We start from the raw sequence: 72089 nt of genomic DNA, 5'->3' as shown, positions 1-72089 counted from the left end.
TCATACAAATTTTAGACAGAATTCTCCAGCAATCGGACTCCCGCCGGACTTCTCCAACAGGTGGTTCCCGTCCGAGCTTCTACAATAGATGACTTTCATCTGCAGCACCAACGGCACCCAACAATAGTTAACCCGTCAGCAATCTTGAAAACATCCGAGCTTCTCTCAGATTGCTGAGACAGAGAGCTATTTCACTCCACCAGACGTCCCAACCGAGCTTCAGCCGTCCGGCCCGAACTCTCTGATAAGTCGTGACAACGGACATCACTCCACCCTCTATAACAAACTCCATGTGGCCCCACCACTCTCTGGCAAGTCACGATAATGGACACCATTTTACTTTCCGTAACAAACTCCACGTGGCTTCGAACGGCCTACTGACACTATCACTCTCCATAACAAACTCCGTGTGGCCCCGAACGGTCCACTATCAAGCAGTTACGGACGTCACTGTCAATCAGTTACGCTCTCCCGTCTATAAAAGAGACCCCCTAAATACGTTCTTCTCTAAGCTCTAAACTCTATCTCGAAACTCTGCTGAAATTCCATTTGAGTGCTCCATTTCTGTTAAGGCAGAGTACTGACTTGAGCATCGGAGGGTCTTACCGGAGCACCCCCAATTCCAGTTTAGACTTCTCTTGCAGGTCCTGATGGTGGCCGCGATCCTCTCGACTCCAGCTTCTCCGGCATCAGTAAAATTCTGCACCAACAGAATTGGCGCTAGAGGAAGGGTGCTATATCTTCGCAGGACCCTTGTTCTTAAAGGAGTACTCAACATGATTGTCTCCGATCGTCTTCTTCAACATCTTCTTCTTCTCTAGCCAGATCCCAGCCTGATGCCTCTCCGAAAGGCATCCACTAGGCAATCTACGACCTCCGTGGCCAGATCTCAATGAGATCCGCAAGCTCCGGCCTCATCTTCAATTTTCTAGGCTCCTTCTCCTCCGACAACAGCAGTCGGCATGGAGCAGTTCGACCTGCTGGTTCAGCAGGTCAGGGGCCTCACCGAAGTAGTGCAGGCCATGCAGCAGCAGCCGCAGGCATCTGTGCGGCTGAAAAGAGCATCGTTGGAGTTTCAAAATCTGACAGTCGGGTGGGCCACTTGGGCCAGTCGTCCTGTCTTCCCCAGAAAGGGGAAGCAGAGGGCAGAGAGCCCTCTGTCTGATCATGACTCTACCTCCGGAGGGTCTCTACCTCCATTCTGTCAGAAGATCGTTGAGACTCGCAGTCGAGAGGATCTCCTGGATCAAAAATTTCAGGAGATGAACCGATGGATCGAAGAGCTCCACCATGCTCCCCCTGCTTATGGTGAGGATATCTGTACTGACCCTCTTTTTTCTCAAATGATTATGCAGGAATCGATCATGCCAAACTTCAAGCTCCCCCAATTTGAGAGTTACGATGGAACCATGGATTCGATTGACCACCTGGAGGACTTTCGAACAATGATGCTGCTCCATGGTACTCCAAACGCCATCCTGTATCGAGCCTTCCCATCTACCTTGAAGGGAGCAGCAAGAAATTGGTACTTGATACTGAAATTGGATACTATTTTCTCTTTTGATCAGATGAGCCACCAGTTTGCGGCTCATTTTGTCAGCAGCTGGCATCCCCGGAGAGGTTCGGAGTTCCTTATTAACATCAAGCAAAAAGAGGAAGAATCCATCCGAACCTATGTCAACTGTTTCAACGCCGCCGCATTGGAGGTTCGAAACTTGGACCAATCAGTTGCAATGGCTGCCCTGAAGAGTGGTCTTCAAAAGAATGATCTCCTTTTTTCTTTGAAAAAGAAGTATCTCAGGAACCTCGCTGATTTGTTGGCTCGGGCCGAAGGATATGCCCGGACAAAGGAAGCCTTCAAGCTGAAGGACGAGGAGACTGTGAAGGAGCGACAAACGGGTGACTCCAGCAAGCCCACAGCTGAAAAAGGGCCGAGTGAAGCTCGGCCACGTTCTCGAACTCCTCTCGGATACAAGCATGTCCGAACTCCCCCCCGAGCTCGTAAGCAGAGGAGCCCGGACCGTAGAGGTCGATGAAGCTCTCCCCTAGGAAGATTTCACAGCTACGTCCCTCTCAATGCTCCAAAAGCTCAAGTGTTGATGGAGGTCAGGGAGTAGCTGCCGAGGTCGGAAAAGATGCGCACACATCTCGGGAAGCGCAACCCTAGCAAGTTCTACCTCTAACATCGTGACCACGGCCATGATATGGAGAAGTATATTCAGCTCCGAGACGAGATCGAGGAGCTCATCAGGCAAGGTCGGCTCGATAGATTCATTCGACGTCGACCGGAAGGTAGGGAGGATCGGTCGAGGGCCCTACCACAGCCAGAGCCATCAAGGAGGGAAGAACAGCCTAAAGATCGACTTTCAATCGGGATCATCAACACCATCTCTAGAGGGCCCCAGAGGGGAGCAGCCAGTGGATCAGTCGGACCGCCCAAGCGGCAGAAAACTGAAGAATCTATAACCTTTACTGAAGAAGATGCCCGGGAGATTCAATTTCTCCATAATGATGCAGTTGTAGTTTTTTTAAATATTATTGACTATGATGTACACCACATTCTTGTTGATAGTGAAAGCTCGATCGATATTTTATTTTACGATGCATTCTTAAAAATATCCATCCCAGATGATCGATTAGGGCCGATAAGCTCTCCGTTGGTAGGGTTCACTGGCGATGCTGTGCCAGTGGAAGGAGTAATAACTTTGACTGTAGTTGTAGATCGATACCCGAAACAATCTAGAGCATAAGTGGATTTTCTGGTAGTGAGGGTACCTTCTGCCTACAATGCAGTACTCGGCCGACCTGGCCTCAACGCCCTCCAAGCTGTGGTATCGACCTACCATTTGAAATTAAAATTTTCTACTAGCCAAGGAGTCAGAGAGGTCAGAGAAGATCAAGTCCTGATGAGACACTGCTATAACATAGCCTTGCAAAGAAATGACCAGTCTAATCCCTATCCGGTTGATGGATTAGACACCCGCGACGACCTTACTGAAGAATGGGGTGAGCCAATTGAAGATCTTGTCTCGATTCCTTTGAATGATGGGAATGAAGAGCACGTGGTGAAGATTGGCTCCAACCTGAGAAAAGAGGTACGGACACGGCTCATCAATTTTTTACAAAAGAACGCAGATGTTTTCGCTTGGGTTCTGACAGACATGCCAGGGATTGATGCAGAAGTCATGGAACACCATCTGGTTGTTGATCCCAAACATCGGCCGATGAAGGAAAAAATTCAAAGTCATGCATCGAAAAGACAGATGGCAATAGCTGAGGAAGTTGATAAACTCCTAAAAGTCGGATTCATCAGAGAGGTCAACTATCCGAACTGGGTCTCCAATGTGGTCCTAGTTAAGAAGGCGAACGGCAAGTGGAGGATGTGTATAGACTTTAAAAAGCTGAACAAAGTCTGTCCGAAGGACGGTTATCCTCTGTCCAGAATCGACCAATTAGTGGATGCAACCTTGGGCCACAAGCTTCTCACTTTCATGGATGCATTCTCAGGCTACAATCAAATTAGGATGGCGCTAGAGGATGAAGAAAAAACTACTTTTATTACTAATCGTGGCCTTTATTGTTACAGGGTCATGCCTTTTGGCCTAAAAAATGCAGGGACGACCTATCAACGGTCGGTGAACAAGATCTTCAAAGAGCAGATCGGTCGCAACATGGAGGTCTACGTGGACGATATGCTCGTAAAAAGCAAACTCTCAATGAACCATGTCCCCGACCTTGAGGAGACCTTCAGCGCCCTTTGAAAATACAAGATGAAACTGAACCCAGCCAAGTGTGCTTTCGGAGTAACCTCAAGAAAATTCTTGGGTTTTATGGTGTCGAAGCACGGGATCGAAGCAAATCCGAAAAAGATTCGCGCCATCCAGAAAATGATCATTCCGAAGTCGATAAAGGAAGTTCAGCACCTTACTGGGAGAGTAGCGACTCTAAACCACTTCGTCTCAAGGTTGGCCGAATGGTACCTACCTCTCTTTCAGACTCTCAAGCAGTCGAAGAACTTTTATTGGACCACTGAATGTCAGCAAGCATTTGAAGAATTGAAGAACTACCTCAGCTCATCTCCACTATTGACAAAGCCCGAACTTGGAGAGGAGTTGTTCCTGTACCTGACGGTCTCCCCTATAGCTCTCGCAGCAGTTTTGGTTAAGGAAGAAGCAAAAATTTAATGGCCGATCTACTACATAAGCTGAGTATTGAGAGACGCCGAAATTAGATATACTAAGTTAGAAAAACTAACTTACACCTTGTTGATTGCAGCTTGAAGGCTCCGATCTTACTTTCAAGGGCACACCATAACACTGCTCACCGATCAGCCGATTAAGGTAGTTCTGCATCGAGCAGATGCTTCCGGAAGGATAGCGAAATGGACAGTCGAGCTCACAGAATTCGACATCAACTATCGACCTCGGCCAGCGATAAAAGCCCAGGTATTAGCAGACTTCATAGTGGAATGCACTATTTTGCAAGAGGCCGAACATGGACGAGGTGAAGCTGACAACCCAGGGCTCCAGCCGAACTCCCCTGAAGAAACAACAGATCTCCCAGATGGTTTTTGGGCCCTCTACATGGACAGTTCCTCCAACATATCAAGCACCGACGTGGGTCTGATCTTGATCAATCCGAAAGGAATTATCGTGGAGTACATGCTGTGCTTCGAATTCTCTGCGACAAATAACGGAGCAGAATATGAAGCTCTGATTGCAGGACTAAGGATCATCAAAGAGTTAGAAGTAGATCGGCTCTAAGCCTACAGTAACTCTCAATTGGTGGTGGGACAAGTCAGCGAAAACTATGAAGCTCGAGAGGACAGTATGGCCGATTATCTCGAAAAGGTAAAAGAAATTATCCTTACCTTTGGCAACTTTGACATCAGGCAGATTCCAAGAGCAGAAAATACCAGGGCCGATCTTCTATCCAAGTTGGCTACATTGGCTCCAGCTGAGCTAGCCAAAGAAGTTTTCTTCGAAGTTCTGAAGTGCCCAAGTACGGAAGAACCACAGCTTGTAATGGGGATCAACTATGAACCTAGCTGGATTGACCCACTGGTTGCATACCTCAAGGATGGGGTTCTTCCTCATGATGCAAAAGAAGCTCGAAAGCTTAGGAACCAGGCCCATCGATATATCCTTTATGAAGGCAAGCTGTACAAGAGATCGTACTCTTTGCCCCTCCCGAAATGTCTTCGACCCTCTGAAGTCGACTTTGCCTTGTGAGAGGTACATGAAGGAGTCTGCGGAAGTCATCTGGGGGCCAGATCTTTATCCCACAAACTGCTCCGACAAGGTTATTACTGGCCTACAATGTACCACGACTCCATTGAATATGTCAGAAGGTGTGATCGGTGCCAGAGATATGCGAACATCCAGAGACAACCCGCCTCCAAACTTACACCCTTGAGTGCCCCATGGCCATTCGCACAATGGGGGATGGATATCTTTGGACCTTTTTTCATGGCATCCGGGCAGCGAAAGTTCCTCCTAGTGGCAATTGACTACTTCACCAAGTGGGTCGAAGCCGAACCTTTAGCGAAAATCACAGAAGCTAAAGTGCAAGACTTCGTCTGGAAGTCAATTGTTTGTAGGTTCGACTTACTCAGAACTCTCATTTCTGATAATGTGCGACAATTTGCTGAAGCAATATTTGCTGAATTTTATGAAGATCGAAACATCTCCCATAACTTCACGTCGGTAGCCCATCCGCAGGCAAACGGCGAAGCCGAGGTGACCAATAGGACTCTGTTGCAAGGAATCAAGGCGAGACTTGAAAAAGCAAAAGAAACTTGGGCAGACGAGCTTTATTATGTGTTATGGGCATACCGAACTATCCAGAGATTGCCCACAGGGGAGACCCCCTTTGCTTTAGCCTTCAGAACAGAAGCCGTGATCCCGATCGAACTCAAGCTTCCGTTAGTATGAGTCATGTCATTCGACGAGCAGCACAACTCACAGGATCTCAACACCAATCTTGACTTGTTAGAAGAAAAGTGGGAGACAGCTCAAGTTCGGATGACAGCCTACAAGCAGAAAGTAACCCGCTAATACAACTCCTGGGTCAAGAGCAAAGCCTTCAGAGTGGGAGACTTAGTACTTCGGCGAGCCACTGTTTCACAACCTCAGAATCAAGAGAAACTTATCCCAAACTGGGAAGGCCCGTATGAAATCAAAGAGGTAGTCCGGCCCAGAACATACTATCTAAAAGAGCTCGGAGGAGCGGACCTTCCGCGATCATGGAATTCGAAAAATTTGCAAATATATTACCAATAACTTTGCCTTAAATAAAAGTTTCATATTCACATATTTTTTTCTTTTGGCATGAGCTTATAATGACAGGAAGTAGCTCCCTCAGACATTCGAAATTAAGCGTGTCAGGAATAGGAGGAGAACCTTATCCCAACACAAACGAAGGCTCGGTTATTTAGAGACTGGATGGAGGGAGAGGCCCTTACAACGGTCCTTATACACCTCCACAGTCATGTTAGGAACAGGAGGAGAACCTCGTCCTAACATGAGCAAGGTCGAAGGCTCGATTATTTAGAGATCGAATGGGGGGAGAAGCCCTTACAACGGCCCTTATGCGCCCCCACAGCCATGTTAGGAATAGGTGGAGAACCTCATCCTAACATGAGCAAGATTGAAGGTCCGATTATTTAGAGATCGGATGGGGGAAGAGACCCTTATAATGGCTTTTATGCGCTCCGACAGCCATGTTAGGAACAGGAGGAGAACCTCATCCTAACATGAGCAAGGTCGAAGGCCCGATTATTTAGAGATCGAATGGAGAAAGAGGCCCTTACAACGGGCCTTATGCACCCCCACAGTCATGTTAGGAACAGGAGAAGAACCTCATCCTAACATGAGCAAGGTCGAAGGTCTGGTTATTTAGAGATCGGATGGGGAGAGAGGCCCTTGCAATGGCCCTTACGTGCCCCCACAGTCCTGTTAGGAACAGGAGGAAAATCTCATCCTAGTATGAGCTGAAATTGACTGTGTCAGGAATAGGAGGAGAACCTCGTCATGGTACAAATGAAGATCTGATCGTTCAAGATCGGATGAGGAGAAAAGCCTCCTCAACAGCTCCTCTACATCCCTACAACCCTGGTAGGGACAAAGGGAAAACTCTCGTCCAAACATAAAAAAAAGAGGGAGAAAAAAAGGAAAAGCGATGAGCTGCGCTCGAGATATGAAAAAACTGAACTACATCAAAAACACAAGGGACCTCATCTCAACGAGGAAGGAGACTATCTCGTCAAAACCCCTCAGCCTCTAAGAGGGAACCCAACACTGGCCGGAGAAGATAGACTTCCTCAAGGTAACGAAAAGTTCGGGCCCCCAAGTTCGAGCACCGGAAGGAAGCATCAAACTTGAATGGCCTCGAAAAGACCTTCGGTCATGAACAAAAAGAGCAAATCAACACGGCAATGATCAGAAACCTTCAAACAACATCGACATCGAGTAAGACAAAAGACAAAAGAAGCTCGGTAAACAATAACTCAAAGCAAGAATAGACAAGGTAATGAGAAAATTTCTTTTCATTTCATTAGTAAAGTGTGTATTACAAAGTCTTTGAAGGCCAAAAAAAAATGACAAGAAAAGAAAAGAATACATGGAAGAACAAAAGGTAAAAAAAAAAATCTTTAAGGAAGCTCGGCTTCTTCTGACTTCAAACTCTCGGTTCCAGCCATCATTAGGGATTGCTTTAAGTTCTCAACTTCTTCTTCCAGTTCTTTCTTTCTTAATAGCATCTCTCAATACATTTGGTGGAACCGTCGGCTCTCACCCTCCGACTCCCGAAGTCTCTTCCTCAGAACCTCGGACTCCGCTTCAGCATCCTTGACCGCCTGCTGCTTGTAGGCCAGCTGGATTTTCAGCCGCTGCAGTTCAGCCTTCTCCTGCCCAAGGGCCATGGATAGTTCTTCCATGGTCCCCCTTAAGGAGTGGAGCTCGTCGGAGCCTTGCACCATAACGGCTTGGGCTCTCTCAGACAACTGCCTCTGAAGGCGGGCAACCTCGTCGGTCGCCATCTTGAGCCTCCTTCGATAGTCGTCTACTTGCTTGTACCAGCCGACTCGATAGGTGTTGTAGTTCACCGCGGCATCCTGGAGCTGCTGCTGGAGGTCGAAGAATTTCTTCGACCAGTTTTGGTCATGGTCGGCCTGAGTTGTGAGCCAGGACGAGCTCCCTTCCAATTGACCGATCTTCTCCGGTGCAGCCACCAACTCAACTTCGAGGGAGCTAATCTTGGAAGCCTGAGTCCAAGATCGATCGCTGGCACGTTTCTGGAGCTCCTCAAGCTCCTTCATGAAGTTGGCCTTTCTCCGGATGTAGTCCATGAAGCCCTTTTTATGGAGGTCCCGAAGGCGAGTAACCTCCGCGGTGGCTTCCGAATGATTCTTCCTCAGCCGGTGAAGTTCGTCGTCCAACTTCTTTAATTTCTTCGTTAGGTGACGAACTTTCCTTCTGAGATCTCGAATCATGGACTTCAAAGGGATCCCCTGCGGTAGGAGAAGAGCTTCGACAGGGCACTGTTGTTGGGAAACAAGAGTGTCACAACACAAATCAGTGCAAGAAAATAAAAGAAAAGAAGAAAAAGGAGCTCTCTGTAAGGAAGAATCTGATTTCATTGATTAAATAGTTCTTAAGTACAAGAGAACAAGAAAAAATTACAACAAAAAAAAAATATAAAATTAGAGATTTTGGACCTCTAGGGCAGAAGTAGAGGAGCTCGACGCCCCCGGAAGGTCGGTCGCGACAGCCGCGGCAGTCGAAGAGGTCCCGGTTGGAGGAAGATCGGCAGTGGCTTCGGAAGGTCCGACTTCATCGTCGGATGCCTCATCCAGAAAGTCAAAGTCCAGTTCGAGAAACTTTCCGACCACCTTCTCCTGGCAAAGCTCGAAGCCCTTGATGAAGGCATCCTGGCCGAACTGGACCTTCAGATCCTTCATCTCGGAGGAGGTCTTGAACTCCTCCACTGCTCGGACCCCTGCCTCCGAGACTAGGGTCGGGATTTGCGCCTTCAGCTCAAAAACCTCGGTCTCTGTCCTCTTTCTTTCCTCCTCCAAGGTGGCCCTCAGATCGAATGACATTTGTTCCTCGTGTAGTACCTCTTGAAGACTCGCGACCTCGACGATCTTCTCCTTGAGGTGGACGACCTCGGCCAGGCGACCTTCCTTCGCCTGGATTGCTTTCTTCTTGGCATTGTTCAATGCCTCGATATTGGCGATGAGCTGGTGTCCAATCTGCAAGAGTGATCGGAGAGTCAATATAAAAGCTAAGGAATAAGCTAAGTAAAGAAGCAAGAAAAAGAAAGAAGTAAATTGACCTACCTCGAGAAAGGACCCCAGAGAGTCTCAGACCCACTGCTCAGGATCAGTATGGACGATCCTGTGGATGACCTCGGGCAGAACGCACTCGTCGACCAACCTCTTTATTAAATCCCTATTGTTGAAGGGATTCTCCCTCGGATCCTCTTCGGAGCCGTCGGCCCCTTCAACGGCGGCCCTACTGCTACGGGTCTTGCGGGCCAAGGTCTTCTTTCTCCTCCTCCTTTCGGCCCCCGATGCCTCCTCGGGATGAGCCTCTGGAGCGGAAACCTCGATCGGGGGGCTCCTTGAAGAGGCTCGGGGGACTTTGAGCTTGATGTCAGAGGAGGTGTCGATGGCAACGGCCACCTGGGCAGGCACGGTCGAGCTCGTCTCTTCAACCCTTGCTCCTTTTGCCGACCCCGAAGTTGCGGCACCTTTTCTCTTATGGGTCTTAAGACCCTGGGCTAGCATCCGAGCCACATCTGCGTCCATATCTACAATGAAAGAAGATCAGCATGGCTCAGAAAAAGAACAAGAAGAAAGGAGAAGCGACGAATGAAAAAAAATAAAATAAAATAATACCGGCAGGGTTGAGAGGGCTTAGGCCGACGTTAAATAAGAGTTGTTCTTTCAGGAGGTTTGAGAGAAGAGGAGCTGGATAAGCCTCGAGTTTATTGGAGGCTTCAAGGTCATCCCGTCCCAAGCTAGAAGTCCAGTGGATGGAATCCCTCAGGGAGCCCCAGGGGGGTAATCCCAGCTCCAAGGTCGGACATCAGATGTAGAAGTACCTCTCCTTCCAGTTGTGGATAGAAGAGGGGGCACCTTTCAGCAACCCCTTTCTACCGAACTGAGGGGAGAAGTACCACCAGTCCTTCATCGAAGGGTGATGCTTGAAGGTATAGAAATTTCTAAACAAAGAAAAGGTTGGCTGAACTTCGGCTAAGCGACGGAGGAAAAGAAACCCTATCAGAAATCTAAAGAAGTTCGGTGCTACAGAAACTAAAGAAATGTTTAAAAAACAAAAAAGAGCAATGACAAAAGGTGAAAGCGGAAGTTGAAGCCCGGTGCGGAAAGCTTCTTGGTATAAGCAGAAGCAGTTGGGGGGAGGAGCGCTAGCCTGGCCAGTTGGCCCGGGAAGCTCCAGCTCGTACTACAGAGAAATTTCGTACTGAATCCTAATCAGTGAGAGTTTCTCTGGAGTTAGAGAATTGGGGATGGTGTCTGGTACAAAGACCGGATGAGGTTCATCTACAAAACTAAGATTTTGGGGGGCTAGAACGGACGAACTCCTAGAACTGCTAGAGGAGAAAGTGTTGGAGGATATTTTGAATCAAGTGAAAATCCTAAAAATCTTGAAAAAATTAAGAAAAATAAAAAATAGGGGGCTCGCGAAAAATCGAACAGGTAGAATATAAAGGAGAAAAAATGAAAGAAGAACAGCAAGAAAGAAAAAAAAAGGGGGAGTTCTGGAACTAACCTAAGCTGGTCTGAGAGATGCAGAGATGCAGAGATGGGGGTCGACTCGAAGAACGCCTAAGGCCGAGAGTGATGCTGGAGAAGAATGAAACTCTCGAAAAGAAGGAGGGACCGAAGGAACTCTCAGGCAAAGTGAAATCCCTGAAGGAGGGGGGCGGGCTTAAATAAGCCTCAGGGTCCGGTGCAATGATGATTGTGGATCTCTTTAGGACGATCTGCAATCACCATGTGTCCCACTCGCTGTGGCAAGCGACTGAAGGTGGCTGACAACTGACAGAATCATTATTGCACCGTACCTAAAGTAACGCTCCAACAAAAATTTCAAAAAAATCTTTTTGGATCTCTTCGATTTAAAAAGACTCCAGCACCAGCGCGCCAAATGCCAAAATATCTGGAAACAACCGAGTATGAAAATCGAGGGAGACAACTTTGGCTGTGAAAATTCCTCTGTACTTTCTTCATTCGAAACCCGAACTCGAAAGTAGAGAGACTGGTGTTGGGTATAAAATAACCCCAATCGAAGTTCGTATGAGACCGACCCTCTCAGGACTCCCCCAGCAGTCGACCTTCCACAGTGCCCTCCAGATTCCTCCAACAAACGAACCCCTATCGTGTCATCCGAACTTCTTCAATAATGAGCTCCTCCATTCATCTACCGAACTACTCCAGATGCTCTTTAGGGCTTCATTATTAGTCGATTTTCTACAGTGATCGACTACTCTCCGAATCTCTTCCAGCCACGATCGACTTTACTCCGAACTTATTCCGAACTTCATCAATGATCGAGCTTCTCCAGCAGCAGGACTTCTACAATAACTAGACTCCATTCAAGTTTCTACGGTGGTCAACTACCTTCCAAATTTCATCCGAGCTTCCATGACAATCGGTCTTCATCCGAACTTCTACAGCAAGCGGCCTTCATCTGAGCTTTTACTGTAAGCGACTTCTATCCGAGCTTCTACTATAAGCAAATTCCTTCCAAACTTCTATTGCAGGCGGACTTTAGCCGAGCTTCTACAATAAGCGGTCTCCATCCGGACTTTTACAAGAACTGGACTCCGTCTGAACTTCTACAGTGGATGGATTCCAGACGAACTTCTACAACGGACGGGCTCCAGCAGCCGGACTTCAACAGTGCCAATTGGACTTCAACAATGCCAACCGGACTTCCACAGGATCCTCCAGACTCCTCCAGCAGACGAACTTCCATAACGCCTTCCGGACTCTTCTATCGGCCGACCTTCAGTCAGATTCCTTGTGCAACCGGACCTCTCCAGCGGATAAGTCTTCAGACAAGCTTCTACATCATACAAATTCTAGACGGACTTCTCCAGCAATCGGACTCCTGTCGGACTTCTCCAACAGGTAATTTTCGTCCGAGCTTCTACAGCAGATGACTTCTGTCTGCAGTACCAATGGCACCCAACAACAATTAACCTGTCAGCAACCTCGAAAACATCCGAGCTTCTTTCAGATTGCTGAGGCAGAGAGCAATTTTGCTCCACCAAATGTCCCAACCGAGCTTCAGCCGTCCGGCCCGAACTCTCTGGCAAGTCGTGACAACGGACATCACTCCACCCTCTATAACAAACTCCACGTGGCCCCACCACTCTCTGGCAAGTCGCGACAACGGACACCACTTCACTCTCCGTAACAAACTCCACGTGGCTTCGAACGGTCTACTGACACCACCACTCTCCGTAACAAACTCCGCGTGGCCCCGAACGGCCCACTACCAAGCAGTTACAGACGTCACTGTCAATCAGTTATGCTCTTTCATCTATAAAAGAGACCCTCCAGATACGTTCTTCTCTAAGCTCTAAACTCTATCTCGAAACTCTGCTAAAATCTCATTCGAGTGCTCCATTTCTGTTAAGGCAGGGTACTGACTTGAGTGTCGGAGGGTCTTGTCAGAGCACCCTCAATTTTGATTTAGACTTTTCTTGCAGGTCCTGACGGTGGCTGCAATCCTCTCGACTCCAGCTTCTTTGGCATCAGCGAAATTCTGCACCAACATTTACTATATGGTTAAGGAGGTCCTAGGGTTTTTGGATTTTCGAAAGACTTGAGTTTCAAGAAAAAAATTTGAAATTTATCTTTCGTTGTGCTCCTAGAAATCCAATCGGATGGGGCACAAATAGAGATAAGATCTCTCCAAATCCAATCTCTTGATTGGTAGAGACCCAAGAGGCACGAATGGAGATAAGATATCTCAAATATCGATCTATGGCTTGATGTTATCTTTCAGCTCATATAGATACCGATCTCAGGGTCGAAGTTATTTTATTCTATCAAATAGAGATCTCTAGATCAATGTTATTTTGGAATTCTATTGTTGATCTCTGCATCGAAGCTATCTTGAAATTCTATTATCGATCTCTGGATTGAGGTTATTTGAAAGTTCTATTAAATATTGATCTCTGAATCGAGGATATTTTTCGATCTACTCAAGGTTACGGGCAGTTCACTTGAAAAAACAAATGGTACAAATTCGTCAACTCGAACAAACTGAGAATTTATTTTTTGGGCTACTTCTTTTGTCCAAAATAAATTTTTGAGACTCAAAAATGGGGGGTAAGTATTTTGAGGGTTATTACATCTCAGCTCATAGAAAAATCAATCTGAATTGGAGGCCAAGCTCATATAAAATTGACCTAAATTAGAGGGTGAGTTCATATAAAATCCGACTTGAATTAGAGGCTATGTTCATATAAAGCCGATCTGAACCAGAGGCTTAGCTCATAAGAAAGCTGACCTGAATTGGAGGTTGAGTTCATATAAAGCCAACCTAAATTGGAGGCTGAATGCCGACCTAAATTGAAGGCTGAATGCTGACCTGGCTCCGTCCAACTCATCTAAACACCGACCTAAGCTATCTAACTTGACTTCTGGTGAAGTATTGTGATTAGCTCATATAAATACCGATCTGACTTATTTTAGCTTATGTAAATATCGATCTAAAGTAAAGTGTTCCATATATCCGTGACGTCCGATGTCATATGATACTTGATCTAATCTCGATCTTTTATCGAGATGAACTATTACATTAGCAGCAGTAGTCATTCTATGATAGCTCACCACAATCTCTACAACTAAGCCGCAACTGATCACGATTTCACATACAACCATGCTACAACTCATCTTCAATTGGTACATATAGCTAAGTATGACGTTATTTTTAGCTAATATATATAGCTATACTCTAGCTCACTTACAGCTGGCCTCTAACAGCCTAACAAACTCCTCCAATAGCCTAACAAACTCTCTAATGGCCTCATTAGCCCTTTTATAAATAGAGAGCTAGGAGATCCTTCAGGTAAGTTCTGACTTCCAAGTTTCAAGCTCAAACTAGAACTCAAATGAGAGGAAGATTCTATCGTTGGGACTCTAGCTCCCACAAAGTCACAAACCCTCTAGTCCCACAAAAATCCTCCTATTCTTTATTCTACTTTTTTTATCTCTTATTTTTTAGGCTCAAACTGACTTAAGCATCGGAGGGTCAAAGATCATAGAATTTTCATCAATTTTTGACTTATTTTGCAAGTTCTTTCGAAGAAGACTCCGATCAGATCGGTACAGCCACTCCAGCATGGCTTCATTCGATCTTTCCATCTGAGATTTTGAGGCTCACCATAACAGTAACCATATTTATATTTTAAAATTTTAACATATATTTGGTAACTAAAATAAAAAAATACTTTTGATATAATAAAATGATAATAAAAGATATTACATCATATTATATAGTAGAAAATAATATATTATAATATTATATATTATTATATATTAAAATAATATTATATTATATAATATTATTATCATAATATAATATAATATAATATAATATAATATAATATAATATAATATAATTATGATGTAATATATACTGTAATATAATACAATTGATTATAATCTAGTCCAATAATAAATTCTAATATAATAGAATATATTATATTATTATAATATAATAATATTATATTATTATTAAATATTATTATATCAAATTATATTTTCATAATATAATAATACTATAATAGATTATATTATATATTTATAATATATTATAATATTAATTTATTATTATATAATATTATATTTATAATATAATAACATAATATGATATGATATAAGATCTAATTATGAGATTTGCTAGTGGATATTTCAGTCATTAAAAAAAATATTTAAATCAAAATAGCTTTCTGATATTAATAAGAATGTACTTTTGGAAAAAAATTTAAAATAGAGCTTTTTCTAAATAGACATTTTCAATTTTTAAAAAAGTTAAAATAGCTTTCTGATTTTTTATCGAACATCACTATACCATCTAAAAATACTTTTAGAGGGTCAGAAAGTACTTTCTGATACTCTAAAAATTTAGCCAAATAGGATCTTAGTATGGTTTGCATGGTCAGGGCTATTGGGAGATTGTTAGGTATTTCATTTTTAGAGAGCTTTATGAGAGGGACAAGGTATCTTTTGCAAAAAAGAAAGATTCACTTCCCTTCATGTGAATCCACCATTGGATCACCCAATACTTGCTTTGAGATTTGTGCATATGGATGACTTTGAGATTTGTATGGTGGGTGATCCAATGGTGGATTTGCATGAAGGAAAATGAAAAATATAATGCCTATCCTAAAGTTGTTGAGATGATCTTTGGGAATGCTGGCAATTTAGGAGGAGTAGGGATCGCAGGACATATGAAGTAGTATCTTTTTTGTGGATTACATAGGATTGGGGAAGGCGTGGATGCTGAGCAAGCTCAAATTTGGTTATTAAAGGAGGGAGGCATGGATAAGGAGGAGTTTGAGCTATATGCTGTCATCTTCTTTTAAATATTTTTTTCTTTTAAGAAACTAGATGGATTCCCTCGCTCATATATATATATATATATATATATATATATATATATATATATATATATATGAGGATTATAAAGTAAAAGATATTCATGCGATGTGTCATTGTATGGGAAGGGTGATGGGGGTTTTGTCTGGGCTTGGTACCATAAAATCAACTCAGAGCTATGTGGGAGAGTACATGTGGGGTCAAGGGGTGAGGGTGCAGAACAAAATGAAATAATGACCCCATAGGTGGGCTTTATAGCTTGAGGACTTAAAGGGCCATGAAAGAAGACTGGATTAGAGATTAATGAAAAAGAAAGAAGTCCTAAAGCAACACGATTATTTTTTCTCCCCCTCTGTCTGGCAGGAAGGAGGTCCAATTGATGAAGAGTTCAATCATCTTTCTAGCTGTTAGAAGAGGAGTGTGAGCTTCAAATCAAAAGACCCTTCCATTGTGCTACGATTAGGAGAGAGAGTGAAGGTATGTTCCAGTGAACACGATGTCTATCATTCAACCCGTTGCACCACACATTGAAGATATGCTCAGGAAGTTGGAGAAGGTTATAGGAATAGGATAAATGAGACCACATCAAAGCTGAGTATGGATAGGAGAGTAGGCTGTGATCTATTGTTTCATCTTGCCTGTATCAAAGCTTGCATTCGAAATTTATCAGAATACCTTTCTTTATCAGATTATCGGCTGTTAAAATCTTTTTTTGGGAAGGCAACCACCCAGAAAGCTTGACTTTCTTTGGGGTTGGCAGCTTCCATTGGTGTAGTCCTAATGAAGATCAGATATTAAAGTGCATGAGGAAGAGGTAACAACTCTTGATTAAGAAGGACAACGAAGAGATCCACTTTCAGGTTCTTGAATCAGCTATGTTACCTGGTCTGATTTGACTCACCAACTATCAGAGCACTTGGAGTTGGCATGAGCAGCATTGATAAGAGGGAGTCTGAAGCATGGCGTGCATTCCTAGCCTTTGAGAAAGTCAGCATCAGTGTCTTGACATTTGAGAGCAAAGGCGAACAGGTTAGAAAATGCATGGTATAGTAGATCATTTGTAGCCCAATCATCGAACCAGAAGGATGTTTGTTCTCCATTGCCAATCTTGGATGGAGAGAATGCCTAGAATAAGTGGGCCAACTTCGCTACTCCACACCAAAATAGTGAGAATGATCTATACATTTGGGAACTATCGGGTAGGAGAACATAGTTGGTATAGTAGAGGTTGTGGATCAATCTTTGCTAGATCATGTCTTACTGAAAATAGTAATTCTACCACCACTTCAATAGGAGAGCTTTGTTTAGAGTGACAAGGTTTATGATACTTGGCTCTTGAAAAGCTTTAGGATGACAGATAGATTTCCAGCTTGTAAGGAATTTTACCTTGGAATAGCTTCCATGCCCCCTTAGAGGAAATTATGACATAAGATGTTGATTTTGTGAATCACAGTGGTTGGGAGGAAAAAGATTGAATCCAATAAGCTGGGATTCCATTGAGAGTAGAGTTGATGAGCGTTAGATGTTTAACTAGTGATAGCACCTTTTGTTTTCAACTTGAGAGTTTTTTCTCAATTCTTTCTAGTAGAAAGCTCCAGCTATCCATCTTTAAAGTTGAGTAATGAATGGGGATAGCAAGATAATTGATTAGGAGTTGGGCAATCGGGCAACCTAGCATTCTTATAAAAGTTTCGATTTTTACATTAGTCAGACTGATCTCGATGAGATTGGACTTTTGAAAATTAATTTTGAGAACTGAGAGGAGCTCAAAGGAGTAGAGAATCACTTTCAGGATGTTAACTTGATCCTTGGATGCCTTGCAGAAGATAATTGATCATCTGCATATAGTAAACACTAAATGGAGCCATGGTGCTTGAGAGTCCAATGCCAGAGATGATATTCTCTGAAGCTACCTTGCTAAGCATTCTACTAAGCAAATCAACCAACAGAATGAACATTTGCAGTGAAAGAGGGTTACGTTGCTTCAATCATCTCTTGTTTCGGATCCATTCCTCAGACATGCTATTGATTATGAGCACGGAATCTCTTGACTTTAGTAGTGTAGAAATCCAGCTTCTCTATTTAGGTCCAGTTGTTGAAGAATATGCCAAGAACAATGTCAAATGCTTTTTCAAAATCAATTTTGCACATCAAATCCTTGCTTCTCGATTTTCTACAGTGGAAAAAAGTTCAACCACCGTGATATAGCTCTCATATATCTGTCTATTTTTGATGAATGCTGATTGGGAGCTCAAAATGAGGTGATCAATAACCTGACCTAGTCTTGTAGAGAGAACATTAGATAGCAGCTTGATCATATTGTTCTCGATGCTAACAGGTCGAAAGTCTCTAACATCCAAACTTGATTGTTTTTTGGGAACTAAGACAACATGAGTATAGTAACCCTGGCTAGGTCTATCATGGAGTTATAAATGGCATTAAAGAAGTTAAGAATGTTGGGCTGGATGGCGGACTAGTATTTGTGAAAGAGGGACATTGGAAAGCCATTGGGGCTAGGAGACTGGTCTTTTCCTAGGTTACGTAGAGCTGCCTTGATTTCAAGCTTGGTGAAGGGATTGTCAAGTGAGCTTAGATCAATGCAATTTTCATTGCATAGATCATTTCAGTAAGCATCGACCCATGGACATTCTATTGTCCCCAAGAGGGAGGTGTAGAAAGAATAAAATGCTTGTTGAAAATCCTTGTCTCTAATGTGAGCGACCGCATCATATTGAATCTTATTGATGAAGTTCTTCCGACGTCGGTTGGAGGTGCTGATGTGAAAATATTCGGTATTACAATCATCATTTTTTAACTAGAGCTTTTTGGATTTCTGTCTCCAATAAGATTCTTCCTATTGAATCATCTCTTCAAATTTTAATTTTAGACTGACTCTTTTCTTCCTTTCATTTGCAACTAAATTATGCTCCTCTTCCAGTCTATCGAGTATTTCAATTTTATCCTCAATGTCCTTTTTCCTATTCTTAATATTGCCAAACACCTCTTTATTTCAAGTTTAGAGTTTGGATCATAGATAATAGAGCTTTATGATGAGATTAAATGCCGCATTGTTTGATGATGGAGCTGTCTGCCATCAGAGCTGAATTAGGGAGTCAAATTTTGGATACAAGTACCATGTATTTTTGGACCAAAATGGCGTGAATTGCTTCACAATTGGGCAATGATTAGGGGTGAAGGAACTGAGAAGAGGAGTGTGATTAGAGGTCATTGTTATCATTGACAATAGTGCAATTAGAGGAAAAAGATGGTGCATCTCCAAGAATATAAAGCATCGCCCAGCTTCACAAGGCTAGCCTCCTCTCTAAAGTTGGTCTACGTAAACTTTATATTTGAAGAATTTATCTCCATCAATTTTAGGTCGTTGATTAGAGAATTAAACTAAAGGGATTCTAATCTACTACTCTTAGCACCTTTTTTATCTGTGCTAAAGTGAATGATGTTGAACTCTCCCAACATAACCCAAGGACCACCATGAGCTGATCTGATCTGCTTTAATTTAGAAAAGAAGGTAAAACACTTCCTGTTAGATGTGTACCTTAGATGCCAGATTGGCTGACACATTCCTGTACAAATATAAGGGCAAATTTATAATTTTGACTATAAATGAATAAAAGAGTTATTCTACTATCACATTGTGTACATTATGTCTGTAATACATCCTTTGAGTTAGTAAGAATGTTAATTCATATTTTTAAGAGTTGAAAATTTAAAGCATGAATTTATATAACTAACTCATAAACAGCTCCTGACCATAGGATCATCACGAGGATGGTGATCGATTCAGAAGGTTGGTGTACGATCGCTTCCTTAGGATAGATGCGTCTTGAGTCTACGGTGTAGAGACATCGGAGTAAGAGTATAGGTATTCATTGAGAATGAGAGTACTAAGCGTGACCACCTCGAGCAGTCATAAGGAAGTCTACCTTCTCATCGATGACTAGCTCGATGCTGCAGCTGTGTGTCTAGTTCTTTGATCTGAGGTGCATCGACAGTTCACCTTGAGTGTGATATAGTTTAATTATACCATAACTCGATCTCCTAGCCATTCGAAATCCTGAGGTATATGTTGGCTATAGCATATTCATTGTAGGAACCAGATCGCACCAAGATGGGATCTATCAATCTCGGTAGATAAGAGGAGTAGTCCTATGATGATCGAAAGATTGAGTCCTTAAGCCCATGGCCATGGCAGAGTGAAATAATTGAAAAGAGATTTTCATTAAGGTTTCACATCGGACTTGGATCGATCGATTGATTCATATGATTGATGTTGGATTTGACGAGTTTACCTTAACCCTAATTCAGTCGGGACTCATGATAGAAGAACTCAATCACACAGGTAGCTGCACCGAGAGGTTTGTCTTCATTTCTGATGGGTTGCCACCATATACTGCTAGGTATCACTGATAAATTTTGGGAGCAATTAGAATGATCTTGATGATCGATCATTTTAATTATCTGAATCAGAAGAGTTTTAGTCCATCGAAAGGAGTTTCGATGATGTCGATGATGAGATCATGACATATCTCATTACCATTCGAAAATGAACCTAACTGGGTCACACAAATAAGAGTTAGGGTCTGGATGTCATCAATTGAGCTAACCTAGTTCGATTGATTTAGATTAGATCCAATTAGGTCCAAGAAAATCGTGCTAGCACACGATTGAGCCTAACTTTCTCCTTGTGCAATTTTTTCATCGCGATTGAGCCAAATGTGATTTGACTCATCCAGAGAATCTTGAGAAGATTTCTCTCAGTCTGACTGGAGCCAGTCCAGCTCAAAAAAATCTTATCTTAATTCATGAGATAAATTTAAGACAACACCTGCTAATTCCTTTCACCTGCCATTTCTGTTTTAGGACATCGATCAAACGTTGACTTATGGATTTTAAACTGAAGGCCACTTGGCAAGAGGTTATTGAAGAATTTTAGTGGAGTATCCACCTGCTAAATTGGACCTTAAAGTGGATGTCATGATCAGATTGGGCATGCACCCCAAGTGGATAAGGATAGAGTCCCATGAGATGAGGACTCTGATCCCTTGATCGACTTGGACTGTGGGGCGCCAATCTCACTGTGCTTATCCAGTGTTGGCACCAATAGTGGAAAAAATTGAGGGGATTCTTATATGATATAATCAGATGATATCACTCCACCAATAAATTTTTTTTCAAAATTAATTAAAATTTTTTGATTGATCGAATGATGTGGCACTGCATGGTGCAGCAGGGTCTATTTAAACCCTATCTGCATCTAGTTGTGTGATACTGCTCAATACCCAGCAAAAATGAGATTTCCCTCCACTTCTCTATGTCCCCTCTGCTCCTCTCCCTCCCCTCTTCATGTCCAAGGAGTTGAACGTCCATCTGGTGCTTGTCCAAGGCGTGGTGGCTTTCTGATTAGAAGGTTGCAGAGATTTATCATGAAGCTACTGCTCCAACTTCAAAAGAACTTTTTAAGATCTTCCAGATGAGATCCAGATCTAATTTTTGGAGCAGAGATTTGCAAGGAGAAGATGATCCAGATCCTACTTGAGTGGATACTGGTAGAGGCCAGGTGACTGCGTGACTATTTTTGGACCTCGGGCATTGTTGCGATCATCTACAGGGTATTCTAGTTACCCTAGAGGTATTTCTCTAATCCTCAAGTTTTAGATTTAATTTTAGATTAAATATTAGATAATAAGAATTAAATCTAATAGATCTTAGATCTGAAATAAAGTAAGATAATTTTTTTTTTAAATATTTCACCCCAGATCTTATTAGATTTGAAAGATCCTGCAAGGAAAAAGACAGTTTTTCCTTCAACTAATATCAGAGCCAGGTTGATGGCTCTATTTCAGATCTAATTTAGATCTAATTTTTATTTTTATTTATCTGATATTAATGAATTTTAGATGTCACATCAGATGTGATTGGATCTGAAATCAAAAAATTTAAAATTAAATCTAAGCAGATCTAACATGTATGAGATGCATGACTAGACTAGGAATAGTTTAAACTATGAATAGTCTTGAAGTTTTATGTTTTAATGTGATTAAAATATAAATTAGATCTAATTTATTCTTTAATTTTTTGATGTTATTAATATTATATTCAGATCAAAAAATAGAAAATAAAATTTAATTAATTCATAAGATTGATCTGCTGCATGTCTAGACTAGTTGTAGAATTATTCTAGTAACTGTCTAGAATAGATTTTATATTGAATAGTTCAATTTAAATCTTATTTTTCAGATATTACATATGATGTATCAGATCTGAAAGCATGTTAATTAGATCAGATTTTAATACATGAGATGTATGCAAAGCATGTATAAGTTAGATCTGAAATTATATATGTGATATGTAACTTAGATCTAACTAGTTTTGTAGTTTAATCAATATTTCTGATTACGATATTTCTCATGACCGTCCGGTCATAAGAATAAAGTAGGATTTAAGACCCTCTCCTCCCATTCAATGGGATGTTCTTATGGCGTGTAGGGGTGCTGTGCGTTCATCCTTAATCAGAAATCAAACTTACTTTTCTGCAAAACCCTAGATCCTGAAATCCTAGGATTTATTTTACATATTTTGTTTATGAATCCAAGACTTAATTAATGAATTAAGCTTATAAAATTAAATTAGATCTAAAATTGAGAATTTCAAATCTAAGCCATTTTTATAAAATTGGGTTCGGACTTGGGTAGCTCAATTAGGTCTAGCGATTGATCAAATCGAATCAAAAGTTGGTTAGGTGGGATCATGAAAGCTAATAATTGACCAACCTAATAGGATTAAATCTAGGTCAAGGTCGAATCACATTTCGATGTGACTCGATCAAGTTAAGACCTAATTTGGCTCAGTGGTTAGAGTCTGGATTGTAGACTAACCCAATTGGTTCTGGTTCGATAATTTGGTGTCTAAGGTAAGTTGGGCAGATGCGATCGATTGATTTTTAATTGGGAGCTACTCGACTCGAATGCGTTCTTGTCAAGTTAATGGCATATCCCTCCCACTGGTCTCACTTACCTGGCCATATGTGTCGATCCAGTTCTGATTTGTGATGGCTAACAATTCGAGCTAACCCATGCCACTAGGTTAGTCATAATTGTTATGACTATGTCAAGTCAAGTTTAATGAGACCTAAATTAAATCTCTCTAAAAAAATATTAAGTCTAAGGTCTTCCACAATTGTAGATGTGCGGGCCCTTTCCGGGGTTGATTGTTCTCGGCTGGTTACAGTGGTTCAGTTGCACCAGAAAGATGCAATTATGTCCATTAGGCATTGGATGCTACAGATTAGAGGATGGGTTATGCTCAATATTTTGGATATGGTGAGGGACTCAATCAGGAATCTAGTTCGTGCAAATGGTGGGTCTGACTTAACTAAGGATTGGAACAATATTTCAGGCACGGTGAGCTTCATGAATTAGAGATCAAGTTTTGGGTGCACCATGATTAGAAAATCATTGGACAAGAATTGTCCACTCATCAGTTGACCCATCACCAATAACTGTTGGTGAGGTGGTGAGCCAGTCGGTGAGATCGCACCACCCACTAGAAATCACTAATTACGAAAATTTTCACATCTCTACCTAGGGAGTGTAGGGATCTGAAAAAATAGTAGGAGCCTAATTTGTTTAAAAATAAAATTTCTAAACAAATTAGTTAAGTTTGATTACAAAATCTAACTAGAAACTCTTGACTCTCTACAGGAAACATGTCTACGTTCAACCCCCTGACCAAAATACTAGACACCCATAGATTGACTGGATCCAATTTCAAGGACTGGTTAAGGAACTACAGAATTATTCTGGATTCCAAAAAACTGACTCATGTCTTGGACCAGGATCCACCTACCATGCCAGCACGTCCGACTGCTGAACAGAGAGCATCTCTGAAAAAATAGATGGATGACGATAACAAAGCTAGGTACTACATGTTGGGTGCCATGTCTGATGACTTGTAATGCTAGCATGAGAACATTATGACTACCCGCCAAATGTTGGCTCACCTACAAGAGTTGCTTGGTGAATAAAATTGCGCAGCCAAGTATCAAGTCTGCCAAAGACTTTTTAAGGCTAAAATGCATGATGGGCAGTCAGTCCAAGATCATTGTTTGTCAATGATTAAGGACCTTGAGGAGCTTGAGAAGCTCGGTGTTATCTTAGACAGAGATTTTTAGATTGATGTGATTCTTCAATCCTTGTCTGATGCATATGGTCAGTTCATCATGAACTTTCATATGCATAAGATGCAGTGTACTTTGGCTGAGTTAATGAACATGTTGGTTACGGCTGAACTTTTTTTGAAGGGTTCAAAAGGCTCAGTCCTGACTGTGGAGCGAACTTCTTTCAAGAGAAAGTCTTTTGGAAAGTAGAAGAAGTCTGCGAAGAAGCAGAAGGTAGATAGGAAGAAGAAGAAGACGGAATCAAAGAAGAAGGCTACTGAAAAGAAAAAATATTTTCACTGTAATTCAGACGGCCATTGGAAATGGAACTATCCTCAGTATCTGGCCACCCTGAAGAACAAGAAGGATGGTCCTTCTGGAGGTATGCTCGTTATAGAATCTAATCTTACGATTTTCTCTGCATCCAGTTGGGTATTTGACTCTGGTTCTAGTGCTCATTTGTGCACTTCTATGCAGGATCTTGAGGAGAGCAGGAGGCTGAGGGATGGGGATATGATCCTACGCATCGAGAACAGAGCAAGAGTTGCTACTGTGGCCATGGGAACCTATCCTTTACGATTACCATTAGGATTAGATTTAGTTCTTAGAGACTGTTATTATGTGCTTACAGCAAGCAAAAATTTGATTTTTGTTTCATGTTTAGCACAAGAAGGCTATGTGATTAGCTTTCATAAGAATCATTGTAACATATTTTATGAAAATAATAAAGTTGTAAATGACTTTCTTATTAATGGTCTCTATCAGCTACATATTGATGTATCTGTATTTAATATCAAGCAAAATGTGAATGCCATAGGAATTAAAAGGCCTAGAGATAGTCTAAATGATAGGTATCTGTGGCACCTAAGGCTAGGTCATATAGCGGAAGACAGGGTTAACAAATTAAAAAAATTCAGACTATTGAGTCCGTTGACTTTCGAGTCATATCCAGTTTGTGAATCATGCCTTTAAGGCAAAATGACCAAGCTCCCTTTTACAGGACATGGGGAAAGGGCCACAGACCTACTTGCCCTAGTACATACAGATGTATGCGGCCCATTTGATGTGCCGGTTAGAGGCAACTATGTCTACTTCATTACCTTCATCGATGATATGCCTAGATACGGGTATGTATTTTTAATGAAACAGAAGTCTGAAGTCTTTGAAAAGTTCAAAGAATTCAGACATAAAGTGGAAAAATAAACAGAAAAGCCCATTAAGGTTCTTCGATCAGATCGAGGAGGTGAATACCTTAGTCGAAAGTTCCTAGACTATCTTAAGGACAATGGCATAATCTCTTAATGGACTCCACCTAGAATGCCACAACTCAACGGAATTTCAGAATGGAGGAACCGAACCCTATTAGATATAGTCTGTTTCATGATGAGCTTCGCAGACCTCCCTGAGTTTCTTTGGGGACATTGTCTCATGACAGCAATAAATGTATTGAATAGGATTCTCTCTAAAATCGTTTCTACCACACCGTATGAGATATGACATGGTAAGAAGCCAAGTCTGAGTCATCTCAGAATTTGGGATTGTCCGGCTCATATCAAGAGACAGCAGGCGGACAAGTTAAAGTTTAGGTCTTTTAGAGCTCGGTTCATAGGATATCCTAAAGAGTCATTAGGATACTATTTATATATTTCGAAAGATCACAATGTGATTGTGAATCGACATACTATTTCTTAAAAAATAGTTTATTCAAGATGGTGGCATCGAAAGAATAATTAAGCTCAAGGAGAATGTCTCCCAAGAGCAACGAGCTAAAGAACCTGAGGAATCCAATCAATTAGAACCATTCCTAACATAATCTTTTCTACCTCGTAGATAGACTAGAGTTTTCCATCCTTCTAAAAGGTACTTAGGTACCATACAAGAGGATGTAAAGAAAATGTTCCTCACGAAAAATGAGGCTCATGGTGATGACCCCAAGACCTATGACGAGGCGATATCAGATATCGACTCCGAGAAATGGTTAGAGGCAATAAGATCAGAAATTGACTCGATGCACTCAAACCAAGTCTGGACCTTGGTAGATCCACCTGAAGGTATTGTACCTATTAGATGAAAATGGATCTTCAAGAGAAAGATTGGTGCAGATGAAAATGTGGAGACATTCAAGGCTAGGCTCGTAGTGGAAGGTTATAGTCAGCGCGAAGGCATTGACTATCAGGATACCTTCTCGCCCGTAGCCATGCTAAAATCTATCTGCACATTGCTTGCTGTTGCAGCCTATTTCGATTATGAAATATAACAGATGGACATGAAAACGGCATTCTTAAATGGATATCTTGAGGAAGATATCTATATGGAACAGCCGCTTGGTTTCACATCCAGTAATGATGATCACAAGGTCTGCAAGCTACAAAGGTCTATTTATGGACTTAAGCAAGCATCTCGAAGCTAGAATACTCGTTTCAATGATGTGATCAAAATGTTTGGTTTCATCAAGAACGAGGAGGAACCATGTGTGTTCAATAAGGTCAGTGGGAGCGCAGTTATCTTCCTCGTACTGTACGTTGATGACATCCTCCTGATTGAAAATGATATTTTCATGTTGACCTCAGTCAAAATATGGTTATCTAAGGAGTTCTCTATGAAAGATCTAGGAGAGGCATCCTTTATACTGGGTATTAAGGTCTATAGAGATAGACCAAATAGGATGCCGGGACTTTCACAAAAGATGTACATAGAGGAGGTGCTAAAAAGATTTAGCATGAAAAACTCCAAAAGAGGTTTAGTACCTTTTAGATATGGCATTTATCTCTCCAAGAAGATGTGCCCTAGCACACCTGAGGAGATTGAACGCATGAGCAAGATCCCTTATGCTTCCGTAATAGGGAGCCTCATGTATGCCATGTTATGTACACGGCCTGATATAGCTCATGCTGTGAGTGTCACAAGCATATATCAGTCGAATCCAGACGAAGAGCACTGGATTTCTGTGAAATGTGTCCTTAAGTACTTGAGAAGGACTAAGGATATATTTCTAGTTTTTGGAAATGGAGAACTCCAGGTTCAGGGATCTACAGACTCAGACTTTATGTCTGATATAGATAATCGAAAGTCGACATCTGAAAGTCTGTTCATTTGCAATGGTGTAGTTAGCTGGAAGAGTTTCAAGCAGACGGTAATTGTTGATTCCACCATGGAGGCAGAGTATATTATTACATCGGAAGCTGCGAAGGAGGTATTCTGGTACAAGAAGTTTGCCGCAGAGCTTGGAGTGATGTCATCAGATGCCATCCCTCTTTACTGCGACAATAATGGAGCTATAGCTCTAGCTAAGGAGCCAAAGTCTCACCAAAAGTCCAAGCATATCAAGCGGCAATTCCATTTGATTCGTGATTACCTCGAAAAAGATTATGTCGAGATTAAGAGAGTCAACTCCACAGATAATATGGCAGACCCACTGACAAAGCCATTAGGCCAGCAGAAGATCGAAGCCCACCTTGAGAAGATGGGACTTAGATATGTAGCCAATTGGTATTAGGTCAAGTGGAAGTTTGTTAGATGTGTATCCTAGATGTCAGATTGGCTGACACATTCTTGTACAAATGTAAGGACAAATTTATAATTTTGACTATAAATGAATAAAAAGATTATTCTACTATCACATTGTGTACATTATGTCTGTGATACATCCTTTGAGTTAGTAAGAATGTTAATTCATATTTTTAAGAGTTGAAAATTTAAGGCATAAATTTACATAACTAACTCATAAACAGCTCCTGACCATAGGATCATCACGAGGATAGTGATCGATCCGGAAGGTTGGTGTACGATCGCTTTCTTAGGATAGATGTGTCTTGAGTCTACGGTATAGAGACTTCAGAGTGAGAGTACAGGTATTTGTTGAGAATGAGAGTACTGAGTGTGACCACCTCGAGTAGTCATAAGGAAGTCTACCTTCTCATCGATAACTAGCTCGATGCTGTAGCTGTGTGTCTAGTTCTTTGATCTGAGGTGCATCGACAGTTCACTTTGAGTATGATATAGTTTGACTACACCATAACTCGGTCTCCTAGCCATTCAAAATCCTAAGGTGTATGTTGGCTGTAGCATATTCATTGTAGGAATCAGATCGCACCAAGATGGGATCTATCAATCTCAGTAGATAAGAGGAGTAGTCCTATGATGATCGAAAGATTGAGTTCTTAAGCCCATGGCCATGGTAGAGTGAAATAATGAAAAAGAGATTTTCATTAAGATTTCACAGCGGATTTGGATCGATCGATTGATTTATATGACTGATGTTGGGTTTGACGAGTTCACCTAAACCCTAATTCAGTCGGGACTCATGATAGAAGAACTCAATCACACAGGTAGCTGCACCGAGAGGTTCGTCTTCATTTCTAATAGGTTGCCACTATATACTGTTAGATATCACTGGTGAATTTTGGAAGCAATTAGAATGATCTTGATGATCGATCATTCTAATTATCTGAATCAGAAGAGTTCTGATCCATCGAAAGGAGTTTCGATGATGTCGATGATGAGATCACGACATGTCTCATTACCATACGAAAATGAACCTAACTGGATCACACAAATAAGAGTTAAGATCTGAATGTCATCAATTGAGCTAATCCAGTTTGATTGATTTGGATTAGATCTAATTAGGTTCAAGAAAATCGTGCTAGCACACGATTGAGCCTAACTTTCTCCTTGTGCAATCTTTTTCATCTCGACTGAGCCAAATGTGATTTGACTCATCCAGAGAATCTTGAGAAGGTTTTTCTCAGTCTAACTGGAGTCAGTCTAGCTCAAAAAAATCTTATCTTAATTCATGAGATAAATTTAAGACAACACCTGCTAATTCCTGTCACCTGCCATTTCTGTTTTAGGACATCGATTAAACATTGACTTATGGATTTTAAATTGAAGGCCACTTGGCAAGAGGTTATTGGAGAGTTTTAGTGTAGTGTCTACCTGCTAAATTGGGTCTCAAAGTGGGTGCCATGATCAGATTAGGCGTGCATCCCAAGTGGATAAGGATAGAGTCCCATGAGAGGAGGACTCTGATCCCTTGATCGACTTGGACTGTGGGGCGCCAATCTCACTGTGCTTATCCAGTGTTAGCACCAACCGTGATGGAAATTAAGGAAATTTTTATCTGATATGATCAGATGACATCACTCCACCAATCAAATTTTTTTCAGAATTAATTAGAATTTTCTGATTGATCGAATGATGTGGCACTGTATGACGCAGCAGGGTCTATTTAAACCTTATCTGTGCCTAGTTGTGTGATACTGCTCAATACCCAGCAAAAATGAGATTTCCCTCCACTTCTCCATGTCCCTTCTGCTCCTCTCCCTCCCCTCTTCATATCCAAGGAGTTGGTGTCCATCTAGTGCTTGTCCAAGGCATGGTGGCTTCCTGATCAGAAGGCTGCAGAAATTTGTCGAGAAGCTACTACTCCAACTTCAGAAGATCTTTTGAAGATCTTCCAAATGAGATCCAGATCTAATTTTTGGAGTAGAGATTCGCAAAGAGAAGACGATTCAGATCCTGCTCGAGTGGATACCGGTAGAGGCCAGGCGATTGCGTGGCTATTTTTAGACCTCGGGCATTGCTGCGATCATCTACAGGGTAATCTAGTTACCCTAGAGGTATTTCTCTAATCTTCAAGTTTTAGATTAAATTTTAGATTAAATATCAGATAATAAGAATCAGATCTAATAGATCTTAGATCTGAAATAAAGTAAGATAATTTTTTTTTAAAATATTTCGCCCCAGATCTCATTAGATCTGGGAGATCCTACAAGAAAAAAAATGGTTTTTCCTTCACTCTGGAAGATCCTACAAGAAAAAAGATGGTTTTTCCTTCACTTCTATCTTTCGTGTAGGCCATAGATGTTAGTAACCATGCATTGCCCCCCCCCCATTCGGCATAGGAAAACATCTACTAATCAACTAATCCTTAGAATGAAAGTGGGTGCTAATAACTAGTGATGGGTGCCAATAACTAGTTAGAAGATCACTAGATGAATCGTAGGCCATTTTAGTTTGCCATTTGGTAAAAAATACACCACAACTAGATGTGATTAGATTTTGATCGATCTATTCTAATTTCGTCTCCTATAAACATACAATCAAATACTTAGAATCTAAGATAGTACTTCTCATCATTCTTTATCTTCTAGCTAGACCCATGTCCCTGACATTCCATAAAAGAATCTTCATATGTGTGTGGTGAAAATCAGAAGTTCTTTGGGGTGTATGATAGGATAAATAGTTAGCAGCCAGGAGTTCAACAAAATAATGCCACCTTTATTTATATAAGCATGTAATTGAGGTATTAGGTCATTGACAAAAGAAGACTTTGAGGGAGAGGTGTGGAGCATGGTTTCAGACAGATAAAAGGTAGTCCGCATCAGAGCCAAAAAAATTAACTATGACCTAGATCTAAAGGTGACCAGAGCCCTCTACTGTACAGACTGGGGCTAAGTAGTATACGGGATGATCGGTGGGGCACTCTAAGCATGGCATTGATGGGGTTCAAGTTCTTAGAGCTTGATCACCATGGCTTCTGATGAAATGCAGATGTCACACCTTTACTCAGGCTAATGATGTCACCGAATGTTAAGGAGTTGATGAAGAGAATATCTTGTTCATTGAGGTCGAGGGTTTGAATACCAAGGGCTTTGAGCTTTTTCTCTTTTAGTCTTTGGCTTCGCTGGATGGGAGCAGGGTGGGAGGCAGTCCTAGGTCACTACTAAGGTTAGGAGAGTTTAAAGATTTTAGTAAAGATGAAATGACCCTAGTGATAGAAACTATCTGGTCGTTGACATGGTATGGTGAAGCACTTGGCTTTGCAGTGTTAGGTTTTGGGGGAGGCCAAGGGTTTAGCAGGGGGATGTGTAAAGTAGCAGGAGGAGGATCTATCAAGCACCCAGGGGTAGCCTATGGTTGAAGGGAGATATGTCCAAAGACAGTAGAGGTAGAAGGGCTAAGCAGTGTGATTAAGAGTTTGAAATTTGAATTTGGAAGGTGAAGAGTTTTGTTGATAGGACAATAGGTGAGAGATAGACTATCAACCAAATAATAGATAGAGAAAATTGAGGAGAAAATGATGACATTGTGAACTAGTCATGACAACAATGAGAGGTGACTAACTAGGTGAGATAGGTCGAGGTTGAGGGCATAAAGTACTGGGAAAGAGGTATCCATTGCATGTTTGGTATGGATGAATGGTGAGAGGCAGCTTATAGAGGGTGAATGGTGGCTCGATGTACTGGTGGTCAGGTTCTAAGTTGGCTGCCCAAATAAAATTTGCTTTCAATGCCATTGACTTGGAAAAGAGAAGTTGGATCATAAAGTAGTGAGGTCTATGGCAGATCAAAAAGCTCTTGACTATACTCCGTCTGAGCTCTAGTAGTTTGCCTCTACGATGGGTTACTGTTGACTGGCTGGCATGGCACTTCCTTGACTCTGAAGGAGGTGATGATCTTTTTGACCCAAACCAAAAGTCTCGGTCTTCACTATTATCATCTGAGCCTGTGCTAGTGAGGAACTATCTAGAGGAGCATGCTTAGAAATAAAGTTAATTCTTACCTTGACGTTAGAGATAAAGGGTCCGATTGTAACCTAAACCATTTTGGGGACATCTTCAATCTTTTTATAAAAGAAATCAAAGTCAAAAATGGTGAGATCCTTCCTTCTTAGGCAACTTTTGCTAGCTCGATGGGGGAGGCCAAGATTCAAAATAATAGCTGCCACCGATTCCGTGTTCCAACAAACTAAGGGGAGATTTATTAAGCTAGCACTTACCTTGAGCTTAAGCTTATGGGGAATGCCTCCTTTGAATAGGTCTCGGTGATTTACTTAAAGCTTAAATCATTTCCTGTGATCTAGCCTTCATTCATCAGTTGATGGACAATATCTTTGGATGGGCATGCCACAAAAAATGTGTTAGGTGCGGAGAGTCTTCTAGTTGACCAGGAGCTGGGGATGTTTGCCTTGCAAACACATGCATCTTGGATGTCGTCTTCCTTAATCGGAACGATGTGTCTGATTGGCAATTGGAGGATATTTTAAAGATGTAGGAGGATCCTGAGAGGACTTCCACCTTCGCGGAGGATGGATAGCTCGGTGATGTATGACAGTGGGAATTCTCGATATCTAGATATTTAGAGAATCGAAGGGTAGAGTTTGCATGATTTGGCTCTGTGGCCAAACCTCTGGCACAGGTGGCATTTTAGTGTGATAATTTGAAACAATGGTTAGTGTGATTAAGTTTTTGCACTTAATTCAAAAATATTGATTATATTTCAGATGAGGAGAAACAAAATTGCAGTCTCTAGTTTTATTTGATTTTAACTATTAGTTTATGACGGCTTAACCAATAGTACAAAAATGAAACATTTTTCCAAGTTAGTAAACTAAAGTTAAAGTATAAATAATATTAATTTTTTCTTTTGCATTTGATTATAATCAGTCATCTAGAAAAATCATCAAAAGATTTGGCATGCTTGCTGCCTATAGAATAGAAATTTTGACAGACCTCAATACTTGCACTAGTGAGAAATATAATAAACTAATATTTATGAAATATTTAGAGTCAAAAGTAAATAGATTATTAAATGCATAAACAATATTGCAACGAGTAACGAGTTTCCTGAGGTTCCTTTTTTTTTCCCCCAAAAAGGTACATGAAATAAGTGAAAGTCTTCTTTGTTATATTTAGCATTCATAAAAGTAAAAACGAGTCGATGGAGATAGGAAATTAAAAAGGTAAACATATGTGGATGCCCAGGAACCATTACCCAATAAAATCCTTATATATTAACGGTCAAAATTTATTCAAATGAGATGTGAATGTAGGACAAGTGGGAAAATTCATAGAAGAAAGAGAAGGAAAAGAAGGAATTGAAAAAGATACAATGCCATTCTAAGAAGAAAAGAAAATAAGATTAAAGCACACCTTTTCCAACAGGCAGCTTTTAATGAAGATTTTGTAGTTCCTTTTCTTTTATATGGACTATTAGATGACTAGAAGGCATGTTCTAAGCTAATTGGAAACTTGCCAAAGCCTCTTGTGCATAGTGTGGTTATGGTCACTATACAATTGCAATTATTAGAGAAAGAATTCTGAAATTTAGATAGAGAAGGGGCAAGATTTGATTAAGTCGTAGATGTTCTGCAATATAAATGAGGGAGGAGGAAGCTTTAGCTTCAACCTTTTCTGCTAAGCACCTTATCCATGTGCAATATATTCGTGTGAGCTAGCCATCACAAGTTCTAATTTTTATGGAGGATTAACTTCACATAAGAAAGAGGTAAGAGAATAGACGGCGGCTATATGGTTAATGAATATGTAAAAACATTTGAGAGAATAAGTAAGAGCTTAACCATTTTTAGATTGGTTTATCTCGAAATATAAAGGTTAGATGAGCATAAACAATTCGTCAAGCTTTTAAGGTTGAATTTCCCAACAAAAGAAAAATCAAAGTTTCAACAAGCGGCTATGTTAGCATGTTGGTTTGAAGAATTATCATATAAAAGAGAGAGAAGGATGTTTAAGGAGTGATCACCTTACTAAATATCTTTCTAAAATCTAATCTATATGTAATTCTTTAAAGCAAAGACTATACTGAGCTAGAAGGATCCCGATTTCTGAAAACTTATCCTAAACAAGAAGCTCTTCTATTAGAGGTGGAATTAAAGTAGGCTTTCTTAATTTATCTTCCTCAAAGTTGACCTTACTTAATTTGAAATCTCCATCTCCAGGTGGCAGTTTAGAAGCTTAAATATTCTCTACAGATAACAAATTTTCTCCCATCAACCTTGGTTTGTTTCAATGACGCCATTTTGCTAGTAAATCTTTTTTTTGGCTAAGCTCTTTGATTTGTCAAGTCTGAATAAATATAGGGGTAATTCTATTCAATACAATTGAGGTTTTCCTACCTAGCACCTAAAGGCATACATACACTAGTGATGGTGGTTGTTAGTCTTAACTGATAAAGAGGTTAAACAAGATAAAAAAGGTTAAGTGGATTTTTGCTCACATTGCTAGCTTTTCATTTTGCTTATTAATAAAGCAAGAGCAGATCATCTAAGAAATAGCCAAACATAAAATTAATTCATGTCCTAGGCCATGGATGCAAGATTGCAAGGCACAAAAAAGCATTATTTATTTATACTTTAAATTAATTCAACAAATATTTTTTTGTGATGAAGTTAAGGTGTAGCCATTGGTGTGCATCATTGATGCTGACATACTGTACAGCTACATGAACAGGTAAAATGAGGTTCTAATCTTGATGCACAGAAAATTGCTGAGTGCTCACCTAAGAACAAAAGATCTAATGAGTAGTGCATCAGATGTTGTGTAACCAAGAAAAGGTTTTTTTCTTAAATTAAAAATTCAATAGTCCGTCTTTTAGGCCTGGTGATTTGGCCCATGGACTATTCTAAGCGTTGCTGTTAGCTCTTTGCAAGCCTTCGAGGTTTCGAGACCGCCGTGCCGATAAGGAGCAGCGGCGGAGCTTAGCAATGGCGGGCGGAGCACCGCCTTTGACCGGCGGTCCTCCGACGACCTCCTCTTCCTCCTCCGTCGCCTCCTCGTCGTCGGCGTCGGGCCTTCCTCCGCCTCCCCCTCCTCCCAAGATCCTCCTCGCCAAGCCCGGATCGGGCCCCGCCGCCCCGAGGTTCCCCCGCGACGACGACCCATCTGCCTCCGTGGTCCTCCGGTCCCGTAACGCCCCTCAGCCGAGCTCACTCAACCTTATCTCGGACTCCTGGGAGTTCCACACCGATCGGATCCTCCCGGTACGTTCGTTGCTTTCTTCTCGCTCTTCCTCGTTAAACCCTAGAAGAAGGAACAGAGCTTTGGTAGTAGTTCCGTTTACCTTTTGAAAGAAAGAAACACGTTGTTTCTAATTTCTGGTTGTAGGCTTGGGCATCAAAATTCTGAGCACAGGAGATTTTAGTATTAGTTTTTTTTTTCTTGGTTTTCTAAGGTATCAGAACTGTAGCACCGTAAAAAATCCAATTGGGAACACATGGACGTGTTGTTGTTTTGTTAAATAGTTGACATTTTTTTTTTATTGATTGCATTGTTGAGAACATCATAAAACGTATGTTGTTTTTCTTTCTTTTTAGGATACATGAATCCTGAGATGAACAAAGATCACACGGAAGAAAATAATTGATTTTTATTTTACGTCTTATGCAGTTTCTGACTGAGAATAATGATTTCACTGTTGTTGGAATCATTGGTCCTGCTGGTGTTGGCAAGTCGACGATCATGAATGACCTTTATGGTTTTGATGGTAGCTCGCCTGGTATGTTTTAATCCCCTTTGCTCGTATGAACAGTTGAACATTGGTTGATAAGAGTCGTCTTTTGCGTATCTTTCAATTTTGCCTCCAAAAAGCGAGATTTTTGCCTCCCACATAAACAAATAATTGGTCATTAATGTCATACAACTAAAAATATGGCAATCTGGAACAAGTAAGAAGGTGGTAGTGGAGAGGAACAATCATGAGGAAGGCTTCATATTGACAAACCTATACCCAGAGGCAAACAAATCAAACATTTACAAGCATCTTCATGTGTATGGCAATTGCCTTATGGTAATCAAATACATAAAAAAAGATTGTGACCTGTGTTCAGTCCTGGAACAGTTATATTGGAACCCGTGCCTTCTATACTGGCTAGATAAACGTGCATTATGTGCTTGTAGGTCAGCTTATTGTTTATTGGCAAGTGCTTGTATCCTCACTCTTTCCTACTTAACATGTGACTCTTACCCAAACTATATGAACATAAAATTCATGATCTTACTAATTCCTAATGACTATGAAGGCACACTCCTTCATACTTGTATGATGAAACGTTCATAGATGCCCCTTTATTTAACTAACAATCTGCAAAATCATTTCTAGTTCTGGCATATACAGTGCTTATGATTCAAATTTATCAGTGCAGCATTAGTTCCTTCATGAGGTATGTAATTAGAAGCTAACTGAAGCTGAACTGCAGGGATGCTACCACCTTTTGCTACACAGTCCGATGAAATTAGAGCAATGGCAAAGCACTGCACCACTGGTATTGAATTGAGGGTTTCTGCTGAGCGGCTCATACTTCTTGATGCCCAGGTTAATCACTAAGTTATTTTATGCAACTTTTTAGATGCCTCATTTTGTGAGATCTTGTATAGTTTGAGCCAGCAACTGTCATAATGTCTGATTATTGTGTATTGGAAATATCTTTATGCTACATATGTTTTTCAGCCCCTGTCCCTCTCTCTTTTGATGTCCTGCTACCTTGAGGCATATCCGACACTTTACTTCTTAAGGAATATGACACCCTTTTTTGCAGAAGCTATGTGATGCATGATAGTGCAAATGTTCTTGTACCAAACAGTGTGTATGCACAACTAACATGCTTCATTATATATGTAGCCTTTTCTTTAGGTCTTCAGGTAGCAATGAGTGTGGTTCTAAAGATCCTTTGGCATTTTCACTTTCATTAAATTCTAAATCGCATCATGCTGATACTTCAAGTCATGTCTCCATTCCTGCTTTTCAAAAGTGACAAGTCTTTTAATCAAGGTTCGCCGTACTGGTACCGGACCCTGTACCGATGAAATTCTGTTTAATGTCGGTACGCGGTTCGGTACGGTATGGTAATGTCGGTACACTTCGGTATGACGTACCGATACGAGACCGGTAGGGTACGATACGGACGGTACGGGGCGGTATGGCATTCCATGCTTTTAATTTTACTAAAAACAACCAAGCATCTTTTTGGATGTTGGTTTTCACCTTCTCTTAAATTTATAATTATTTCCTTTTTTAAAGGTATTCATATCATATATTTGCAATTATGACAATTATGTTAGTGTTTTATGCAGCCAATATTTTGCCCCTCTCTTTTAGTTGATCTGATGAGACCTGATGGTTCATCTACAATTCCTTTGCTGAATGGTGAGTCACTGTCGGCAGATTTGGCTCATGAGTTGATGGGAATTCAGGTGATTATTGAAAAAGAGAGCAACTTTCTATTTTCACATGTTACATTTTTTTTTTTTGTTAATAGAGTGTGATGGTATCTGATCCAGCATTATTCTCTTTTCTGGTGCTGCAAGGAACCCTTCTAGCTTGGTGTTTTCCTGGCATCCATTTGTAATGTTTTGTTGGTTGTGTCTGAGGGAATTCATGACTTTAGCGTGTGGCAGCTGATGCTTGCGGTATGCTTTCCACCTTGAAAATCTCATGATCAATTCCGTTTTCAATAGTTGTTTGCATATAATTTTGTACTACCCATGCTTCTGTGAGCAAAGAGGGTAGGGGAAGTCGAACCTAGAAATATCCATTATATCCACTAATACCTCTTCCATGAAAATTTGGATGCTTTTTTACTTTAAATATTTCATCACAATTGATAGTTTTCATACTTTAATAACTGGAGCATGGTGAGGGATCAGTCCACCAACAACTGTTACATGTTTTATCTACATTTTTCATAGACTCAGCCCCAGCATATTAACGATCTGTAACTTGTATCTCAAAGTACTTATTACCCCATGCAAATGTGTGACAAAGACAGTAGAAAACAGAATTGGAGGTTATGACAATTATAGTGATTTGATTGTTCATGTTTCTCGTTAATTACTTTCTTAAGAATTCACACAGTGCAGGAACAAGTTTAGAAGGTCAAAATAATTTAAACAGCACTACAATATTTTTTTTTTATTCTTAAATTTCTTTTCTTCCTTTTTTTTTTTGTGCATGCATGTGGTGGGGTGGGCACCGATTTGGCGGGGGGTGGGGGGGGGGGGGGGTTGGGTGACAGATTATTAATAACATCTGTTACCTTCATCGTAACAATCTCAAGGTTGGATTCTCATTTTTGGATGTAAACAAGCTGCACTTCACCCTTCCAACTGTAGTCAATTATAGCAACATGAAGAAATCCTTGATCGTGGGTATTAAGGGATGGTAGTCGGAATCAGGTGAGATCCAGATTTTCTTTTCTTTTTCTTATAATCCAGATAGGTATAATTCCTTGCAGAGGCTGCAAGACAGTTGGTTATGTCTAGAAGCTTGCCTACTTGTTCAGAACAGTTGATTTGGATTGTTTTAGCTTGGCTACTTTCTGAAGCTAGAAAGATTACCCACTTAGTAATCTGTTCCTTTTCTTCCATTTGAAATTTAGAACTATTTTTGGTGAGTTGGCCGTATGTTATCTAACATGGTAAGCTGGCACTAAAAGATGCCTAGTACTCCTTTCTAATGATATGTAAATTGCTACATTAGTTTTGATGACAGTTGTATAGATTATGCTCTTCTTCCTTTATAATTTTGAAATCAAGTTTAGAAGTTTGTGAGTGAAGGCATAATTCTGTATCTGCAGGTTGATTTGTTAAAGCATGGCATTCCAGATCCATCTTTGTTGACATCTTCGCATTCCCAGGGTTCTGATTCTGTGCCAGATAAGGAAAATAAAAGCATTGTTCAGCCTACTAGTGTGGAGTTCCTGTCTGCCATTGTTTTCATACATACCAAGTGAGAATTATGTCTCTTAACTGTTCCTTGAGACTTTGACTTCTGCTCTTGGCGAAAAGTGCTAACCTTATCTTTGATTTGACAATATCTTTTGAAGAATTTAACTTCATTGCGAGTTTTAATCTAGCATGTATTTTTTTGAATATTTGAAAATTATATCTGTTCTATGCTTGAAGAGTCAATACCTCTTTTCACATGGTTTTCAGTGCTGATTTGAATTACTTCTGCTTGAAGAGACATAAGGGGCATCCTTGGCATTACTTCTGCTCTTTAAAACTTGATTCTCAAAAATCACTTTATTGTTAGTCCTTGGATCTAAAAAGTATCTTTTTTGCATATTTGGTGTTTGGTACTCACATGCTATACGACTCCTTATAAACAAACTTACCATAGTTGAAAGACAAGGAGCAAGATCAGAAGTCAGAAGGTGGTTTTCTAGCCTCTTTTAAATGGCATATTTTGATTTACACTTTTTGTAGGAGTTTAAAAGTCACAAAGTGACTTTTTTAAGCAGCACTAAAGAATAATATTTTTTGATTATCAAAACTTTGAAGATAAAGCATGGAAAGAGAGAGACAAACCTAAAGATGAGATGTAACATACGAGTGCAATTACCTTTCTTTTGAGTAATGAAATTGTTGGAGTTTTCAGGATTACTAGACTTAATAGTGGGTTAAGGAATCCACTGTGGAGGAGGTTGTTGCTTTCTGTGGTTATGATACACCTTGAGAGGAGTTCATTCAACAAGTTCTAATATTGCTAGGGTTACAAGGGTCAGGAGTAGTTGGCAATGGAAGTTTGACATAGAGATGCTGTTTTAGGGTAAAAGGAAAAAAGTCTTTTGGCCTGTTGTTCAACTTGTTGAGAGTAAAACATAACAGGTGCACAATTACATCTTCACTAATAGAATAAATGGAACTCAAAATTATGTCACCTTGTACTTTTCTTTTTATGGAGTAATCAGGAATGCTGCACTTGACTAAACATGCATTTAATTTGTGACCTGAATCACCAATATAGTCAACAAGAAATTCATGATCAAATACTCTAGAAGGAAGACAAAGGGCAGGATATGTATCGGATGCATTTTGTTGTATGATGGACTATTTAAGTTACTCTGTCATGCCCATTTTATAAAGTCGAGAATAGCATAACACTGATATGGCTATTGAACATTCATACTTACATTATTATTCATGTGATCTTTGTCAAATTAAACTTCTTATGATTTGCTGCACAAGTCATTGGATTTCTGTGATCAAACAAATTGCAATGGCATTTCATACCGAACCATACCTATATTTACACTCTATAATTATTTTAGTTCTTTAGGCATCAAAGAAATAATTTCGTAAAAAACTTCAATTTCTAACTGGCCTCATTTGCCAGTATACTCTAAATTTACTATGGGAATTGAGATTATAGGCTATAATCAACATTATGTTGATAAAATATTGCATATATCATAAAGAGAGTCCAAGAATTTAAGGTTCGGATTGCAAAGATTACAATGTTAAGGTTGGCATGTGATAAATCTGGGATGTTTGCATTTGACATCAGTACATCAGCATGCACATGGGTCTTACAAAGAATTAAATTGTGAATTGGTGATGGTGTGGGCTTGTGTAATAAAAATTTAGCAGGTAGTGCTGCTTAGATTTGTGTTGAAGGATCACGTTAGAGGAAGGGTAAGCCTAACATGTGTGGGAGTGGAAGACAAGCTAAACATTGGTTATGGGTTGGAATTTTCTTTTACAGAAGGGCATTTCCTTTCGATGCAGGACTGATAATGGATGTTTTCCTATTTTCTTTCTTTTACGGATCAAGGAAGATTAATTTGTTGAACTTCTTGAAATTCTTTTATCCATATGAACCATGTCAATTTCACCATTTTCACCTTTTCCTTCTTGACCGACATTTTACCTCAACGATCTGTATCTTTAATTTTACCATGGAGCTTTTTAACTGTCATCTGTACATACTGTAACATCTTAGCAGATGTTGTATCAGTAATTTATTTTCTCAGGATACTTGTCTGGTTTCTGCAGACTACGAGATCAAGACTTATCCCCCTCCAAGAAAATACTATTGAGGAAGGCTCTAATGCAATTTTTCAGCTCATCCTCTTTAAATGTAAAGAATCACGGGGCTGCAGTACAGACTGATTCTTTCAATTCTCTTGATGCAAAAGCTGAGGATTTGGATCCTGTGCAACCAGACTTGTTTATGGTTCCTTTAAAAGGGCAAGACCACCTACAGAAATCTCATTCTGAAAGTTACAGTTCCATGTCAGGGAAGCTCCGTGACCAGGTAAATTCTCCTTTCCAATATGTTTACTTAAGTTGTAGGTTGACATTCCATGTTTTGGAAACTCCATAACCCTATAATCTTTCTTGTCAGATTTTCTTCTTTTTACATAAGAGAATGTTCCTTTTGCTCCATTTCCTTTTCTGTGCATGTTGTTTCTTTGGTCTTTACGAGCAGTATTATGAGCAATCTGTGGTTCACCAAATATTTCATGTCTTTCAATAATAGAAGTGGTTGGTACAATTAAATTATGGTTTTTTGCAGATGAGACACAAGTTTTTTTTTTGAAATTATATATAATACTTCTCTCTATACTTATTTACAATTGACCTAGATAATATATATTTAAATTGCAAATAGGCCCTTTTGTTAGCCTTCTGTTGCTACAAATAATCCTGATCCCTAGTTAAGCAGGAGTGCTGACTATCCTACTTGCGGTCACTCTCAACCAGGGATCTGCAACTAGAAAGACAGGTGCAGTGCTATACTCATGCATGATTCTCCTATTGCACATCCTACGTGTTGATGTGGCATTGAAATACTGAGCCACAATAGCAGGCATTTAAGAGTAGGAAACTCCATCCAAGCTTCATATTTATTTTCTCAAAGATCCTTTCACCATATCGTTCCATGCATGGCTGCCCTCTCTCTCTCTCTCTCTCTCTCTCTCTCACACACACACACACACACACACACTTTTGAAGGTGAGTCTCTCCCTGCTCAACCATCACCACCACTGCTAGCTTTAAATGGGACTCACCTGCAGCACCTTGACCACCTCGTCTAAAAGCAGCCCCCTCAAACACTACTCCCCACCATGCTAGTAAAGATCATGAACCCCCTCCCCCCACGATCCTTGGCAGATTTCAGACTTGGTCAAAGAATCGCAAGCAAGTGCCCTATGCTCCCATGCTCTGCTTTGACTTCCCAATCTCCATCTACAACCTCACCGAGATCACCAACTGCATGGAGATAGAGTGGCCTCCCCCTCACCAACCAGCACTGTTCCTATGAATTCATCCTCTCCATCACCCGCTCTTGCTTGATCATCATTCTTGCCAAGGCTAATGCCTTCCATCAACTAGACCATCGCCACCCTGATAGCACATGTCCAGCTCGAAACAGGAAATCGGGTTCTGTTAATGGGCTGGTGGTTGCATGGAATTGTCAGGTTTTCTTATGTGTGCATGGTGAGGTAAAGTTGCATGTCACATGGAATGTTAAGTGTTTTTATACGAGCCGGTTCTATGTTGTTACTTTTTTACAGGAGTATGGTACTCATAGTGATTGCTTAAGAGTAGGAGATGTGTGGGTAAGTTGTTACTTTCACGAGTCTGATGCTCATAGTGGTTGTTATGTAAATTTTTATTTATGTAGTGCCTCTAGTGCCATGCCCCAAACTCCACACCTGAGTTGACCACGTGACACGGCCACATATCTCTTAGAGTGTAATTCTAGAGTATATGCAAGGCCTGATAATTTGAATCAGAATATTAAACATCAAGAGTTAAACAACTAAAGCAAATAATTTGTTATAAATTTTTATCAAAATTAAAATTATCTAAAATATATGGTTCAGATACCATCAGATCAGAAATAAAACTTAACTATTACTATCCCTCACCAAAACTTCCAAACCAACCTTGATTAGCTAGGTGCTTTACAGTTTTGAAAAAAAAACAGAAGTGATAATGTGAGTTAAGAGCTCAGTAAGGATTTTCTAAGCATACACACCAGCATGGAAAGATAACAATTCTTTAATAGACATACTTATTAAGAAAATAGTGATTCAAATCTCAATAATTAACAATTGAGTACTTATATGCCCAACTCGATAATGCTACCAGGATATTCATCAAATTTCAATATATGACAGTTTAGATGTATGCAATATTTCATCAATAGCAACTCTGATATGCTCGTCATATATAACTGGATCAGCAATTTTCATTTAACTAGGATTTCATTTTAATTTCTATTATTTCTGTTAACATCAATACCAAGCTATTATTCTTATTTATTGCTTTATTATAATCTTGTGTAATGTGGATTGGATTCGAATTTTCGATATTTGAACTGTTCATGGTCATGCTCCTGCTTGGGACTGGCCATACTAAAATATCATATTTTTATTCATGGTGAGGTCATACTGATAAAAATATCATGTTCCTGCCGATGGCAAGGCCATACTGATAAAAATACCACATTTTTATCCATGACGAGACTATACTGATAAAAGCATCATGTTCTTGCCTGTGATGAGGCCATACTGATGTCGTGACGAGTCTAGATGCTCGGATTTTAAATTATTATAAATTTTTTACTTTATTATTATTATTTTATAAATCACTTATATGTGTTCTATTTACATAATTGAGCATAAATTAGAATCATAGAGAATCAAACTTCATATACAATCAAATTTATATGTCAAGATGGAAGATCCATAATTCTTAGCATATAGCACAAAATCTTCAAGATTATGCAGGTGGTTATGGTTAAAAATTCTTACCTTTTGCAGTAGCAAAATCCAATTAACATGCTAACTCAATTTGCCGTACATCTAGAACATTCAGGAATCCTAAATCAATATTCGATACTTATAAAACTTGAAAATCATCATCTTTATCAGTTTATTTAATTATGACCTAGTTTCTTAAATTCTCAGAATTTTATTATCTCGGGGAAAGAAAGGAAGAGAAGATAGGATACAACAGCCTTTTCTTCATCCTTTCCCAGTAGCAGCCCCAATCCACAAATTTTTTTATCCTAACAAAACTTATCCAAAAATTCTCAAATTTTGCTCTCAAGTTGACTCATGAGTTAATAATTTCTAGTTAAAATTTCAGCTTAAACCACAAACTAATAAGGAGATAAAATTCTTGGATTAAAACAGGGCTGAACCAATCTACCCTCAAAGCTTAACCTCTAATCTCCTAATTCTCTTAAAATTCTTTTCCCTTGGCACTTCCCCTTCTCCTAACAGTCCTCTCTTTTCATTCCATTATCTAACACTTAGTTCATAGTAGAATTTAATTACATGCCAAAAGTTCTAACATCTACCGATTAACCAGTAATTAAGATTAGTCATACAATAAAATAAAATGCTTAATCATACTTGATCTGATGAAGAGTTTCCCCACAGTAGCAGCCACAACCACCAAAGCAACAACAGAGAAGAAAAAGAGAAAGAAGGGAAGAGGAGGAAGGAGAAAGAAAGAAAGAGGAAGAGAGAGGGAGAGGCATCCGATGTTCTTTCCCTTTTTCTTTTTTTTTTTCTGATTTCCAAATCCACTCACGCACAGATGTGCGCGCGCACATGCCTACGCAAAGAAGAAGGGAAGAAACAGCAGGTTTCTCCTCTTTCTTGTTCTCTCTTCCTCTCTTTCTATTTTTCCATTTTTCAATCCACACACACACAAAGATGGAAGAGGGAGAGCTCGGGAGATGGAGAGCGAGAGAGAGAATGGTGGGGAGGGGGGAGAGAGCAAGAGAAAGATAGAGAGGGAGAGCGAGCGCGAGATAGAGAAAGCAGGAGAGGAGGGGGTTTTGTTTCAATCCAAAATAGGGGAAGGTTCAACACTCTCTCTTTTTTTTTTTCGTGATGGGGTGCACGTGGTTGCCCTGCGACCGGCCATGGGTCCGCGACATGCGGACCCCCATGCGGCATGCGGGAAAGGCCTCCCTTGGGCTGGGCCTCACATTCCTCCCTCCTTTTAAATAAACTTCGTCCTCAAAATTTTGCATTTTCAAATTCGAATCGCATCATCAATTTGTCATTGCTAGATCCATATTACTAATCACAAGCTCTACCGACAAATTTCATTGTCACTGCTCACATACCAGTCTATAGCTAAAATCTTAATGGTGAGGATATTTTTGAAGATTTCTAGTTTTCTCAGTCTTTTAAATACTTTTTAAGATCTCCAATCTTCTCTAACTAATCCTCTATTCTATCATGGATAGCTGACTTTTTCGCAAGTCTTCAAGTTTATCACTATCTCTCCAATTTTCAAATATACTTATAGTTACAGGGCATTATCAATCCCCCACAGCAACTCTCAAAGAATAAGAATCTTTACCAACTCTCTTGTAACCTAGCTTTGGATATCCGTCATACTTCTTATAATTAGTGTCAGATAGAAATCAATTCTCTATATTAACTTAGATCAATTTGATCATACTAGCAATTATATTACTATGGTCTCCCTATCTTAACATTCATAATCCTAATTCTAGCATTTTCTTGTAATATCAAATTGTCTAGAATTTGCCAATTCTTTTTTTTAGCTTCTTGCTTTTGCTTTTTCTCTTTTTTTTTACCCAATATATTCATACTCAAAGGTACCTATAATTTAATTGCTCGTACATACAATTGTTTTACTACACACCAGCACTTGCTACTTTATTGTTATCAAAATCTAATTAACTGGATAATATCCGAGAATTCATAAAAGAAGTTATCTCCATCATTGTAACCCTATGTATAATGAAAGCCTCCAAATTCATGGATGCCACCATTTATGATCACTTTACTTCTTCCACAAGAATGACTTTGTAATAATCTCATTCTATAAGCAATCCTTGGTAGATCTGGATGACAATGTTTTCCTTTTCTTTACCCTCTGCCCTTGCTTTAACTATCGAAATTAGACTTCAAATTCAAATTCAAAATATTCTTAAATTCAGTTTTGATGATCTCCTTTCAGTTATACTTTTGAATTCTAGCACCAACCTCTACTTGATATGCTTGCAACATTTACTAAACTCTTATCTTTTCATTTCATAACATTACTTTAGTTAATACATGATTATCTCTTTCTAGAAAATGGTAACTTAATTATTCTTAACCAATACATACCCCTAATCATGATTCAATGATTAATAATTTTCAAATTTTTAAATCCATAATAAAATTAGACCTAATCGACTTTTAAATTTCATCATCAAATATGCTAATATTCAGAAGATCCTCAATTTTGTGACTTGTATCAATAGTTGCTGATCGGAGTATTAGGCATTTATTGTTCAATCTACATGTCCTTGGAGGAATTTTTATCAAAAAATGATTTCAATCTTTTATAACTACTTACATCGTTGTACCATTTCTTATACAAAATATCATATAAGACAATAGAATTTAATTAAATCTTAGTATATTATTTTTAATTCAGATCTATTTATCAAAATAACTCTCCATAAATTTTAAATTTTTTTCCAAGTCTCTTAAGAATATTTGGTCAACTATCAATTTCTTAAATTCTTGAATATTATCTTAAATTCTTTTTCAAAACTTACCAAGATATTCAACTAATTATAAAAATTTTCCATAATATGATTTAAAATTTATCACTTTCAAGTCCTCTAACATAAGATAAAATTCAAATAAACTCAGATTAGTTATTTAGATATCATGTATGTATAAACTTATTCTATACAATAATAAATCATATCTTTCTTTGCTTTATCCTCTTTCCCCCACTCACCACTATATTTACATATGATCGCACATATTAGCTATACTGCTTTTTAGTTCACGCCCAAACACAGGTTTAAGTTGTCCTAAATTCAAGTAATCCTAAATTTTTAGTTACCTTACCTAAAATAATCTTGGGAGATATCTCAACCACCTCCATTGCTTTGCAATTACCACTACAGAAATTTAATTACGAATATAAAATGACTATTATTATATACATATGAAGATGAATCCTGACTAGATTATCTTCTTCTAAGGTTCATCATCATAAAGTCATATATCAAAAATTTTCACATAACTTGCGAGTTATAATTCTACCATGCTTTCATTGCGCTACTTTGATCAATTCATCTTGCTAAATGTTAAATATTGATGACAGTGATTCTTGTTGTCGAATTTCCACATTGTACATGCTATGGCTCAATACTACATCTTAAATATTTGAGTTCATCTCTTCTTATTGTGCCTTGAAACCATAAATCATAACCTTGCATATTCATATTATTCTGAATTTTTCAACATACTGTAGTCTTTAACGGTTGCAACCTAGTTCTCTATTTATCGACATAAATCATACAAATAATCACCTATATAGGGGTACTATCCCAACTTTCAGCAGTTGGTAGACAACACTTTAGTATAACAAAGGAATATAAATATTTACATATTTCGCTTATCACGAGAATTATCAACAATATGGATATATTTTCTCAACTTATGCTCATTAGGCAAAATACCAACAACTCGTAACTATTCAAATTGCTAGAATAATAATTAACAAATAACATCCAATATAGTGATGTAATATGACCATAAAGTGACTTCTTTATACTATAATCATTATTATTACTAACAACATTGATAACAATTGATACCATTATCAATTTATGCTGAAACATTTTGAAGAGTTTATTATAGAATATCAAATAAATCAAGATGTAGGATCATTAACAATTCATAGTGTCACAAGAGATTGTATGTTAATTTCTGATAACTATCTTGCTTACACTCAACATGCATCTTGTTCCAGGATCTAAAGAAATCTTTATATTTGAATCTATGCCTTCCAATACTACTTGCACTAGTAACTATAAAACCAAATTTTAATACCACTTAAATCATAATCCTAATGTCACGCTTCCGACCTGAGATCGTGAGCCGAAGGTCATGGCAATTGCCGCACACTCATAAGAAATATTTCTCCACAAGTATGTAAGGCATCTCATTATGATATCAATGCATCACAGGGAAATAAAATTTAAATAATTATTATTCAATTTTAATTCAAATAACTAAATCAAATATCTTACATCCAATAAAGTTTCACTAAAAATAACATAAAAATAAATTTAAGTTCAATGAAGTTGATAATGTTAAATCTCACCTTTAAAAGCTCTCCTAAAATTAATGCCCACGTTCGTAATTAATTATTTGAATCTAAAAAATAAGAAAAGAGAGGTAATGAGCTTGATAGTCCAGTAAGTAATGAATATCTCAACTAGACATTTCAAATATTATCGTATGATATGATGTTTGAAAATAAATGCTATAAATAAACATAAGGACATATTTCATGCTAACTTAAATAAAACAAATATTTTCAAATATGCATACATATACATGATCATAAATCCGATATGAGTCAAAATACACATAACTCAACAGCCTTAACAATGACTACACTTATCCCTATGGCAGGGTCCAGAATAAAGTGCCAACATATAATGCCCATTGGCAGGGTCGAAAAATAATGCACCATTCCCATTAGCAGGGCCGAAAATCAATGAACAACCTCCATTGGTAGGATCAAAAATCAACATATAACCCCCATTGGCAGGGTCAAAAACCAACATATAATCCTTATTGGTGGGGCCCACTAAAACATAGGCTAAGAGCACAAATTTGATCCATATCAAATATTTTAGCAAAATAATATATAGATTTCATAATTTCACTAAACATATGTATAATCAATAAATCATATTATTTTAAAAGTTATTTTTCATTCAAAATATAGTTTCATAAATCATGTATAATTCAAAGATTGATATTTGTCTTTAAAATAATTATGAAATATCTTGAGAAGATAATTCATTACTTATCTCTATAGAACATTGAACGACAGATCGATTAACCTAGAGGGGATTTTTCAGAATCTATTATTCAAAATTATGTTGTTGCATTAATTCTAATGCATAACTAAATCAAAATAAAATTTTCAAATCAAAACCCCACTTAGAATTGAATCAGAAATTGGGTGTGGCTCACGGATTCATTGGTTTCATAAATCATATAAAGAGAGATTGTTAGAGGAGAGAAAAATCGATAATATAAAACATGATCGGTCAGACGGCATTGTATGATGTCCTGATCGATCTAATCAAGGTGATTCAATCAAGTTATAGTTGAATTAGTGTATAGATGATTCAATAAAAATTATAGATAATCGAATCTAATAATATCTAGGTCTAACCAAGATGAGTGCCGGCATGCTGTCCGACGACTGCAGATCAGAACTCTTTTTGTTGGGATCAGATCAAAATCATTGAAAAAATTTTTTTTACTCAATCTTAGAAAGGTGACTTCTAGAGAGAGAAATCTATCAAAAGAGAAACGGTCCAGAGAGAAAATTTTAGAGAGAGAATGTAGAGAGAAAATCTAACATTTTAGAGAGAGAAAGTAGGGGTTCAAACTGAAGGGAGAGAGAGAAACTCTCTTTTTTTTCTTTTTCTTTTATTTCCTTTTTTTTCTCTTTTTTTCTCTTCATGGGACAGGACCTGTGCAGTCCTCTTCTCTTTTTTTCTTTTCACAGAATAAGGGAGCTCTTGCTCCCTTTGTTCCCGAGCTAGGATGGCAATCACCCCCACCGGCAACCCCCTGCCAGCCAGTTCCGATGATTGATGGTGGCAAACGACCCCGTAGAACACAGCAAAATAGCGGTGGAAATAGAAATCCAGAAAATAGAATTTTCAAGAAATTTTTGTAAGAACTAAAAAAATCATAGATTAAAGCCAGAAAAGAATTGAGGAATAAGAGGGGAAAAGATTTACTTGATTGAGATGGAAGAGCTAATTTTCAGTGGCTGGAAACAAGATTATTCCATGGTAAACAGGGCAAAAACCAACAATTTTAATGGGGATTTTTGGAGGTTTTTCAATGAGGAAATATCCAGGGGTTTAGGGCTTTTAAATAGGTCACTAAGGGAAGGAATTTAAAGTTCTATTTAATCTCTTTTTCCTAGTGGGTTTAGGATTTGGATTAGAGAAGAACTCCTTCGGGAGTTCTTCTGTGTTCTTTGTTTTTTTGTTGCCTGCTCCCATGCTATTCCAGCTTCCTAGCTTTCCTAGCATGTGCAGAGCATGTGCTGGCCTTGATTCTTCTTCTTTTTTCTTTTTCCTGATGCTTTAAAGGATGGGCTGGGTATTATATTCTCCCTTCCTAAAAAAAATTTTTGTCTTCGAAATTTTTTCTTGCTTATGCTTTCAAGAGTTGTGATTCAGTTGTATCTCATTCTCGAATTTTTTAATATTCTAATTCTCGATGCAAATCTATCATTAAATCATTTCATAAGGGCAAAGTCAATACCTCAACAGTTGATCAAAATCAGAATCACACATTTCTTATAATTAAAATTAACATCTTAATTTCAGGAAAAGATATCAAGTTTCTTGTCAAAACACATCTATACTTGCTTTAATCGATCTATCACAAGATCGTCAACAAACTTTACAATCTGTTAATAGATAATCATTCGAGTATAAAATTTAAGGTCGATAAACAATCTCACATTCTTCCTAATGGATAGAGGAGTATAAGCTTCAATTTTAGGAGAGAGAAAATCTTTTGCGAAATATTTCAAATTCAAGATAAAAAATTGGTGGTCCACTTATTTAAGACTCAGGATGTTAAAAATTTTCTTAGCATGGTAAATAGAAGATCTACTTGTAAAAATCACATAGAGACACCCGAAATAGTCTAGGATCAAAAACATTATCCTTTCCATATAAATAAAATTTTCCTATTAAGAAATATCAAATCATGTCTTCCATCATAAACTTTTAACTCAAAGACTTAATATTGCTGACCATGCCAAAATAATCTAGATAATTCAGATCACCATGCTTCCAATGTGCACTCTGATCTAAACCATCAAAGTTTCTTCGGATGCAATAAATGGCTTTCAATCAATATATTACTTTATATTGAGAAGATCCAAAATTTAATTTTCAAGTAGGTTAAAAGAAACTTTTAAATCTCATCCCTAATACGCATCAAGCACATCCATCTAAACAAATCTTTAAGTCAATTGACATATTCAAAACCACCATATAGGTTTACTAAAATGCAATATAAATCAAATCTCAATCCTCATATCAATTTAATTAGATAAATTTCAAATCAAAATTCTGTGAACATAATCAATAAGAAAAATCTTCTGATGCTCTGTCAAGTTAGGACTTTAATCAAAATATATAACTAAAATCAACTCCATCATCTCTTCTAAAGTTTCATCCATCGAGACCTTGGATCTCTATCCTCTTATAATAATCATGCAAGCCTTTTAAAATTAAATCTCCATGTCATGTTATATTTTATCAAGGACCTCAATAAAAAAGGCAAAAGAATCTAAATCAATTTATGAACCCAAAAATTTTTGAATTGCAAGTTTACATATCTTATAATCCTTGAATAGATATAAATAAGATTTTTTATCATGATCATCCAAAAATAGCAAGCAAAGATTTCATTAGCGACCTCAATCAACAATGATAGAGAATCCCTCGATCAATTTAGATATGTAATCTTTGAATTGGTATTTCATATATGTATCATATAGTTTTCGATAGACATAAAGGAGATCTATCATTGGAATCCAAAGATGACAATTAAAATTATTAAAGATTCCACCAAATAAATATTCTATAACCACATAATCAATTTCTTTAATGAGGAATAAATTTCTTTGCAATATCTCCAACTGTATTTTTATTTCTTCATGCAAGCTTCATATATGACCCGCATTCCAATACAAATCTCAGAATATTCCAATCAAATATCATAAAAGATCCTTTTAGTCTAACCTTAAATAATATTTTGTGAATGAAATTTTATCTTACTATTAAATAATTAATTTCAAAATCAAAAGCAACATCACTGTATCTCCCATATCAAATTTGAGCTTGTAATTCGCTCAAAGTATTAATGATCAAATTTAATAATCATAATGCATCATAAAATTTCATGATCAATCCATTTTGCAAAAATCCAACTAATCATATCATGATCTCCAAGTTGCCCACCATATATCAAACTCTACGAATCATAGTTCCTTAATGATCTTTCATATATATATATATACTCTCAAAGCTTTAGAAAATTTATTAAGATAACTTATGCTATAATCGATATAGACTTACATCCCAATGTTCCTAGTATCTACCCACCTACATTCGTCTGTCTGATTTTACGTATCATAACTTATTCACTTATGCTGTGATACCATATTAATTGTCATGCTTCCGACTTGAGATTGTGAGCCAAGATTCATGGCAACCGCCGCACACTTATAGAAAATTTTTCTCCACAAGTATGTAAGGCATCTCATCATGATATCAATGCATCAAAGCGAAATAAAATTTAAATAATTATTATTCAATTTTAATTTAAATAACTAAATCAAATATCTTATATCCAATAAAGTTTCACTAAAAATAACATAAAAATAAATCTAAATTCAATGAAGTTGACAATGCTAAATTTTACCTCTAAAAGCTCTCTCAAAATTAATGCCCACGTTTGTAATTATTTGAATCTGAAAAATAAGAAGAGAGGTAATGAGCTTGACTGTCCAATAAGTAATGCATATCTTAACTAGATATTTCAGATATTATTATATAATATGATGTTTGAAAATAAATGCTATAAATAAACATAGGGACATATTTTATGCTAACTTAAATAAAATAAATATTTTTAAATATTCATACATATGCATGATCATAAATCCCATACGAGTCAAAACACGATAGCTCAATAGCCTTAACCATGACCATACTTATCCCTGTGGCAGGGCTTAGAACAAAGTGCCAACATATAACCCCTATTGGCAGGATCGAAAACCAATACACCACCCTATTGATAAGGTCGAAAATCAATGCACAAACCCCATTGGCAGGATCTAAGACCAACATATAACCCCCATTGGTAGGATCGAAAACTAACGTATAAACTCCATTGGCAGGGCTTATTAAAATATAGTTAGGCTGAGAGCACAAATCTGATCTATATCAAATATTTTTGCAAAATAATATATAGATTTCATAATTCAACTAAACATATGCATAATCAATAAATCATATTATTTCAGAAGTTACTTTCCATTCAAAACATAGTTTCATAAATCATGCATAATTCAAAGACTGATATTTGCCTTCAAAATAATTATGAAATATCTCGAGAAGACAGTTCATTACTTATCTCTACAGAACACTGAACGAACAGGTCGATTAATCTTGAGGAGATTCTTCAGAACCTATTATCCAAAATTATGTTCTTGCATTAATTCTAATGCATAACTAAATCAAAATAAAATTTTTAAATCAAAATTCCACTTAGAATTGAATCAAAAATTGGGTGTCTCACAGATTCATTGGTTTCATAAATCATATAAACAGAGATTATCAGAGGAGAGAAAAATCGATAATGTGGAACATGATCGGTCAGACGACACTGCGTGATATCCCGATCGATCTAATCAAGATGATTCAATCAAGTCATAGTTGAATTAGCATATAGATGATTCGATAAAAATCATAGATAATTGAATTTAATGATATCTAGGTCTAGCCAAGATTAGTATCGGCATGCTGTCTGATGACCATGGATCAGGATTTTTTTTGCTAAGATCAGATCAAAATCATTGAAAGAAATCTTTTTACTCAATCAATCTTAGAAAGATGACTTCTAGAGAGAGAAATCTATCAAAAGAGAAACGGTCTAGAGAGAGAATTTTAGAGTGAGAAAGTCCAGCATTCTAGAGAGAGAAAATAAGGATTCAGACTGAAGGGAGAGAGAGAAGAGGAGAGAAACTCTTTTTTGCTTTCTTTTCTTTTCTTTCCTTTTTTTTTTCTTTTTTTCTCTTCACGGGATAGAGGACCCGCGCGGTCCTCTTCAGGGGAGCTCTTGCTCCTTTTGTTCTCGAGCTAGAATGGCAACCAGCCCCATCGACGACCCTTAAGGCCAGAGGGGCAATCCCCGACGACCCCCCGCTAGCTAGTTTCGATAATCGAGGGCGGCAAACGGCGTCAGAGAACACCGCAAAACAATGGTGGAAATAGAAATCTGGAAAACAGAGAATTTTTAAGAAATTTTTGGTAAAAAAACTAATAAATGATAGATTAAAATCAGAAAAGATTTGAGGAGTAAGAGTGGAAAAGATTTACTTGATTGAGATGGAATTGGAGCTGATTTTCGCTGGCTTGACACAAGTTTATTCCACAGTAAATAGGGCGAAAACCAGCAATTTTAATGGGGATTTTTGGAGGTTTTTCGGTGAGGAAATATCTAGGGGTTTTGGGCTTTTAAATAGGTCACTGAGGAATTTAGAGTTCTATTGAATATCTTTTTCCTAATGGGTTTAGGATTTGGATTAGAGGAGAACTCCTTCAGGAGTTCTTCTGTGTCTTTCTTTTTTTTTTTTTTTTTGCGTGCTCCCACACTATTCGAGCTTCCTAGCTTTCCCAGCATGTGCTCTGCACGTGCTAGCCTGGATTCTTCCTTTTTTTTTTTGTTTTTGGTGCTTTAAAGGATGGGTTGGGTATTACACCTAATGATCATAATCTAGGCTCTGATACCATTTCTGTCGTGCCCCAAACCCCACATTTGGGTTGACCACGTGACACGACGGTATATCCCCTAGAGTATAATTCTAGAGTATATATAAGGCTTGATAATCTGAACCAGAACATTTAACATTAAGAGTTAAACAACTAAAGAAAATAATTTGTTATAAATTTTTATCAAATTTAAAATTATCCAAAATATATGGTTCAGATACCACCGGTATCAGAAATAAAACTTAACTATTACCATCTCTCACCACAAATTCCAAACCAACCTCGATTAGCTGGGTACTCTGTAGTTCTGAAAAAAATAGAAATGATAATATGAGCTAAGAGCTCAATAAGGATTTTCTAAGCACACACCAACATAGAAAGATAACAATTCTTTAATACACATACTCATTAAGAAAATAGTGATTCAAATCTCAATAATGCTATCAGGATGTTCATCAAGTTTCAATATATGACAGTTTAGATGTATGCAATACTCCATCAATAGCAACTCTAATATGCTTGTCATATATAATCGGATCAGCAATTTCATTCAACAAGGATTTCATTTCAATTTCTATTATTTCTATTAACATCAATATCAAGCTATTATTCTCATTTATTACTTTATCATAATCTTGTGCAACGTGAATTGGATCGAATTTTCGGTATTTAGCCTATTCATAGCTATGTTCCTATCCATGATTGGCCATATTAAAATATCACGTTCCTATCCGTAGCGAGGCCATACTGATAAAAGTACCATGTTTCCATCCATGGTGAGATCATACTGATAAAAATACCACATTTTTGTCCGTGGTAAGGTCATACTGATAAAAATATCATGTTCCTGTTTGTGGCAAGGCCATACTGATAAAAATACCACATTCCTGCCTGTGGTGAGGTCATCTTGATGTCGTGACTAGTCCAGATGCCCAATTTTAAATTATTATAAATTATTTCTTGTACTTTATTATTATTATTTTATAAATCACTTATATGTGTTCTATTTACGCAATTGAGCATAAATTAGAATCATAAAGAATCAAACTCTATATACAATCAAATTTATATGTAAAGATGAAAGATCCATAATTCTGAGCATGTAACACAAAATATTCAAGATTATGCAGGTGGTTATGGTTAGAAATCTCTATCTTTTGCAGTAGCAAAATCCAACCGGCATGCCAACTCAATTTGCTGTACATCTAGAATGTTTGGGAATCCCAAATTAATATTCGATACTTATAAAACTCGAAAATCATCATCTTTATCAGTTTACATAATTATGACCTAATTTTCTAAATTCTTTGAATTTTATTATCTCGGGGAAAGAAAGGAAGAGAAGATAACATACAACAGCCTTTTCTTCATCCTTTCCCCCCAGCAGCAGCCCCATTCCACAAATTTTTTTATCCTAACAAAATTCATCCAAAAATTTTCAAATTTTGCTCTCAAGTTGACTCACGAGTTAACAATTTTTAGTTAAAATTTCAAATTAAACCACAAAGCTACTAAGAAGATAAAATTCTTGGATTAAAATAGGGCTGAACCAATCTGCCCTCAAAGCTTAACCTCTAATCTCCCAATTCTGTTAAAGTTCTTTTCCCTTAACACTCCTCCTAACAGTCCCATCTTTTCATTCCATTATCTAATACTTAGTTCATAACAGAATTTAATTACATGCCAAAAGTTCTAACATCTACCCATTAATCAGTAATTAAGATTGGTCATACAATAAAATAAGATGCTTAATCATACCTGACCTGATGAAAAGTTTCCCCACAGTAGCAGCCACAACCACCAAAGCAACAACAGGGAAGAAGAAGACAAAGAAGGGAAGAGGAGGAAGGAGAAAGAAAGAAAGAGGAAGAGAGAGGGAAAGGTATCTGATGTTCTCTCTCTCTTTCTTTTTTTTTTTGATTTCCAAATCCACTCACGCATAGATGCGCGCGCACATGCACATGCAAAGAAGAAGAGAAGAAATAGGGGGTTCTGTTCCAATCCAAAACAGGGGAAGGTTCCACACTCTTCATCTTTTTTTTTTTCTTTTTTTTTTTTTGCCGCGATAGGGTGCACGTGGCTGCCCGGCGACTGGCCATGACTCCGGGACATGCGGACCCTCATGTGGCATGCGGGAAAGGCCCCCTCATGGGCTGGGCCTCACATCTAGGCTTATGAATGGATGGTTATCATTGCTGTCAAAGTTTCTTGTTGCTTGTTTCAAACCAAACTAAGATAATTATCTCTTAAAACATCGCTTTCGCTGTAACTTATTACACTCTCTCCAAGTCCATGGGCCCTGATGATGCCATCTCGGTAGTGGCAATGTCATATGAGAACATTGAGCACCTCTACCACCCATGGTAGAGAGTGAGGATAGTAGTTGCCACGATTCCTCCCTCATGCCCAACGGCCGCCTTCTGGCCTACCATCACGTCTGGGACATCCTCGCCTATGGCACCACCTAGGTTGATGATGGACCTGGCATTGCCCTTGTCTGCGTGGGCGTTGGCAGCTTCATGAGATGATCCACAATGGTATTTACAATGATATGCAGCTCATATCCTAGGTCTGCAATGTCCTCCGCACCATTGGTGCTCTCTCCAACTGTGAGCTTTTTGAGATCTTCACTAATTGGAAGCTTCCTTATTGAGATCACTGCTGATATCTTTTTGGTGCCTGACGAGCATGGGGGTAAGCTTGCGGACAAGATCCTCGACGGGACTGTGAAGGGGACCGGGAAGTGAATGGTCTAGTAGTTGGCTTAGAGCTCTCAGTTGCTGCCTTCATAATCTCTACCTTGCTTGATTATCACTAGCTCAGCAAGCTCAAGAAGGAGAGGGAGGGTACTTTGAGGGTTCTCGACCTAGCTAGGATCAACTGCAATGTCAAGGAATCATCCTTAAGATAATTTATCAGCATCCCTACCAACCTATAAGCTCCCCTCTAGCCTCCATTGTGGTGCTATCTAACAATTACCTTGGTGGCTGCATCCCTTTGTTGCCATACCACCGTCGCTATTAAGATACTTTGAAAGATGAAGGGACTCGAGAGAAGGGCAAGGAGGGATCAAATGAGAGAGAGCAGTAGAGGAGTCGCACTCTAAAACCTAAAACCCTAGAGGGACCTAGTTTGGTTTTGATGAGTGGGACCTAGCAGCCTAGAGATGTGAGTTGGAGTCTTATCAACGTTTTGAGTACGAAGTGTATTTTCATTGGTAATTCAAGGGTATTTTGGTTGTAAAACACCAATGTCCCTTCTAATGCCTACAGTAACATCTTTTCTAGGCTTGCTAATTGTCATAGTCCCACCTCTACTGATAAAAGAGGTGCCACATCAATTTATTAACCTGAGCTGGTCCTCCCAATGGCTTTAGTTTTTTAGTTGAGTTTGTGACAAGTGGTATCAGAGGTAGGCCCAATGTGCATCACAGCCTTATTAGTCGTGTAGGCTCCTACTAGGTTCATGTAGGACCCAATAGGGTAGTGTAGGATCCATGCCATGGGTGCACTCCTTGAGTAGGAGCCAATTGTGAAAATAGTGTCACAAGGTTGGATGGGGGAAATTGTCATAGTCCCACATCGACTAATAAAAGGAGGTGCTACATAGGTTTATTAGCCTGGGCTGATCCTCCTAACAGGCTAATTTTTTGGGTTGTGAGTCTGTGATATAATGGAGACTTTATCCAAAGAGTATATTTACAATTTATATAGATATTTTCTGGGTTCATTTGTAAATAGGAATAAGGAGGGATGTTATGTGTAATTTCGGCAACATATTTGGTGTGAAATACAAAAAATACTAAATTAATATATGTAGGTATGCTGTTCTAATTAATGATAATTCTGCTTCAAATAAAACTGTAAAATATGCTTTTGCAGCATGGGTGAAGTAGGACAGAAGAAAGAGAGAGAGAGAGTGAGAGAGAGAGAAGGGGGGAAAAGAGGAGTGTGAGAGAAAGAAGAGCAACTTAATTATTTGTGTTCTCGACAATGCAAACTATAGTCTCAATAATGTAACAATAGGTTTATATAGACAACCCAAAACTCTAATAAGAGTCTGCATAAAAACAAAAATTCAGTCCAAACAAAATTTATAATGCAAATACAATAAAATTTTCTGATCTTCAAATAAAATGAAATTTCTTAATTTTTATATTTGCGCCTAATATAAGTGCATGTAGATTCTTTATTAATGGAAGGTTCTCCATTGATGGGTGATCTAAGTTGCATGTCCCATGATTTCCACCATCGAAGAATTTATCGACATTGCGTATAACAGCTCTTCTTATCCCTATTTATAACTCCTATTTTCATAAGACCTTGGGTTAAAGTTCTGTCAGGAGACCTGGGTTAAAGTGCTATGTAGGGTTTAGAAAAAATTTCATGATAACAATACCTTGTGTCCTTGGTAGGCATTGAGTGTCCCTTTATTTTTTTCCCCCTTCTAGCCATCGGGGGTTCTCTGCTTTTTGTCCTAAAATGCTGCTTCCTCGTATTTGCCTTCCCTAGTGGCCAAACAGCATCTCCATTGCTGGCAAGGACTCTCCAACTCTCTGCCTCCATCACCTTTGAGTCTGGCTCCTACAATGACCCTGCTATCCTTGTCTCCTTTGTGGTCTCCACCTCTAGCACGGACCCACCTGCCTCTTGACCCTCCCCAACTTCCCCACCATCCCCCTTTCTTACTTTTTGCCATTTTGGTAGACTTTATCTGGGTCAATTTACAAAGAGGGATGAGGGGAGGTGTATACATAAAATCGATAAAATCTTGAGTGTGATATACAATAAAACCCTTCCTTCTTTTTTTCATCTATGAAAGTTTTAGGCTAACTTATATGTGCCTATGTTGGATATCCTGTTTTGTCCTCACCTAGAGTAAATGCATGTGCCTGGAAGTTAAACCATTTGTCATGTCAAATTAACAATATCTATCTATGATCCAGGTGTACTAGGGGAAGCATTTATTATTGAGATAAAAGCTCCCAGTGTATGCAATTAAAGTGAAGAATACAGTCTTGCATATTTTATCTTGTAGGGAAATCATGGGTTGATTTTGTTGCATTTTGGCAATTCTAAAGTTGAATTATGTTCCATGCTGATTATTTTGCTTATTTCAGATATTGTCAATGACTGGTCATTCATTTGCAAAGAGTATCTCAGAGCGTGATTGGTTGCGGAATTCAGCTAAGATTTGGGAATTGGTGAAGAAATCTCCAATCATTGTTGAATATTTCAGGACACTGCAGAGTTCAGGATTGTTCAGGAAGTAATCAATCTTATGTTTTAAGAGCTTAAAGACTTCGTAAGTTACCTGTCTGGGACAAGTGAAGGTATCGCATAACATTTTTGCGCCAGTTCCCAGTTCCCAGTTGATTCTACCATTAAGCATCTCTTTTTTTTAAAAAAAAATTGATTTCCAACTATGCTTAATACTTAGCATTTTTTTATTATTTAATTCAAATCAAGTGCAGCCTATGAGATCCAACTCCCTCAAGTGAAACCTATGTGAAAGCATCACCCAGCCGACGCACTGCAGTGTAATTTGTTTCACATGATCTACAAATCAGCTATGAAGGACTTCAGATGGTATTATGAAGAACAAGAGTTGGGTTCCAGGATATCTATCTCACCCTTTCTTGTGTTGTTGGCATCCAAGCTGGGTCTTACCACAATGTTGCGAAATGTCTTGGCAAAGTAGCTTAGCTTTTAGTCAACATATGATTTTAATCCAAGATCTGAACTGATGTCATGCTGGGAAGAAGAACAACACCGATCTGTACGGACCAGAGCTTATGTCTCATGTACGTTTAAGCTGGATTTATGTAGATAGAGAACCATGAGGCTTTAAATAATTTTCAGGATAATTCTATAAGTATGATTCGTTGTTCATTCTCATGTGTTTGAAATTGCCGGACTTCTAGGCGGACTTGCGAACTGTTCGATTGGTTGCTACAAAACCATTGTTTATTTTGCATCAGGTAGGTTTGCTGAGACTCTGCGCCTGCTTGCTATGCTCTTAGACTGCATTTGGTATATCATAGCTGTGGTTGCTCTAAAGCTAAAACAGTCATTTGTTGTTTATCCTTCCCTGAAAAGCTTTTCTGCTTGGTTAACAAGAAAACAATTAATCAAGATGGTTAAAATTTACATCAGACATCATAGAATGGTATGGCTGAAAAGGTCAGAATGGTCTTCTATCATTTTTTCCCTTGTGGCTCTAATTTTTCTATAAATAAAGATAAAAAAATTTTTTTTTAGGTATGCCAACTTGCGCTTTCTATATTTCTTGCACTCTTCATCTGTTTCAGCTTTCTGATTTGTTTGTTGGAAGATATTTTTTTTGAGTCAACTTTGGTTGGGATTTGTTTTGCAGGTCTTATCATGCTCGCGATTCTCGGTCAACTCTAATTACTTTGATCGGAGTCAGGAATCTGAAACAAAATAGATATAATTTCAATGCCAACATTTGTCTTTGGTTTTTGCTCGGATTCATAAGACACAGCAAAAAAGGCCGTATAATACTATCTCTATATGCATCCTAACAAATTTCAAGACTTTCGTTTCGTTCCAAATTTCTCTAAATATTTATTCAGAACAAAATGTCATACATCTATTTGATGCAATATGTTCCCGCATGTTGTTTGAACAAATAACGAAAAACAAAAAATGGCTTATGCAGCAGAGAACGTCCAACTACTTAAGACAACCAAAATATAATCTAATATTTTGAAAACTACTGTGTTTTAGACGCAGTTTTGGTTGAGCAATGAAGATGGAGGCTGAATACTTGATTTGAGCAAAAGAATGTTCCTGATACTAATAAGAAAATTTAGGAGTAATAAAATATTAAATTTTTATTTTTCTTAATAAATTATTTTTAAACACATTTTCTTTCTATCTATCTTAATTTTGAATATTTGCTTGTTGGATGTGAGTTTCTATGATGAATAATTGATTAGAATTATTGCCAATTCATCCTAATCTTTTGGATTTTACTTCATTTTAACATGCTTGCAGGACTATAATGAAATACCGTTTCTAATGAACAATTATATTTTTTGCTAACAAATCATAATAGTTGCTTGACCCATAATTTTAAGAGTAAATTATAAAAATTTTCTTAAGATTTTTTTATTATATTTATATTTTATAATTTGTGAAACTTATATTTATACCATTGAGATGTAACCGCGTTACTTAAATCATTTCACAAAATATGAAATGATCAAATTACTTTCAATCTCTTTTCATCATCTCTTCTTCCTCTTTTCTCATCTTACCTTTCTTTTTTCTCCTAAGGTTAGAATTTATCATTATAAAATTTATATACCTCATTTGATTAATCTTCCGGAATCGTGGGAACATCTCCAATTAAATAAGCCCTCACAAGGGATAGAAAGTTGGCTCGTTGCTATCTGAGGGACCATTTTTGTTGGTATTACATATTTTATTCTTTTTTTTTTTTTTCTTTACGCTCTGATCCAGCCTCTATTGATGAGTTTCCTTTTCTTTTTTTTCTTTTTATTTTTTTTTTTAAGCTTTCTTGAGTGTGAGAGCATTAGGTAGGGATAGCTGCCATGGTGATGGCTTCCATCCTTTTCACCTCGAAATCTCTCCCCGATTTTATTTCTTTTCCGTTCCATTTCGCCGTTTCAGTATTCTACTATTGTTTATTCGCTCTTGGATTCCATTTCCTCGCAAAAATATCGGATCTTGGCGAGCAGATAAGGAGGACGCCGCGCAGCCGTCGCCGCCTGGGGCGTTGGAGGGGGGTGGGTAGGTGCTTGACGTGGAGACCGTGGTTAAAGACGGGATCTTAGGCGCCACTGCAGGCAGTAGAGTTTTCGTCGGCGTCGATGGGGAGAAGCTGGAGCCGAAGAAGATGATCGACGAGCTCGATTCCCTCGACGACATCCCCACCGTCTCTATCGGCCCCAGGTAACGGTCCAGGCCTTGAAGGAGCTCCACCAATTGCTCACTGCCCACCCCTCCACAAGAAAGACAGTGGTGGAGTTGAGCGGCATTGGCTTGGTCTCATTCACTTCTCATGCTGTTGGCTCTGAAGCAATTGGTATCCTTGTTAATCTTGACCTTCTGTTCGGATTTGAAGCTAATTTGATGCAGCTTGCCAAGGTCTCGCTCAGTGTGGACACGCTGAGGGAGGCAATGGTTGGGACGAGGATCAACCGCACGAAATGCATAGAGATGCTTCCGATTGGAAAATGTATCAAGCTTCAGCTTACTCCCGAGGAAAGTCTATTTTGCGGGCAGTCTGTAGTTTTGCACCCAAAGAATGTGCAAAATAGAAAAATTTTTTGTGCACCTTTGGTGTAGAAATTCAGACATAGAGCACACCATCTTATTCGATTGATTCATATAGTCATTATTTTTTAATATATATTTAATATCTATAAATTATTTTTTTATTTAAAAATTTTATATGATGAAAATATTTTTGCCTTTTGGTTATGACATCCCTTCATAAAAAATATGACATCATTTCAAAAACATTATGACATCCTATTCTTTAAAAAAAATTATAATATCTCTTCTTAAAAATTATATTATCTCTTCATAAAAATTATAACATCTTGGTATTAAATAAAAAATCGAAGACAGGTGTCATAAATTTTTTAAAAAGATGTTATAATTTTTGTAAAAGATATAATAATATATCATAATTTTTTTCAAAGTACAGAGGTATCATAATTTTTTTAAAAGAATATAATAATCAAAGGATAGAAAAATTTTCATCATACAAAATTTTTAAATGAAAAAAAAATCTGCAGATATTAAATATGTATTGGAAAGTGATAACTATGTGGACCAATTGGACAAGATGATGTGCTCCACTTTAGATTTTTTACACCGCCCGTGGTGCACGAAGAATTTCTAGTGCACAATATATTCTTTCTTGGTTAGTGGTAGTGTTGCATATTTTGTACGTCAATGTGGGAGATTGATTTTTGAAAAAGGGAGAGGATTTTCTCTTCACCTGGCTCATTCTGTCAATTATTTTACAAAAAAAAAAAATATTATGTGGCATTTGGATATTGTTTGGGATTAATGGTCTATCTAATGGCATGGATTATACTATAGATTTAAAATAAACTTGAAGAATATAGATTTTACAAACTACTGGATATAAGTATAATTTTGATCCAATCTCAAGAGGATTTTTATAATTTAACCTAATTTTAATATTTGATATTTGATAGTCTGATGCTTTTAGTCAATTTTTTTCGGTAATAACTAAAATCATGGATTGAAATTGAGTTTCTTTCAAAAATAGATCACTAACATAGGAATACATATCTAGATAGGGCTATCTGGCCAACTTGGTAATGCCTCATGCAAAATTATTTTTCTAAAAAAATCTTAGAAAATATCAAAAATATTTTATATAAAAATAAAAAATTATTACTATTATTACAATTTCTTCTTGTGGTTGCAGGCAGACTGATTATAGAGATCTTGTGGTTGCAGGCTGATTGATTTCAAAGATCACGAATGGCATCGATAGATTCTTCATTAAGTAAGTTCTATTGCCTCATAAAGTTTTAATATTATAGTATCAAAGTCATATAGATTATTTGTTTTGAAGATTAAAGCCTTCTTTATGTTCATATCAAATTTCATGGATATAGACCTAATCAGCCATCTTGATCGGTTGCTCGATCTCTCTACAATAGAAAGCCCATGATATTTTATTATTTATTTATTTATTTATTTTAAAGGGTCTTAATCACTATAAAATAAATAAATAATAAATAATAAGGGGGAAGAAGTAGAAGGGTCTTAATCATGCCCTCCACCTCTCACCATGATGCACGGACCTTCAGTTCGATCTGACAATTATCCGAGGTGAGCCACCACCTCCATGCCAGATATCATCTTTGGTGAGAGGGAGGATTTTCATGCCGGATGGTTGCCCTATTTCCCCTCTAAGATCCATGCATGTAGCCCATTGTCGGTTGCTCTTGAAAGGAAACCGAGCCTCATCGATCGACAACATATCTCCTTGGGAGGAGGTGGCGCGAGGCATGGCTCCCTAGGGATGGGGCTAGGGGTTCTACTGAGGCACCTGGCCTTCTATTAGATGTCGTCAAAGTTCCCCTTTCTTCCCACATTGATATCCCATCAAGACCAACCAATTGCTCGCAAACAGTGGATGGGAGGAGATTTCAGGTGGATGGCCATCGATTATAGAGTGGACGATGGGCCATTGGTGGAGAATCACCCAAGAGGGGTTCATCGGTCATGGCATTTCACCCCCCTCGGTTATAATTGGGAAAAGGGAGGAAGGACGAAGGGGTGGGTTTCAAGTTTCGACCTATTAACTTAGATTTGGATACATCCGGCTTGGTATCCATTAAGTCTTTAAATCCCAACCCATTAGCCACTTAAGGTTGAATCAAGTTGAGCCAGTTTAATTTGGTTTAGGGGACTTTTGCAATTTAATCCCTAATTAAGTGTTTTATTACATAAAGGTCTTTTAAAATTGCATTTTGGCCCACGTTATAAACTTTATTACATAGATCTCCAGATATTAATTGTAATCCTATAATAAAATTTTATTACATAAAAGTTCTTTGATAATTATGATAAGATCCCTATCATATGATTTTATTATATAAAAATCTATAAATTTGTATATTACATATTTTTTATATATTGTTTAATTTATTTATGTGCAAATAAAGTATTGTAGGCACATTATTATGTTCTTGATGATGTATTTATTCCTTATTTTGCATATACAGTTTATTGACACTATTTATAAGGAATTGAAAGTTTTTAGTTTGGTTATTTTGGTGCAATTGCTAAAGTGACCATGAACTTTTAAAATCAAAAAATTTCTATAATATATAATTTTGAATAAATATAATTAATCAATAAAGTTTTAATAGTGTTATAATTAATTATGTCTAAGCTATTGAAATATTAATTCGCTCTCAAAACAGTATCTTCACATTTGATGTTTAGATGGATAAAATGGCAAAAATACATGTTGAATCGAATAACATTTTCATATCCAAAGATATAGTGTTTGCTTGCATTTAATATGCATATTTTGTTAAGTTCATTAGTGATATGATATATCACTAAATAGATATAGCCATTAGCATGTCATAGTACTCATCCAAAAAAGAGATATAATGATGCAACTAGTTGCCCACCAAAATTAAATATTAAAAAATTTATTTACTTTGGATAAAATTTAATTGGTTTTATTATTTGATGATAATGTGAGCTTATATTTTTTTGTAGCATTAATTTTCATTATGATTGATAACAGTATAGAAAAAAATATTTTCTTAATGGATAAAATTTTTTGGAATGGAAAGGGTGCTTATATTAGGATGTGCTGACTTTCATTTGATATTCCGAATAGATGAACCTTCACCACTTATGAGTGAAAGTATACCAGAACAGAAGAGTCTTTTTGAAAAATGAGAGTATTCTAATTGCTTTAGTTTGCTCCTAATGAAATCCGACATAGCCAAGCATATTAAAGAATCTATCCCTTCATGTGATAAGGCATGTGATTTTTTGAATGCCGTGGAGTAGCAATTTATAAGCTCTGATAAAGTAAATACCAGCATTCTAGTGACAAAATTAGTCTCCACAAAATATATAGACAAATCTGATATACATGAGTATATTATGGAGATGAAGAATATTACAGCGCATTTAATTAAATGATATTAAGACTTACATATTAGATACATTCCTGATCCATTTTATTCTTACTTTTTTTCCATTAGAGTACGATCTCGTTAAGATCTCCTGTAATACACACAATGAAGATTGGATAGTTAATTATTACTGACTAAATGTATATAAGAGGGGAAGAGATTGAGAGAGGAGAAGATAAAGAGTGTGAACTTTGCTTTACATTAGGTTAGTGGAAAAGCATGCAAAGGAATGGGTGCACCCAAAGTAAAAGAGAATAAAGTAATTACTATGATATCAGGTAAAGCCATTAATAAGACTATCAAATACTTCTTCCACAGAAATAAGGGACATCCGAAAAAGCCTACATAAAGTGTAAAAGTGGTTGTAAAAGAAAGATACTCTTTACTCTTATACGTGCTTTTAATCTAATTTAATAAGTGTTCCTAATTTTATTTGGTACATTGATTCTAATGCATTTATGCATATTGCCAACAACTTGTAGGACTTCTTATCAAAGAAGCATCTGATTGAAAGTAAATGATCCATTATCATTGAAAATCAAGCATATTTATTTTTTAAAGTAGTTGGATGCTACAAGATAACCTTAGATACTAGAGTTAGTTTCATATTCTTTTGAAAATTTTTCTATATTATGGCATCCGAGAATGGGGCATATCTTTATAGAAAGAGTCAAAAGGCTAGTGAAGGATGCGATCTTAGGATCATTAAATTTTATTGATTTTGTAACCTATGTTGACTGCATAAATTTATTATAACTTTTGAATAAGATTAATTATTAATCAAATTGACGATTAAGTTTTTGAACGATTCTCAATCATTGATCAGCCACATAATCAGTCAAAAATTTTTTTTGAGTGTGACTCCATAGGTTCGAACTTAAGCCGGTAGCAGAGGAACAACTTTCTGAACCAATCGATGGAACCATCTAGCAATGGTGACCCGATATCCGGATAGATCGAATGAAGGCAAAGCAACATTCAAGAACCTATTGGCATATGGTTACCGTATAATTCATCTCTTTGATCCTAATACTCAAGGATGATTAGAATTTAATTGTCAATCCTAGATAAGTCATTCATATTGTATTTCAATCTTTTTCAAATCCATCATATAGATTATCTGAGCTCAGATTTTGCTAAATTGAAATGCATTGATATATTAACTCCTAATTCGGAGGGATTAATATCATCTTAACTCATGCACCGACTTGACAAGTACTTGACTGCATCCAGAAATCTTTCATCACTGGATTAGAAACTCAATTAGTCCGACACCAAAATACAGTGAGTTGCTTGTAAGTCATCATGTGATCTCAGATCGGAGGGACACTTATATCCATACCTTTCGCGAGCTATCCTTGACAGCAGAGTGCTCCATAGTTGGTCACATTCAATGATGATATACTCCTATATCTCATTTGCATGCTATACCAGTATCTCTACACCATTTGGTTATGAAGACAACCAATGTATATGGCACATGACAACCTACACTTGATATCACCATCGTCCTAGTAATAGCATATCGTTTGGTCGCAAACCAATTTAAGAATTATACGATAAATTCTCCTTTATCGATCAAAATAATCTCAAGGACTTCATCACAATATAAGAGTTCATTAGAAGATATAACCTTGTGATGAATAAGACCAAATAACTTTTATTATTTATCAAATTATATACAATTATAATTAGTAAATCATCAAACGATTGATTTTAGGATATATTTTTTAATAACTCCTACTTGGACTGAAGCCAATCAATATAGTATCATATACCTATCTTCGATTTATCATCTCAAAACTCCTAGATACCGAGGCTTTAGTAAATGGGTTGGTCACGTTCTCTTTTCTGTCGATTTTCTAAACTTGGACATCACCTTAACAGATTTTTCGAATAAGGTGATAGCGATGCAAAATATTTAGTAAGCTAATGAGACTTCGATTCTAAGATATGACCTATGACTCGATGCTGTACCATACAGTAGAACCATCATTGGAGGGTGCCACTCTAAGCTTGCCAATGGACCTTTACAATCACATAGCTTTTTTGTAAACATCAAATGCGGTAATGCATTCTACTTCGCAATTTGAATTGACTATATTGCTCTGTTTGGAACCTTTCCAGCAGATTGCTCCATTATTTAGGGTAAGGATATATTCTGACACGTTCTTGCTCTTATTATATCCAACTAAAAATTAAAGTCATATTCTATAAGTTTTTAAGTCAAATTTTTCATCACCGAATCACCAGTCCTTAGTATTTCTCAAGACTTAAGGATGACCTTCCAGTGATTCTCATTCGAATCTTGTAAATATCCACTCACTACCCTTGTGAGTATAATATATCCGATCTCATGCATGGTGTATATGATAGAATAAATTTTACTCATAAATACTCTATGTATGTTGGATTAGGATAACCCAAGCAGCCTCTTAGATCTATCTCTATAGATCTTCATCCTTAGAATGAGGGATGCTTTTTTTAAATCCTTTATGGAGAGCAATGATAATAGTGAAACTTTTATTCTCTATAATGTAAGGAATGTCATTCTCGATTAAAAAAAATTTATTCTCATATAAAATAAAAAATACACTCATAGAACTATTAACCCATTTGTATTTACAGGGTTCTTCTTCATTCTCAATGAAGCAATGCATTTTAATCACTTATCAAAATACATGTTCCAACTCTGAAATATTTAGTATTGCCTTAGGAGAAAATGTCTCATTATGGTCAATACCATAATGTTAACGATATCCTTAGGCAACTAGACGAGCTTTGTAGGTCTCTACCTTCTCGTCTGTGCTCTCTGATCCTATTGAAGATCCACTTACACCCTATGAATTTTATCTCTTTGAGTAGATCAATAAATGTCCATACACCATTGACCTTCATGGACTCTATTTTGGACTTTATGACTCCAAGTCATTAATCAGAGTCGAACCTCTGCATGGCATTCATGTAGGTGATCAGATCCTTGTTGTTCTCATCGAGTTCAACAGCAATCATGTCCCGAAACTAGAAATCAAAGTATTTATCTGACAGATACGGTACCATATTGGATCTCCTTAATAGTGCTTTTACAATAGATTTTAGATTTGATCTAATCAAATCTGGTTCTATGGGTTCACTAGATTGTATCGATTCTTCTACCTGTCGAACTTCATAAGTTCAACATTAAAGGCATCAGTACCTTCACCAAGGTACTCTTTTTCTGAAAGGAATACTGAACAACTCTTGTTCTTTAGTAAGGTAGAAGTTATATCCCTTAGATTCTTTAGGGTTACCATACAAAAATATATATAGTACCGAGATCCAAGCTAATTGGTTTGCAATTGCTTGACATAAACTAAACACTCTCAAACCCTAAGATAAGAGAATATCGGCTTACATCTAGTCCATATCTCATATGGAGTTATTGCGACTGATTAATTCGAAATCTAATTTAGAACATAACAAGTAGTCTCAAGAGCATAACCTTAAAAAGAGACTGACAGACTTGTAAACCCCATTATGGATCGATCTATATCTAATAAAGTCGATTCCAATAAGAGAGAATCCTATTCTCTTCTAGATATGTCAAAAACTCACTAGAAAAATATTCTTTTCCTTAGTCTGATCAAAGAGTTTCAATGCTCTTCTTAGTTTGTTTCTCTATCTTATTATAGAATCATTTGAACATTTTAAATAATTCAAATTTATGATAAATATGTTCGTAGATCCAATACATCAGTATGTATTAGATTCAGAATATCATTAGCTCATTCACCTTTTCTAGCAAAAGATGATCTGATCATCTTACTAAAGAGATAGAATTGACATGTTAACAATGATTTATAATCATTGACTTTAAGAATTATCTCCTATTGATCATATTCTTATTAAATGATCGAGCCTAAATTGCCAAAGGTAGATATTTGTGACATTATCTACTTTAAGGAGTTTGTTTATTGTATACAATACACTAACAAGCTGTGTAAATATCATTTCTTAGTTGTCCACATGATTTTGACATCATTCATAATGATATCATAAAATTATTAGACAATAGTGACAATCACTAAAATGATATTATTAGAATTGAAAATAGATTTGACGATTCTTAAAACCAGGATTGGAATATAACTTCCATCTCCAATGTTCAGGATCTTTTTGCTATTTTCAAACTTTCTACTAACCTAAAGTTATTGCTACAATTTGTATGGACTTTCGATATTCAATACTGAGGTAGTAGTGTCATAGACAGAGAAATCATAAGGTATTATCATATAAGTACCTTATCCAGCAACCCTTGCTGATTTATCTTTCTTTGCCTGTTCGGATCAAGGGACTCTGCTAGACTAGGTTAATCTTAGACTCTTTTGTCATTTCAGGCTCTTCAGTCCAAGCACGACTTTTTAGCTTTTTCTTTTTCTTTCTCAAAGGATTGCTGTCCCACTGAAGATACATTTTTAGAGGTACAAAAAAACTCTTTCAATATTTGAAAAATTTTTTCTCACTGAGCATCATCGAATTTATAACTAAATTCATATTCTTTACTGCTCTCAAAAAATACCACACGGTGATATGATCATTTGGCCACTTCTGATAAGTGCCTTTGATCGCATCATGTGTGTTGGATGTGGAAACATCAGGTGTAGATCCATAATCATATTTAAGATCCATTCGTGCTCTAAAACTATTTACAACTTTTGATACCATCTATTGAAGTTGGGTCTTATAAATAAGTCACTGTCAAACAGTGAATGGAGCAATGGATATCTAGCCATAACTGAAAGAAAAATATAAGACCTCAATATTTATGAATTGATTAAGACTAAAGATTTAGATTTTAGTCTAAAGATTCTTTCACTATTTTATACGAATTGATAGCCTCTACTTCCAATTCGAAGAATTACTTTAATCCCTTAGCGGATACTAAAATCTACACAAACTGCATACGGGCCTGAGGATGGCTCGATCAACACATATGCATCTATAAGTAGGTTCTCAATCAATTATTTTTTTAAATAATTTTTAGTACTTAAGTTAGCTCCAGATTTTATTTTAGTAGGCGATGGGACTCTACTGAAAGTTTCGGTTAGATCAAGCCATTAATATGAACCTACTCAGTGATTCTAATTAATGAATGATCAGGTCCGATGATGGCTCGATCAACCCAACCATCATTAGATAGTATAATAGAGTCATCATATGATGAATGATAATTTCATCATTTAGAGAGAACACCAGACAGATGGCACCTGCAATATCAATCAAAAATAATGGATCTATTATCATTCATCTTAATAGGAGGCTATGATCCAATTATCCCTATAACTAGCTCATTTTATGGACCTAATAATTTAAAAAATTTAATTAATTTAGAGAAGAGAGAAGAAGAGATCAATCAGTAGACCACAATCCTTCAACTGACTTCACCAAGTCACTTAATCAGATTAGGATCATATTGATCGGACTGGCACCTAGATCAGTCATACTGATCAACCTTAATGGCATGGGTCAACTCGAATCACTTAGCGGTCTAATCAAGATATAATCTATCAAATTGGTCAGGTAACTGAGATCGGTGGAGGGTCTGCTAAGTTTGCCTTAGACACCATCGAAATGGCCAGGTAAGCCGATTCCAATTAAAAATCACTGATCGAAATGCCAAACTTATCTTAGACACCAATTAGTTAACTAGTTTCAATTTGACCAGCCTAATAATTTGGGTTCAACTACTGAGTTACAATCAAAATTTATTTGGTCTGATCAAAGACATGGACTTGACCATCTACAACTATTGTATTGGTTTTAGAAAAATTTTGATTTAATCTAATTCAATATTTGGTTAGATTTAATTAATTTCTCTATATAGTCCATTAACTCTTTGATTCTATCCTTATGTCTAATCCAATTAAGAGGACCTGATTTGAGCTAACCCATGCCTCCATAATTTATGCGAATGATATTGAATCTTTAATTTATAATTCTAGATCTAATCAATTCTTCACTTATTTCTCAATTAAGTTTAGCATCAACATGGGTTTAGATTTAGGTTTGAAACAAGTTCAATTTTTTATTTTGTAAATAATTTACAACAAATGTTATGCAAAGATTTTCTATTCTGAAACTGGATTGACTCAATCAACATTGAGTTGGCTACATAAGGGGACTGGATCAACTCAGTTCAAAATTAGATCAGCTCAGTAATTGTGCGAGCACGTTTCAGATCTAAAAAATTTTACATAATTCTAAAATAAAATCAATCATAAATAGCTTTTAGATTATATCTAAAATTTTTTATGATTTAAGATTTTATTTTTTTATGATTAAAATAATTTTAATTATATAAATTAGATATTTTATTTTTGATACAACTTTGTATCACATATAACAAACCTAGAGTTTCAAGATCTAGAGTTTTGCAAAAAAATAAGT

General features: G+C 37.6%; 1 protein-coding gene across 4 annotated transcripts; it reads left to right on the top strand.

Annotated features, from left to right (window-relative positions):
• Positions 1–34218: 34218 nt before the first annotated feature.
• On the top strand, positions 34219–59853 carry LOC105060638 (uncharacterized). 4 transcript variants are annotated; one of them, XM_073250157.1, is made up of 9 exons: positions 34219–34598; positions 35005–35113; positions 35814–35929; positions 36688–36807; positions 36934–37023; positions 38190–38341; positions 40390–40651; positions 55748–55844; positions 59082–59218. In XM_073250157.1, exons 1-8 carry the CDS (start codon positions 34323–34325, stop codon positions 55748–55750), a joined length of 1128 nt encoding a protein of 375 aa, XP_073106258.1. In that variant the 5' UTR covers positions 34219–34322; the 3' UTR covers positions 55751–55844; positions 59082–59218. The 4 variants fall into 4 exon arrangements, with proteins under 4 accessions (XP_073106258.1, XP_073106259.1, XP_073106257.1 ...); XM_073250156.1 differs by lacking the exon at positions 55748–55844 and adding an exon at positions 59431–59853 and having other exon boundaries at positions 34221–34598; positions 59082–59294; XM_073250155.1 differs by lacking the exon at positions 55748–55844 and adding an exon at positions 59436–59853 and having other exon boundaries at positions 34222–34598; positions 59082–59294.
• The last annotated feature ends 12236 nt before the right edge of the window (positions 59854–72089 follow it).

This window comes from Elaeis guineensis, chromosome 16 (assembly GCF_000442705.2).
Source record: "Elaeis guineensis isolate ETL-2024a chromosome 16, EG11, whole genome shotgun sequence".
NCBI lineage: Eukaryota > Viridiplantae > Streptophyta > Magnoliopsida > Arecales > Arecaceae > Elaeis > Elaeis guineensis.
Note: the sequence above shows the minus strand (reverse complement) of the source record. Positions and strands in the feature narration are given on the sequence as shown.

Bases quoted from the DNA above. Each gene is read 5' to 3' on its own strand.
- LOC105060638 (XM_073250156.1), top strand. From the start codon at position 34,323: ATGGCGGGCGGAGCACCGCCTTTGACCGGCGGTCCTCCGACGACCTCC. The intron at 35,114-35,813 runs GTATGTTTTAAT...GCTGAACTGCAG, and splicing joins TTTTGATGGTAGCTCGCCTG to GGATGCTACCACCTTTTGCT. The intron at 36,808-36,933 runs GTGATTATTGAA...GAACCCTTCTAG, and splicing joins ATGAGTTGATGGGAATTCAG to CTTGGTGTTTTCCTGGCATC.